This window comes from Lutra lutra, chromosome 16 (assembly GCF_902655055.1).
Source record: "Lutra lutra chromosome 16, mLutLut1.2, whole genome shotgun sequence".
NCBI classification, from domain to species: Eukaryota; Metazoa; Chordata; class Mammalia; order Carnivora; family Mustelidae; genus Lutra; species Lutra lutra.
The window spans coordinates 18,691,762-18,757,867 of NC_062293.1; the positions used below are offsets into that span (position 1 = coordinate 18,691,762).

The 66,106-nt window shown below is 55.2% G+C and overlaps 5 protein-coding genes across 23 annotated transcripts in view; 2 read left to right on the forward strand and 3 right to left on the reverse strand.

Moving 5' to 3' along the window:
- The first annotated feature begins 4,950 nt into the window (after positions 1-4,950).
- Positions 4,951-19,565, forward strand: UBTF (upstream binding transcription factor). Of its 6 annotated transcripts, none has more exons than XM_047706176.1 (21): positions 4,951-5,337; positions 8,332-8,470; positions 9,901-10,076; positions 10,618-10,701; positions 10,799-10,954; positions 13,441-13,505; positions 13,790-13,910; positions 14,269-14,379; positions 14,724-14,857; positions 15,010-15,151; positions 15,449-15,490; positions 15,635-15,748; positions 15,846-16,001; positions 16,332-16,487; positions 16,590-16,700; positions 17,113-17,201; positions 17,304-17,493; positions 18,261-18,308; positions 18,415-18,486; positions 18,580-18,723; positions 18,806-19,565. In XM_047706176.1, the coding sequence occupies exons 2-21, from the start codon at positions 8,413-8,415 to the stop codon at positions 18,929-18,931; spliced, it is 2,295 nt and encodes a 764-aa protein (XP_047562132.1). In that variant the 5' UTR covers positions 4,951-5,337; positions 8,332-8,412; the 3' UTR covers positions 18,932-19,565. The 6 variants fall into 6 exon arrangements, with proteins under 6 accessions (XP_047562132.1, XP_047562127.1, XP_047562133.1 ...); XM_047706171.1 differs by lacking the exon at positions 4,951-5,337 and adding an exon at positions 5,541-5,809; XM_047706172.1 differs by lacking the exon at positions 4,951-5,337 and adding an exon at positions 7,050-7,185.
- A 6,699-nt stretch (positions 19,566-26,264) lies between these two features.
- ATXN7L3 (ataxin 7 like 3) lies at positions 26,265-34,350 on the forward strand. Of its 5 annotated transcripts, none has more exons than XM_047706183.1 (13): positions 26,265-26,904; positions 28,263-28,373; positions 28,671-28,803; positions 29,017-29,188; positions 29,359-29,456; positions 29,655-29,677; positions 29,985-30,051; positions 30,203-30,288; positions 30,619-30,687; positions 30,961-31,004; positions 31,277-31,348; positions 31,442-31,599; positions 31,710-34,350. In XM_047706183.1, exons 2-13 carry the CDS (start codon positions 28,323-28,325, stop codon positions 31,856-31,858), a joined length of 1,122 nt encoding a protein of 373 aa, XP_047562139.1. In that variant the 5' UTR covers positions 26,265-26,904; positions 28,263-28,322; the 3' UTR covers positions 31,859-34,350. The 5 variants fall into 5 exon arrangements, with proteins under 5 accessions (XP_047562139.1, XP_047562142.1, XP_047562143.1 ...); XM_047706186.1 differs by having other exon boundaries at positions 26,268-26,904; positions 30,006-30,051; XM_047706187.1 differs by having other exon boundaries at positions 26,271-26,904; positions 30,260-30,288.
- Positions 34,351-34,406: 56 nt separating this feature from the next.
- On the reverse strand, positions 34,407-38,581 carry TMUB2 (transmembrane and ubiquitin like domain containing 2). 7 transcript variants are annotated; one of them, XM_047706192.1, is made up of 4 exons: positions 38,495-38,576; positions 37,033-37,199; positions 35,950-36,516; positions 34,407-35,698 (listed from the first exon to the last, which is right to left on the reverse strand). In XM_047706192.1, exons 2-4 carry the CDS (start codon positions 37,035-37,037, stop codon positions 35,332-35,334), a joined length of 939 nt encoding a protein of 312 aa, XP_047562148.1. In that variant the 5' UTR covers positions 37,038-37,199; positions 38,495-38,576; the 3' UTR covers positions 34,407-35,331. The 7 variants fall into 7 exon arrangements, with proteins under 7 accessions (XP_047562148.1, XP_047562149.1, XP_047562147.1 ...); XM_047706193.1 differs by having other exon boundaries at positions 38,441-38,536; XM_047706191.1 differs by lacking the exon at positions 38,495-38,576 and adding an exon at positions 37,828-38,426.
- Positions 38,582-45,331: 6,750 nt separating this feature from the next.
- Positions 45,332-53,731, reverse strand: ASB16 (ankyrin repeat and SOCS box containing 16). The gene is made up of 5 exons (XM_047706182.1): positions 53,328-53,731; positions 51,305-51,572; positions 47,558-48,050; positions 47,072-47,185; positions 45,332-46,620 (listed from the first exon to the last, which is right to left on the reverse strand). The coding sequence occupies exons 1-5, from the start codon at positions 53,626-53,628 to the stop codon at positions 46,435-46,437; spliced, it is 1,362 nt and encodes a 453-aa protein (XP_047562138.1). The 5' UTR covers positions 53,629-53,731; the 3' UTR covers positions 45,332-46,434.
- Positions 53,732-57,242: 3,511 nt separating this feature from the next.
- Positions 57,243-66,106, reverse strand: part of HROB (homologous recombination factor with OB-fold) — a 15,969-nt gene continuing 7,105 nt past the window's right edge. For all 4 annotated transcript variants that reach the window (XM_047706178.1, XM_047706179.1, XM_047706181.1 and 1 more), the window contains 7 exons: positions 65,636-65,719; positions 64,406-64,546; positions 63,491-63,599; positions 63,218-63,303; positions 62,801-62,926; positions 60,820-60,937; positions 57,243-58,287 (listed from right to left, as the gene is read on the reverse strand). In XM_047706178.1, coding sequence (XP_047562134.1) covers positions 58,196-58,287; positions 60,820-60,937; positions 62,801-62,926; positions 63,218-63,303; positions 63,491-63,599; positions 64,406-64,546; positions 65,636-65,719 — 756 coding nt within the window. In that variant the 3' untranslated portion in view covers positions 57,243-58,195. The remainder of the gene's footprint in view (positions 58,288-60,819; positions 60,938-62,800; positions 62,927-63,217; positions 63,304-63,490; positions 63,600-64,405; positions 64,547-65,635; positions 65,720-66,106) is intronic.

The following is a 66,106-nucleotide window of genomic DNA, read 5'->3' on the forward strand; positions in this document are numbered from 1 at the left end:
TACCATAAAGCTACAGTAATCAAGACAGTGTGGTATTGGCCAAAGAACAGACAGATCAATGGAACATAATAGAGAGCCCAGAAATAGACCCACACAAATATAGTCAACTCTGACAAAAGAGCAAAAGCAATACAACAGAGGAAAGTAGTCTTTTCAACAAATGGTGCTAGACATCCACATGCAAAAAATTTTAATCTAAGTAGACCTTATATCTGTCACCAAAAAAATTAACGCAAAATGGATCATAGCCTTAAATATAAATTACAAACCTATAGGGGCGCCTGGGTGGCTCAGTGGGTTAAAGCCTCTGCCTTCTGCTCAGGTCATGATCCCAGGCTCCTGGGATGAAGGCCTGCATCTCATCGCATCATGGCATTGGGCTCTCTGCTCCGCAGGGAGCCTGCCTCCGCACCCCTCCCCCGACCCCTGCCTGCCTCTCTGCCTACTTGTGATTTCTGTCTGTCAAATAAATAAAATCTTAAAAAAAATTACAAATCTATAAAACTCCAAGATAACATAGGAGAAAACCTAGATGACCTTGGATGTGGTGATCACTTTTTAGACACAACACCAAAGGCATGAAAGACAAAATCGATAAACTGGATTTTTTATTAAAATAAGAAAAAAGTTCTGCTCTACAAAAGACAGTGTCGAGAGAATGAGAAGACAAGCCACAGACTGGGAGAAAATACTTGCAAAAGATATGTCTGATATCAGACTATTATTGAAAATACACAAAGAAGACTTAAAAGTCGACAAGAAGAAAATGAACAACCTGATGAAAAAAATGGGCAAAAGATCTGAACAGAGATCTCACCAAAAAAGATCTGCAGAGGGGCGCCTGGGTGGCTCAGTGGGTTAAGCCGCTGCCTTCGGCTCGGGTCATGATCTCAGGGTCCTGGGATCGAGTCCCACGTCGGGCTCTTTGCTCAGCAGGGAGCCTGCTTCCCTCTCTCTCTCTCTCTGCCTGCCTCTCCATCTACTTGTGATCTCTCTCTGTCAAATAAATAAATAAAATCTTTAAAAAAAAAAAAAAAGATCTGCAGAGGACAACTAAGCATATGAAGATATTTGATATCATATGCCATTAAGGAATTGCAAATTAAAATAATGTGATATTACTACACATCTATTAGAATGGCTAAAATCCAAAAACACTGACAACGCCATTTGGCAATATTATATGTCCAATATATTTATATTCTATGATACAGGAATTCCACTCCTGGAAATATACCCAGGAGGAATGAATCCATATATCCACAAAAAGATATGCACAAGAATGTTTGAAGCTGCTTTATTCTTTTCTTTTTTTTTAAGATTTAATTAATTTATTTGACGAGAGAGATCACAAGTAGGCAGAGACGCAGGGTGAAGCAGGCTCCCTGCTGAGCAGAGAGCCCAATGCAGGGCTAGATCCCAGGACCCTGAGATCATGACCTGAGCTGAAGGCAGATGCTTAACGCACTGAGCCACCCAGGTGCCCCGAACCAACTTTATTCTTAATAATCAAAAACTAGATACAACCCAAAAGACAACTGAAGGCAGAAAGGATAAAGCGTGATGTATTCCTACGATGGAATACTACATAGCAACGAAGACTAAGGAACCATGGCTACATTCAACATCACAAATTAATCTCAGACATAACGTTAAGTGAAACAGGTTGCATGTAAAGGAGTTACATAGGTATGATTCTTCATATATGAACTCCAGAAACAGACTCTATGGCAATGGAGCTCAGAACTGGTGACATCTGGAGGGGAATATTGACTCTGAGGAAGCTTCCTAGATAGTAGAAACACTCCATACCTTGATCTGGGTGGCAGTTACATTATGTATATGTACACATGTATAAAAAGCAAACAGTAAACTTAAAATGTGGGTACTTTGTTATCTGTAAAAAAAAAAAAAAGGAAAAAACTTATCAATTTTAATTTTTTTACCCATAAAAAAAGAAAAAAACAGGAGCATCTGGGTGGCTCAGTCATTAGGCTGCTGCCTTCCCTCAGGTCAGGGATGAGCCCCACATCCGGCTTCTTGCTGAGCAGGAGGCCTGCTTCTCCCTCTCCCAATCCCCCTCCCTTTACTTGTGTTCTTCTAGCTGTGTCTGTCAAATAAATAAATAAAATGTTTAAAAGCAATAAATAAAAGGAACACCCAAAGACTTAAAAAAAAAAAAAAAAGAAAACAGGGGCACCTGGGTGGTTCAGTTGGTTAAGCATCTGCCTTTGGCTCAGGTCATGATCCCTGGGTCCTGAGGTCCTCTGATCAAGCCCCTGGTCAGGCTCCCTGCTCAGTGGGGAGTCTGCTTCTTCCCCTCCCTAGACCCCTCCCCCTTGCTAGTGCAGGAGCCCCACCCCCTCTCTCTTGCTTCTGGCAAATAAATAAATAAAATCTTTAAGAGAAAAAGAAAAAAGTAATAAGGGACAGCAGCTTAGGGAAAAAAAAAAGGGAAGTCTTTATATCATCATCTTGAATAAACATTAAAGAACAGAACATTTCCAATATATATTAAAACACATTACTTTGAAAATAATGTTCATCTGTGTATCATCAAATAAATAAATAAATAAATAAAATCACTCCATGTTCCCCAGGAATTCAAGCACCACACTTTGGTTAACGCATTCCAGGCACACTAGGGGTTTGATGCGGGCTGGTGCTGGGATATTGGCAACCTGGGGAAGGGCCGGGGCCAAGTGTAGCGGGTGTAGCTAGGATTATGCCTTGTTACCAGCCTGGGCTGGGCTTGTGGAATGCCGAGGCTCTGCTTCAAGTACAGGGCAGAAAACTGGAAGGGAGGGAGGGTAAATTGGGAGAGGGGGCAAAGAAAAAGGACCAAGGGCAGATTCCCTCATGCTCTGGCCCATAGCCCAAGTCCTAGACTCCTGACCTCACCAGAGACACAATAGATGTAAAACAAGGCAGCTGGTTTCCAAGTGGGAAGAGTGCCAGCCATGATTTTTGCAGTCCAAGGAATGAAAAATCAATAATAATCATTTTTATGATTCATGTTAATCCTGTTTCGTTCCAGAACACTTTACCGAGAGGCCCCTTGGCCCAGCCAAGAAGCTTAGGGCCAGGAGCCAGGACACCTGGACTCCAGATCTCTATGTGGAAGTCTTGGGCCTTTCTTGGGATCTAAGATTCTCAATTGTGGTAAGTGACATTGTGGAGAATTCTACAGTTTAGGTATCTGTCCTCTCAGTTGACCCTCCAACCCTGGGAAGGAAAGCAGAGAAAGCAGGATTGCTATTCTCTTTTTATAGACAAGGAAACAGGATCAGATGAGGTTAAAAGACTTGATCAAACAGGCACTGTTTAGGTGGGGAAGCTCAGGTGGGAGCTGTGACTTCCGACTCCAAACCCTTTACCAGTCAAAACAAGAAAGGCAGTTCCTGCCTTCTCCAAGTACAGTCTGAGAAGGATTGAGCCTACACAAAACGCCCTGGGTATGTTCCAAGGGCAGACCTGGATTTGTGGAGACTTAACTTGTACAGTGAACAGGGGTCTTTAACAAAAATCATACCAAAGGATGAAATAAAAATAAGGATGGGGTATTGTACAGGTCCCACAGATGAGGGGTCATTAGCTCCAGGTTCATGAGCAACAAGATAAATCGGCCTCTCCTACGCGCCCTGCACACTCAAAAATCCGGTCACACCAGATCTTAACAGGGGTTTCCTCTCTGTTTGTAAAACGTGGCAGATGTGGGCTGTGGAAGCCCTGGGAAAGGAATCTCATTCCTCCCAGGAGACAGGAAGAATTACAGCGGCAGGGAGGCCGCTGAGTGAGGATGGAAAAGGCTGCGTGCCAGGGGAGAGTCCAGAGGGGCTGGTGACCCAGCTGGCCGCGACGTGGGCAGTCAGCAGCGTCGGCGTGGGAGACTGGCCGCCGGGGAGCCCCCGGAGCCTGGAGCAGTGGGGCTACCTGAGGATCGACCGCCCAGACTGCGGGCGAGCCTGTGGGAAGCCGCCGCTCTTCAGTCGCCTGGCTCCCTGCGTTTCTGACAACCGTTCCTCCTAGGAGCGGAGGCAGAGGCGGACGACCACGGCCGACGGCAGTGGAAGGGTGGATGGTGGTCCCCGCCCAGGCCTTTTCGATCCCGGCCCGCCGGACGGTGGAGTGCCGGAGGCCTACGCGAAGTCTGCCCCGCGGCGGCTCGGGCGGCGAGACCGGGTGCCAGGCTCCCCTCGCGGCTCCCCGCCGCCGCAGGGGGGAGAAGCGGGGGGAGCAGCGCCCGCGGCCTGCTTTCCCAGGGCTGGCCAAGCCTTTTTGACAAGCTGATTGCATGGCGGGGATTGGCTGGTCCGGGCGTGACGCCGGTAACAACAAAGGTGGAGTTGGAAGAAATTAGATTAAAGGAGAGGGGGGGAAAAATTAAAGGGGGAGCTGGCTGGGGACAGGAGGCAGAGACCGAGGGGGAGATGCGCGAAGCGCGGTCTCCCGGCTCCCACTTCGCCCCAGAAGCCCCTTCGCGCAGACCCACCCGCATCAGGCTCTCCAACCCAGCCCCGGCCGAACTACCGAAACCAGGGTGGGGGTGGGGGAGGTGGGGATGGCTGCTGCTTCTTGAGAAATTCCCCTAATCCCCCCTTGCTGCGGCCCAGGGGGAGAACTTTTTGCTCGGACACCTCGGATCCTAAACCCGGCGGAGGTGAGGGGCTTTGAGAACGACGAGAGGCTCGCTCTAAAACCCGGAAGGCCCTCGCGGGGAGCCGAGATCCGGCGAGGCGGGGTGCTCCCCGGCTTTTTCAATGTGTTGCAAATCTAAGAGCTTCTTTCTTGCCTTTTTTTTTTTTTTTAACACCCCCTCCTTATCCCCCCCACCCCCTCGCTTTGGCTTCAGGGTTGCAAAAGCAAAGAGCAATAAAAAAAAAAAAAAAAAAAAAACCCGCGCACACACTCAGACACACACCAGTGGCGACAGGGGAGAGTTGGAAAGACGCAGGAGTGAAGCAGGAGGCAGGAGGCAGCGGGGAGGGAGCAATGGGAGCGGGAAGCAGGCAGGTTCCCTCGCAAATCCCCCTCCGGCCCCACGTCGTTTCGCCGGCCCCGGCAGGGGAGCAAGGAGCCGGGCTAGCAGATGGAGGAGTGGAGCTCGCTCTAGGCAGCGGGCTTGGCCGGAGAATGGAGGAGCCGCCAAGCGACCGGCTGATTGGAAGAGAAACGCAGAGCGATGGAGGCGGGGGTAGGAGGACGATTTCTCTGCGGGGACTGGCGGCGGCGTATACGCCCGGGTCGGGCGCTGCAGAGCTTGGCTAGCTTTCAACCCGCGCTCGCCGGCTCCAGCCCCGCGCGCCCCCACCCCCAGCCCTCCCGGCGGCTCCGCAGGTGAGTGCGAGCTGGGGGCAAAAAACCCCAAAAGTCTCAACACGCCCGCCCTGCCCCCCAACACCAAAAAAAAAAAAAAAAAAAAAAAAAAAAGCATTTTTTTATTTTTCTTTTTTTATTTTCGTGCAGCCCCCATCGCTGGTGGGAGGGAAGGGGGTGAGGCTGAGTAGCCCGGAGGAGGTGGAGGGGCCAGGGGAGGCCGGGGTGGCCCGGGAGGCGGCGGCGCCGAGGCGGCTCTGACGGGCGAGCGCTCGGAGCTGCGCTGCGCTGCGCCGAGGCGGGCGGGCGGGCGGAGCGGGGCGGGCGGAGCGCGGCGCGTGGGGCTCGCCATTAGCCGTCGCTCCGCTTCGCCATCTCGGGCTTTGTCTGGCGACTCGCGGCCCCGGCGTCGGCTGCGGCGGAGCTGCGGCTCCGCTCTTCGGCCCGCCGCACCCCTAGGTGCTCCTGGCCTGCGCTCCCCTTCACACGCTCGGTAAGTGAGCCCGGGTTCCGCGGATTTCGGGGGAGAGGGGTTGTGCGAGTGGCGGCGCCGCCGATCTCCATGCGCCCGGGCAGGCCTGGGGAGCCATGCCGGGCTGGATTGAACCGGCTCCCAGCGCGGCTCCTCTGCTGAAGCCCATCGCCCCCTTGCTGTTTCCGGGGTGTAAGGAGCAAAGGGGATTTTTTTTTTCCCCTTAAATTTGCAGGGAGGGCATTTTGTACGGGTAAAAAAAATTTTTTTTTTTTTTTTTTTAGTTTCGTGTGTGTGCTGTTTGGCAGCAGGGGACCGCGAGGTAGGCGCCGAAGCTTGGCGCCGCGCTGGGCATGCGTGCGCCCCAAGCCGGTGGCCACGCTCCGGGGAAGAGGGTGGGCGCGGAGAGCCCGCTCCAGGAGGCGGGAGAGGGGAGCGAGTGAGGACTGCCGTGGAAGCCCGAATCTGAGCTGGGAGGACTTGGAGGAGAGCTCCGAAGCAGGGCTGCTGGCACCCCTCAGCCTCCCCGGCCGCCGGGGGGCCTCCGGGCACCCTCTCTGCGGCCGCGCCTGGCACCCTCTCTGCGGCCGCGCCTCGCGCCCTCCCTCCAGCGCGGGCCGAGCTTGCTAGTTCCCCCGCGGGTCTGGCGAGGTCGCTCTCGGCGCCCGCCCGCCCGCCTGGGCTCCGAGCCCCGCCGCCATCCGGGCGGCTGCGTGTCTCCCTGCCCCAGCCCCCCCTTCCCCGGCGGCGGCAGCAGCAGCAGCCGCCGCCGCCACCACCACCACCACCACCACCACCACTACTACCACCACCACCCCCCTCCCCTCCTTCCTTCCCTCCGCCTCGGCCGCCCGGGTCCCCCCAGCTCCCGCCCCTCCTCCCAGCTGCCCCCCGCGGAGCCCGCCCGGGCAGGCTGTGGGAGGGAGCGGAGCCGGCGAGGCGGGCGGGCTGGCGCTCGCTCCCCGGGGGTCGGTGTGCGCTCTACGGGGAAGGACGCGCTCGCTGCCCCGCTTCTCCCGCCCCCCCCCTCCCGCTCCTCCTCCTCCCTTCTCCCTCCTCCTCCCCGCTCCGGCGGCGGAGGCTGCGGCGGCGGCGGGGGGTGTGCGAGCTGAGGCCGGGGCCGGCGGGCGGGCGGCGGGCGGGCTGCCTGCAGGCGGAGGGCGCTGTGCTTTGTGCTTTTCGCCGCGAGGAGCAGCAGGCAGCAGCAGCCACAGCCGCCGCCGCCACAGCAGCAGCCGCCGCCCCAGCGCCGCCGCCGCCGCCGCGCCCGGAGGAGGAGCCGCTGCCGCTGCGGGAGGGAGCTGCGGCTGTGCCCGGCCGAGCGGGGGAGGGCGCCGCCGCTCAGAGCCGGGGAGGGAGCCGCCGGAGCGGGAAGCCCGGAGGCCGCGCTGCGCCGGGTAACCGAGGTGGCTGAGGACGCGCGCCGGGGTCGGGGCCGGGGCCGGGTAGCGAACCGCGGGTGCCGTAGACACCGGGGGGCACCCGGGGCGCCCTCCAGGCAGAGGGCTGGACGAAAGAGTATCAGGGCACTGGAGAGGACGCCGAGAACCGGGGGAGGGGAGGGCAGGAAGCGAGGCCCCAGCCGAGCCCTGGCCGCAGGCAGAGGAGCCCGCGCTTCTCCGAGCCGGCAGGCGCAGTTCTCGCCGGCCGCCGGAGGGGGCGGCGGGGCCGGTGAGCGCTGCGCCCCCGCCTCCCGGCCGCCGTCCTCCCGCCCTCTCCTTGGCTCGGCTCCCCGGAGGCCGGGGCGGGGGCGCCGGCGGGGCTGGGCCGCAAGCTCGGGGGAGGAGGCGGCGGTTCCCGCCGTGGTCGCGCCTCTGCGCCGGGCTCCTTCGTGCGCGTCGGGGTGGCTAGGCGGTGGCGGCGCCTCTGGCCGGGGTGGGTGGCTCGGGGGCGGGGGGCAGGCTGGGCCGCTTCTCTCCGGCTGCTCGCCCGCCTGGGCGGGCGGGGACGGCGTCGGGAGCCCGGGAAGGGGGGGCGACGGGAATCCGGATCCGGTCCCCGGGGGCGGTGCGGCCGCTGCGCTCCGGGCCCGGCGGCGGCTGCGCTGCGTCCGGGTCCCCGCCGGGTTGCGGAGGCGGGGGGAACCGGCCGGGGGGAGGCGGGAGGAGGAGACTGCGGCGCGTGCCCGCTTTCTCGGCCGCGCGCGCCCTTTACCCGCCCTTCCTCCTCCCCCGCCCTCCAGCCTGGGGCCTCCCCGGGGCGGGCGCATAGAGGAGGAGGAGATTTTTTTTTTTTTTTTTTTTTTTTTTTTTTTGGCCGGGGTGGGGGAAGGAGGGCGGAGGGCGGGCGCTAGCTGCACGCGGGAGCTGGGAGCAGTCTCTCGCGTGGGCAGGGGAGGGCGCACGCGGTGGAGCCGGACTGCAGGGGAGCGCGGGGTGGGGGGCGCACTCCCACACCCACCGACCCATTAGGTCTGCTAGGGTCTTGGCAGGGTCTCCGCGAGAGAGTGTGGACTTGTGCCCCCCTCCCCTTTGGGGGAGGGAGGAATAGAAAGTCTCTCACCTCGCATCCCCGCCTGAGTGGGGACTGGTGTCTCTCCAAAGGGTGAGGTGGTTTTGACCGCGGGTTGCCCGGCCAGCACGACCCAACGAGGTGGCTGGAGGAGGTGGCTGGACGGCTAAAGAATGAACGGAGAAGCTGACTGCCCCACAGACCTGGAAATGGCCGCCCCCAAAGGCCAAGGTAGGAGCTCTTTAACTTACGTCCTCTTCTCCCACATGGTTGTCTGCAGGGCCCACTCCTCTTGGAAAGGGGTTAGACAGTCTGCATTCTCTGAATTGAGATGAGGGAGGTATATTCAGTTTCGGGAGTCAAGTTTGGCCAAACCCAAATTATTTGGCATCGAGGCTATAAACTGTATTTTTCACACTCCATTCTTCTGCTTAGAGAGGGAGAAGAAGGCCTGTGCAGGCCAGAGTGTGTCCTTTCCTCACCCTGTGTCCTGGAATGGGAGGAAGGAAGAGGAATGTGGGGGAAGGGGGAGAAAGGCTTTCCAGGTGTTTTATTGTTATTCAGAGGACAAGGTTTTTGGTGAGGCAGGTGGAGGGAGAGGATATTTTGGTGGTCTGAGGCTCCCAGCCATAGGATGTCCATAACTAGACCTTACTCCTCCAGTGGGGACTCCCTGTGCATGGGGGCAGAGGGTAGGACAAAGCCCAGCATCTGGCCCTGACTGTGGGACACTGAGAGGAGAGAGGATTATTGTCCCATGTGACCCACCCAGTGGAAACCCTGACCCAGGTTACCAGATGCGAATGCAAATGAAGAGCCCTTTTGACTCCTAGCCCTTGGCTATCTGTTCTCCCAGCTTACCTTCCAGAGAGGCCTACTAGAGGTGTGTTTTCAATGGCTGGAAATAGCTGGTTCAGAACACCCCCCCACCCCCACCCCCGCCTTTTTCTTTCTTTCTTTCTTTCTTCTTTTTTTTTTTTTTTGCCTCCATGGCGAGTTGGACGCAGAAGACAACCCAGAATTCTGGGGGTTCTCTTCTCCCTGGAACCAGGGCCCTGAGAGCCTTGCCCACCTGCCAGCCCTGTATGGTTTTTCCATTTCCATTCCATTTTCCTTACTTGCCCCAAATTATTCATGTCTCTAATGTTAGCTTCCAGCTGTGTTGGAGAGAAATGTCTGCATGGGTTCTCTTCAGTGCCCACACTCCATTCTCAGTCCTTGCACATCTGGGGGATCCCCCTAGAACTTAAACTTGGCATCACATTTAGATGTGTTGTGCCTCCCTGCTTCTCTCCCCTTTCCCAGTAAGTTAGCTGTTTGCCCACCAATTCCCAAATCACTGTAACTTCATTTTTTTCTCTCCTCTACAATAAATAGTAGCTTGTGGCAACCTGGCGTGTGATCATAGTTTTGAAGGACGCCAGACTTGACTTTAGGTCTGGCTTTCTAGGTATGATACTGTCTGGACTGGACTTCCTGTTTTAATCCACATGGTCACAGTTTTCCCTTATGAGTAGGTCATGTCTTGTCTTTGCCTTCAGATCAGAGGTAAACAGGGATTTGGGATGCTCTGGGAAAGAAGGGTTGAGCACTTAAGGACTGGGGAACAGATGAGGGGAAAGCATGAGCTGGGCGTGATTGCCTTTCTCACCCCTCTCCAGACCGCTGGTCTCAGGAAGACATGCTGACTTTGCTGGAATGCATGAAGAACAACCTTCCATCCAATGACAGCTCCAAGTTCAAAACCACCGAGTCACATATGGACTGGGAAAAAGTAGCCTTTAAAGACTTTTCTGGAGACATGTGCAAGCTCAAATGGGTGGAGATTTCTAATGAGGTAACTGACACCCCCCCCCCACCGCTTTCCTGACACATCTGTGTGAACCCCTGCCTCAACCTTCCTGGTGGGGGAGAGGAAACAGAAGTCTATAAACAGGAAGGAAAGAGACCAGGCGAGGTGCTCATGTGGTCGCCCTTGCGCATTTGGGAGGTGGCACGGTTGACAGCACTGGCCTAGAGTTCTCAGTTCTGCCACTTTCTAGCTGTGTGGCCTTGAATACTTACCGTCTTGGAGCTTCTGTCGCCTGAGCTGTTCTGGGGAATGAATGAGGTGCTGGCATGGACAACACATCGAGGTCAGGTGGTCACCTTGTTGCTGTCCTTTGGTGTGTTCGGACTGCTTGGTCCTCTGCTGGAGGCATGGACCAGCGTCTGGGTGTTAGGGGCTGAGCTGTGGCTTTTGCCCTCTGCCCCTCCCCCTTCGATAAATTCAGTCTAGTGGAAATTAGAGGAGACCCACTGGCGAAGGGGGGGTACGCTCTGGGGTGGTGTTTCCCTTTCTGAACTTCCCCTTGCACTCACCGCCCTTCTTCCTCCAGGTGAGGAAGTTCCGAACCTTGACAGAATTGATCCTTGATGCTCAGGAACACGTTAAAAATCCTTACAAAGGCAAAAAACTCAAGGTAAGTTTCCAGGAGGCGGAGCGTGACCTGCAGGAGAGGAATGGGCCAGAAAAGGGATCCTGTCTGACCTTCACTCTGTCCTTGACCCTCCTTCCAGAAACACCCGGACTTCCCAAAGAAGCCCCTGACCCCTTATTTCCGCTTCTTCATGGAGAAGCGGGCCAAGTACGCGAAGTTGCACCCTGAGATGAGCAACCTGGACCTGACCAAGATTCTGTCCAAGAAATACAAGGAGCTGCCGGAGAAGAAGAAGGTGGGGGGAGGAGGGGCGAGGCAGGGAGGAGGGAAGAGTCAGGGAGCAGCTGGTGCATGGTGGGTCAGCCATGACGGGGAGGCTTAGACAGAGGGCCTCAACATTGCGTGGGGTGGGTCACAGAGCAGAGCGTAGGGCCTCAGGCAGCCACACTCAACCTCCTCCGCACAGTCAGGCACAGGCACTGGCACTGTGGAAGGCATAATAACCGGGACTATAGCAGGCACTCAGACCACCCTTCCCTGCCCTGGATCGTCCACAGTGTTTGCTCATACAGCATAGCTTCTGGGCTCACGTTCTCACGGTCGGGCCGGCCCAGCAGTTCACCCTCTGACAACCCCCCGCCCCAACCAACCTTGGTCTCATCTGATGCATGCAGTCAGTATCCCCATATGGGGAACCCCTGGAGAAGGGGTTATGCCAATTGTATGGGCACGGAGCTGAGGCTCCGAAGGGACTCGTGTCCCAGGTCCCGCAGCCAGTGACAGCAGAGCAGGGATCAGGCGCACTTCTCACTGCCCATGCACACGTGAAGTGGGCTTCCTTCCTCTATGCGTGTGTTTGCCCAAGGATGCACCAGCATCCCTCGTGGCCTCCCACTGTCCCAGGCCGTCCAAGATCATTGACCTTAAGCAGAGGTTGCCCCGGTTTCCCTGGCAGGGTTGGACCCCGTCCCGCACTTTGAAGTCAAGTGGACCCTCCCCGTGGCTGGCAGCCAGGCCATGGAGGGGCCTGCCGCTGGGCCCTGAGTGAGATGGGGCCGGGGTGGGGTTATGATGAACAGCAAGGGTACCGGGCCGCAAGGCAAGCCAGGGAGAGGTGTCGGTGAGGGGCAGAGGGAGGGAGAGGCGGGCACATCTTCGGGAAGAAGAGACCAAGATACACACAGCCAGTGTATAGCCTCCCACCTTCCTTCTTTGTGCCCTGTGGCTGTACGCTCCCTTCCCCCCCTTAATTCTGTACCCAAAAAGGAGCCAGATTGGCAGGGTGCAACCAGCTGTCTACCGCTGCTGCCCAGGCCCAGCAGGGGTAGGAAGTGGCAGAGTTCTTCTCCGCTCCTCTGATGGGGAGGTCATGGATCAGACTGCGCACATGACACCCAGACACTCAGGGCGTGGGAGGCAGAGGCCCAGGGTCCCAGGACCGGGGAGGGCTAAGACACTATGTGGTAGAGCAGACAGGGTACTGGCCTGGGGGACCCAAGGCTTGGGCCTGATGATGTGACTACCCCTAAGTTGTTCTGTGCATGACCTGTGGTAAGTTCCTTTGTTTCTCTGGACCTGGTCTTTGTCTCAGGTGCGGAGGGTAAGCCCAGCCCTGTTCGTGAGTGACTTCTTGTTCCAAGAGCCACTGTTCTGTGTGAGGAGGGCTGAGACTGGGGCAGAGTGGGCTGGGCTCTGCTCCCTGTGTTCGGCAGGAGCCACAGAGGAAAGTGAGGCTGTCCCTGTGCCTGGTGCCTCTTCTGGGAGAGGCGGGGGTTGGGGTTCAGTTGCTCTGAGCCCCTGGACTCTTCCAAGGCTGACTCTTGTGACTCAGGGAAAAAGGGAGAAAGGAGACCTGGACATTGAGTGGTAGCCAGGACAGGAGGTAGGTAAGGAAAGGAAAGAGGTGGGAAAGGAAAGAAGAGTGAGGAATGGAGAGGCAGGAACAAGACAGGGAGGTAGTCGCGTGATGGCGGGAAAGGAGGCCAGCCTTACGGAAAGCGGTGGAGGAGAAGGAAAGAAGCCAAGGCAGAGGAGAGCCAGTGGGGTGGAGGGGGGAGGGCTGGAGGAGTCTGCCAGCCAGGAGCCAGGGAGAAGGTGACGGGAGGGGGTTCAGAATGGGGAAGGCATGTGAAGGATAGTAGCCAGGGGACCTGAGGTACTACAAGGTACCACTCATTGGATCTGGAAGGAAATCCAAATGCAGAGGACCGATCTGTTAGAATATCATTAATGTTGTAAGAGTTTGGTCTGGGTGCCTTGAACACCGTCTCCCCTCAGGCCTTGGAAGCAGGACTCGGCCTATCCCCGGCTCCATGGGCCGCCTTGGAGGCAGCAGACCAATACCAGCTGCCACAGACACGGGAGGAGGGAAGGATAGGGGCAAGGCCCACACCTCCTCCTGACTCATCGTGGGGAGTTTGCGGTGTTGGGGGAGGGGGAGGTAGGGTCAGGGGGAGTCCCAGCCCTGTCACTGCTCAGTGTGACTGGGCGAGGCCTGGTCCTGCTTCTGGGACTCTCCCTCTCTTAGCAGGAGAGACCAGGACATAGGATGTGTCCTAGGAGACGCCTGTAGCTCCCACTGTCTGGTTCTAAGCCGACAGTCTGGGCTACGGTTGAGTCTCCCCAACCCACTGGAAGGCAGGCCACCATCCCCTGCCAGCTCACGCCACCCTGTGTCTGTCCACATCACCACTGGGAGGCAAAATAGCTAGCAAGGAGCGTTCAGTGGCTTTTATAGCTCAGGCTTTGGGTCATGGATGACCCTGTCCCCTCCTCCCCCAGATGAAGTATATTCAGGACTTCCAGAGAGAGAAACAGGAGTTCGAGCGAAACCTGGCCCGGTTCAGGTAAGGCAGTGGAGCCCAGAGGAGGGCCACAGGGCACTGGGTGTGGCAGGATAGGGTAACCCCGACCAGAGCCTTGAGCTTGCCCTCTGAGGCGTGGAAGATGGGATGGACAGGTCACATGTTGACCCTAGCAGGTCATACTCAAGGGCAGGGATTAGCAGGTAGCCGCTGTCCTCCTAGGCCCCGATGGATAGGCCGTGGAGCCTTGGTGGGTGGGACAGCTGGCCGGGTCTCCTGGCCGGGTCTCCCGCACCCACTGACTGTTGCTCCCCACGCCCGGCTAGGGAGGATCACCCTGACCTAATCCAGAATGCCAAGAAGTCGGACATCCCCGAGAAGCCCAAAACCCCCCAGCAGCTGTGGTACACCCACGAGAAGAAGGTGTATCTCAAAGTGCGGCCAGATGTGAGTGTCCGGCCCGGGGGCAGGGATGGAGGGCGCACGGTGGTGGCAAGGGGGGAGCCGCGTCAGGTCGGCCGGGCATGGTGCAGGGGAGCAGGAGAGGAGGCCCCTCCCCAGGGGTGGGCTGCATGGACAGGGCCTGGGCCAGCTGGCGTGCGAGTGTGTGTGTGCGTGTGTGCGTGAGCCTGTCCCCTTGCACCTAGGCGGGACCCCCGCCTCTCCACTTTCCCCTCCTGGCCTGTGGGGGACACTCATGTGACCTCCTGTGGCCTGAGGGGGCGGGGGCCTCTGTGCCCCCCTCCCCCCTCCCCTTCCCCTTCCCCTGGCTGCCTGTGTGTGTCTGACGGCTTTTGGTTTGCAGGCCACTACGAAGGAGGTGAAGGACTCCCTGGGGAAGCAGTGGTCTCAGCTCTCGGACAAAAAGAGGCTGAAATGGATTCATAAGGCCCTGGAGCAGCGGAAGGAGTACGAGGTTAGGCTTCCGCTGCGCTCCTCCCCGTCCGGCTCTTCAAGAGCCTCTGCCCTCTGACTCTGCAGCCTCCGCACTCTGCGGGAGGCAGTCATTCCCTGTCCCACCGTTGAGGGAGGGGCCTTCTGGGCCCCTTGCCTCTGCCCCTACCTTCCCTGCCCCCCTCCCCACCGTGAGATCTCAGGCTAGGGCAGGGCAGGGCGCCATGTCTCGTGTGACGGAGCAGACACACGGCCACCCCCCAGCTTTTGCTCCCTGCCTCCCCTCCCCAGCGGCTCTCCCCGCCCCAGCCCCCCCTGCTAACCCCACCCCCCCGTTGCCCTCCATCCCCCCCCCTCACTCTGCAGGAGATTATGCGTGACTATATCCAGAAGCACCCTGAGCTGAACATCAGTGAGGAGGGCATCACCAAGTCCACCCTCACCAAGGCCGAACGCCAGCTCAAGGACAAGTTTGATGGGCGACCCACCAAGCCACCTCCGTAAGTGCCACCCCCTGGGGTGGGGGTGGGGGGGTGAGTGGGCCAGTGGGCATCGAGGCAGTCCAGACAGCAGACCTCCAGAGTTGAAGCCCTGGTCCCTCAGGGAGGAGGCTCAGGGGGGATCGCGTCTCCTTTCCCACCGGTTCTGATAGGAACAGCTACTCCCTGTACTGCGCCGAGCTGATGGCCAACATGAAGGACGTGCCCAGCACGGAACGCATGGTGCTCTGCAGCCAGCAGTGGAAGCTGCTGTCCCAGAAGGAGAAGGACGCCTACCACAAGAAGTGTGACCAGGTGAGCCGTGCGGAGGGCGACTCCTGGAGACACTTAGGCCTGGCCTTGGGACTTTGACGCCGGAAATCTGGCCCCGGCAAGGGGTCCGTCAGTGGTCGGGCAGGTGGATCTCGGACCCCCCCCCCCCCCCCCCCCGCCGCCGCCACTCCAGACTCAATGCTGTGCGAGGTTTGGCATCTGAGCTGTGGAGGGAGATGAGGCCCCATCCAGGCTCTGGACGTTTTGTAGAGGGTTATGGTGCCTTGAGAATCAGCGGGTTCGTTCCCAGACTGACCCCGACTCCCCTTCTGTTCCCAGAAAAAGAAAGATTACGAGGTGGAACTGCTCCGTTTCCTAGAGGTGAGTGTTCCTGTAGGCAGGGCATCGGGCAGACAGAGGCCTTGGGGTTAAGGCCCTTTGGACCATCCCCCACCCCCCCATCCCCCCGGGAGCCAGCTGGCAGCCAGGTGCGCAGCCCCACGCCACGCCTTGTCTCCGGACCAGAGCCTGCCTGAGGAGGAACAGCAGCGGGTCCTGGGGGAGGAGAAGATGCTGAGCATCAACAAGAAGCAGGCCACCAGCCCAGCCTCCAAGAAGCCCTCGCAGGAAGGGGGCAAGGTGCGCAGGGGGCACGACTGACTGGGGGTAGGCGGGGGAAAGTGGGGCTACCCGCCATCACCCCCCACGGCCCCCGACCTCCTTTGTCCACCTCCAGGGCGGCTCAGAGAAGCCTAAGCGGCCGGTGTCAGCCATGTTCATCTTCTCCGAAGAGAAGCGGCGGCAGCTTCAAGAGGAGCGGCCTGAGCTCTCAGAGAGCGAGCTGACCCGCCTTCTGGCCCGCATGTGGAACGACTTGTCAGAGAAGAAGAAGGTCGGGGTCCTGCTCGCTTGTCCCCCAAGGTCTAGGTGCACTGCCTCAGCCTTGGCCTGTGTGGGCCCCAGTTGTGCCTGGGCTAGGATGCCAGGGCTGGGAGCTCAGCAGGCCGGAAGGCCGGAAGCTGTCTGAGGAGGGCCTCCGCTCCCCCGGGGAACAGAGCTGGTTGGCGGGCCAGGCTGGAGACCTCTGCACCAGCCCATACCTCCTCCAAGGAGCCGCGGGGCCCTGTTCTGGCCCAGGGGCAAGAGCCTTCCAGAGCTGGACGGGGAACGCGCGCCCCCTGGGGGCGGCGGGAAGGCTGACGCCCCTGCTCTTCCCCCGCAGGCCAAGTACAAGGCCCGGGAGGCGGCGCTGAAGGCCCAGTCTGAGAGGAAGCCGGGCGGGGACCGTGAGGAACGGGGCAAGCTGCCAGAGTCGCCCAAGAGAGCCGAGGAGATCTGGCAACAGAGCGTCATCGGGGACTACCTGGCACGCTTCAAGGTGGCAGGGAGCCTGAAAGGGGTGGTTCCGCTGAGTGCCTACTGCTGTGGCCCCCAGCCCCAGGTGACCCCTCCCATAGCTGACACCCCTGTTTGTCTCCAGAATGACCGGGTGAAGGCCTTGAAAGCCATGGAGATGACCTGGAACAACATGGAGAAGAAGGAGAAACTGATGTGGATTAAGAAGGCAGCCGAAGACCAAAAGCGATATGAGGTGGGAAGAAGGGCTCAGCTGGTCAGCGCAGGGCGGGGGCTGGGGGGGGCATGGTGGGCTCAGTGGACCCTGAGCCACCTCCCTCTACTTTGGGGGTCAGAGTGCCCTTGCCTCAGCGGGTGGGCCGTGGAGCCAGGAGCCCCAGCCTTGGATGTGTTATCCTGAGCAAACCTCCCACCTTCCTTCTCTGAACCTCAGTCACGCCTCAGTAGAGGGGGCGGTGATACCGGTCACACGAGCGTGGTTGTGACAAACGCTTTCGAGCAGTGGCGCCTGACCCAGGTGTGAGCTGTGAGGATGTTGCTCCCTAGCTGTGCCTCCATTTCCCAGGCACTGAGGGCATGAGGTGGGAGGTAGAAATACTTCCAGGTGTGGGGTGGAGTGCCTGTGACCCTTCTGGGTGTCCCCACAGAGAGAGCTGAGTGAGATGCGGGCACCCCCCGCTGCTGCGAACTCCTCCAAGAAGATGAAGTTCCAAGGAGAACCGAAGAAGCCTCCCATGTGAGTCAGAGGGCTGCAACCCACGCTGGCCGCGGGGAGGGTCACGGCTAGCAAGTGATCGTCTTGGCATCCTAACCCTCCCTGCACCGCCCCACCTCCTAGGAACGGTTACCAGAAGTTCTCCCAGGAGCTGCTGTCCAACGGGGAGCTGAACCACCTGCCGCTGAAAGAACGTATGGTGGAGATCGGCAGCCGCTGGCAGCGCATTTCCCAGAGCCAGAAGGAGCACTACAAGAAGTTGGCAGAGGAGCAACAGAAGCAGTACAAAGTACACCTGGACCTCTGGGTCAAGGTGAGAGGGTTGAGGACCCTTGGAAGAAGGCGGCGGTTTCTGGCTGGTCTGCATTCATGATTTCGTTCAGCATCCCAGCAGTCCTGTAGGGCAGTGACTACTATCGGGGGAAGAAACCAAGGTTCAGAGAGGTTAAGTGATTTATCCAAGGTCACACTGTTAGTAAGTAGAATAATCCAAATCAGATTGCCTTTTCCTCCCTCCAGCTGGGCTCTGGTTGGGCCCCAAGCCTCTGCGCTGCTCCCCTTCTGCACCTTGGTTGAGCAGTCAGATCTGTAACATGGAGAGAGTCACCTGTGTCTGCCCCCAGCTATTCAGCCGGGTCAGCCAGAGACCCTGGGAGATCGTGAGGTTTAAGTGTCCAGAGATTTGGGGAGCCCCGGATCCCCTCCTCTGGGGCTCCAGGCTTTGGAGCCCTCTTGGGAGCAGGAGTGATGATGCCAGGCTATGGTGGTCGTGGTGGGGGGCTGCTCTGAGCTGAGGAAGGACTAACTCTGGAAGCTCCGCTTGGGTACAACAAGAAGAGGGACATGAAAACCGATAGTCCTGGGACGGGGTGGCTTTGAGAAGGACTCGGGGCATCTCTAGCAGTAGCACTGGAGCTGTGTGCTTGGACCTGGGTGGGGGTGCTGTGTGTATGAGGAGAGCGGCAGGGGTAGAGCAGGGTAACGGTATGTGAGGGCTTAGCCCCCTGTCTGGCACTCAGCCACATACTCGGTCAGTGCGGGTGGCGTTCCAACATTTACCTTCTTCTCTGTCTCCTGCAGAGTCTGTCTCCCCAGGACCGTGCGGCCTATAAAGAGTACATCTCCAATGTGAGTCTGGGAGCAGGGCGGTGCCGGGGACAGGGAGGGTTTGGGGCGGGCCGTTGTCTGGCACTCACGGCTGCTCCTTTGTCTGCATCGCCGTCCTTGCCTACAGAAACGTAAGAGCATGACCAAGCTGCGAGGCCCGAACCCCAAGTCCAGCCGGACTGCCTTGCAGTCCAAGTCGGTAAGGAGCTCCTCCCAGACGGGGCAGGGGGTGTCCCTGGCGCCCGGAGGAGTGTGGCAGGGACCACCCCTAATGTGCCTCCGCCCCTCCCAGGAGTCTGAGGAGGATGATGAAGAGGATGAGGAGGACGAGGAGGAGGATGAAGAGGAGGAAGATGACGAGAACGGGGACTCCTCAGAGGACGGGGGGGACTCCTCTGAGTCGAGCAGTGAGGATGAGAGTGAGGACGGAGATGAGGTCAGGCAGCAGGGCGTGGTAGGGGCGGGGGGGGGGGGCTTGCCAGGCCTGGCCGGTGGTCACCGCATTCCTTGCCCCCCAGAATGAGGAGGATGACGAGGACGAGGACGACGATGAGGATGACGATGAGGACGAGGACAATGAGTCAGAGGGCAGCAGCTCCAGCTCTTCCTCCTCGGGGGACTCCTCGGACTCTGACTCCAACTGAGGCCCGGTCCCACCCAGGGCTCCCCTCCCCAACTGACCACCTTTGTTTCTCCCCCGTGTTCTGTCCCCTGCCCCATGGCCTCCCCCACTTTTCTTTTTCTTTTTCTTTTTCTTTCTTTTTTTTTTTTTTAAATTTGGTGGGGGAGGGGCTGGAGGAGCCCAGGCCAGGACTCTGCAGCCTCAGAGACATCGGCCCTGGTTTGGGGGCCCTCCAGGGAGCGCAACCATCAGACTGAGCCACCACTGGACCGGACCGGCCCACCCCTCTTCTGCACTTGCGGTTCTGTCATGGACAATGGACCTGGGAGTGGGGTGGGGGGGGTCCCAAAGAGTCCGGTGAGGCCCTCCACACCTGCAGCCCAACCCATGGGAGGGTGGAAGCTCGGGGAAGACCCCTCCCTTCCCAGAGGGGCTTGCCGACTGGACCCCTGCGTTGGAACTGGAGGCAGGGAACGTGGGGAGAGGAGGGCAGGAGCCTCAGAAAACAGGCGCTGCCCTCTAGCCCTCTCCCCTGCCCTCTGCAGGAAGGAGCTGCCCATACCCACTCATGGGGGGAGGGGACAGAAGTGTTTTTTATATATGTGTATATATTTTTTTTTTAAGCTCTGAGCTGTCAACGAGACGTTTCCTACCGATCTCGGCTGCCGTCTCTGTTGTCATTTCTGGGAGAGGGAGGGCTTAGGGGGTAGGTTTGGGACTTTTTTAAAAACGGTCTTGACACGAATGGAAAAGCGTGTGTGCGTGTGTCGCCTGTACATAGCATGGGTGCACCTGTGGATGTGTGCAAAGACGTGCGTGTGCGTGTGTATGCATGTGTGTAAGAGAAGGGGGAGTCCACCTCAGTCTGTGAATCCGGTGAGTGGGTTGGTGAGGGCCAGGGAGACACTGATCCTGGTGGGAACAGGCTAGGGCAGCCCCTCTCTCCACATTCTCTGCTTTGCCTAATCTCTGATTGGATTGGGGGGGGGCGGGTTACCGAAGCCACTCTCCTGCTTCCTATAGCTGCTTCCCTCTGCCAGGGCCACGTGACTGAGCCTCCGCTGGGCTCCGGCGGGGCATTAGGAGGGGGACAGACTAGGTGATCCTAAGAGCCTTTTATTTAGTGGGAAAAGGCCTTCCCAGTTCATTTGAGAGGTTGCCTGGCTCCCTTAGGCTCAGAAACTGGGCTTCAAGAAGTATATTGAAAGCTCTTAACATATACCCCTCCTGCCCTTCCCTATATCCTCCAGCTACCCCACCGCCCCCCATTCCCTTTGATTTCTCAGGTCTGCTCCCCTCCCTGCCCCTCCAAACCCCCAGCTGGGGAAGGGGTCTGCAGAGGCTGCTTTTGCAGGAGTCCCTCTAACCCTTCCTGGCCATCTCAAAATTTCTGGTACCCTGATTCCTTAGACCCTTAATAAGCCAAGCCACCTTATCTCTGTGGATTGAAATTTTTAATTTTTGATTAAATTTTGGCTTTTTTTTTTTTTTCTTACAATCATGTCAATGACCTATTTAGTTGGGGCTTTGTGCTTTTCTGCCTTCCCCTCTGAATGAAAGCCAAGGTGTGGGGGAAGAGTGGGAATTCCACCGGGGAGGTGGAATGAGAAAGATGAGTCCCACTCCCAAAGGAAAGCCGTCTGCTTTGCCTTGGATGTGGTGCTGGGGGTGGGGGCATTAGGGGAAAAATACTCCCCACTCCCACTCCCCTTCCTTTGTCCTGACCCTCATACAGGGGTTCCTAGGTTCTATTTCTTCCCAAGAGCCCCTGCAAAGAACCCCATTTTCCTGTTTGAATGCCCCTACACTGTTGTGTTTTAGTGGAATGTGTTTTCATTTAACAACAACTTTGAATGGGGCTCCCCCCCCCCGTTTTAAAAATTGAAAATTCTTACAGTACGAACAGGGCTGTGGGGATGGGGATGTTGGTGCTGTAAGAGGTCACTCTGAGTGCATTTTGGCACTGGGATGAGATGGTTGGAGTGGGAGGACCCGCCCCACTCTCTCCCCCTTTTTTCTAATATTTAAGGAGTGTTTTTGTAGGTTTCAACAACAACCACAACTTGAATTTGTATCATGGGAGGTGGGAGGGAGTGTCTTAGAGGTGTCTGCCTAAGCTTAAGGCCAACTGTAGAAGTTTTGTTTCCCTTCTTTTTGTACAATAAAGTGAAAAACAAAGGTTTGACTGCTGTCTGGTCACTGGAATCAGTGAAGGGCGGGGTGCAGGAGGGATGCACCAGGTTCAACAGGGAAAGACTTTATTTATTTGATTGACACATTGAGAGAAGGAACACAGGCAGAGGGAGTGGGAGAGGGAGAAGCAGGCTTCCCACTGGGCAGAGAGCCCCATGTGGGATGTGGGGCTCCTGGATCCCAGAACCCTGGGGTCATGGCCTGAGCCGAAGGCAGATGCTTAACCCACAGAGCCACCCAGGCACCTGTGGGGAAAGACTTGATGCCGGCTTGTCTGCGCCTTCTCTCTAGAACCTTTTCCTAAAGATTCCACAGGCAGCCCACCATCGCTCTGTGCTCTTACTGCAGTTCCGGTTCCGTTTGTTCACCCAGTTGTCAGACCACCAAAGACAGAATTTGGGGAACAGATAACTTATTTTCTTCCTGAATGCACTGCTTTGGGAAATTGGGGGCAATGAACTATTAGGGTCAGGGGCTCGCCCAGGTCATATAAGGACTTATCGCTGGGCCCTCCCATCTTGAGCCCTCAGCCTCCTCCCAGGTTAGAGGTGACTTTCCCAGCTCCACCCAGGGCCCTTATGGGAAGTGGGCTGGGCCAAGATGACTCGCCCTCTGAGGTAAAGGAAGATAGCCTTCCCTGCACAGGTCTTGGCCTGGTTCCTGGAACCACCGGGGCTGGAGACCTAGGCCCCATCTAAGAGCTCTCCTTTGGCCCCACACCCTGGTGTCCTTGGCCAAATTGCTAGAAAGCTCACTGCCCTTCATAGTCTCCCATTTCCTCACCTCCTACTCACCACTCTCCTGGGGTGACTCTAAATTCACCAGCACATGCATCATTCCATCCAGTGGACACCTGTCCGTTTCTTGACATCTTGGTCTATTGCGTTGGCATTGGCTCCTCCTCATTCTATCCGAGGTGTTCGTCACCTTAGGAACCTCCAGTTATCACCCATAGGTAACCAATCTGTAGAGGCTGCTCTTCCAAACCGCAAACCTGTGTAAATTTCTGTGTATCCTCTGGGATATGTTGCAGGTACCTCATCCCTCAAGGCCCAAAGCGATCGTCAGCCTCTGGCTATTCAAACTAGAAACTAGGGTATCGGCCTTGACTTCTCTCTTCCTCTTAAACCTCCACATGTATTTGCTCACCTAGACGTGTCCATTCCACTTCCTGTATCTCCCCCAAATCTGTGTACCCTTCCCCTTTGGCGGCATCCACATCCCATTCAAGGCCACCATCATTGCTCAACTTTTGCAGACTTCCTAAAACTGGTCTTCCTGCTTGCACTCTTGCCCCCTACAGTCCATTCTGCACACAGCAACACAAGCAACACAGCAACCAAAGTTATCTTTTAAAAAGAAATCTGGGGGCACCCACCTGGCTCAGTTGGAAGACTGTGTGACTCTGGATCTCGGGGTCATGAGTTTGAGCCCCACGTTGAGTGTAGAGCTTAGTGAATGAATTAAAAAAATTTTAAAAATAATCAAAATGAAAAGAAATCTGATTACTTCTATACTAACAACTTTCATGACTCTACGAGGCCTGGCCCCTGCTTTCCATCTCCCACCTTCTCTCATCTTGCTCTTTCTAGTCACAGCGATCCAGCCAAGGGATCTCTTTTGTTCTTCAAATATGCCTACCACAGGGCCTTTGTACTTGTTCTCTCTGCTCCAAATGCTAATCCTTCAAGTCTACACACAGCTGGTTTTCTCATCCTTCAGGTTTCAGCTCAAATGTCACCTCACAGACAGGCCTTCTCTAACAACTCTTTCTAATGAGGCCTCCTCCTACATCTTTGTTTCTTACTTTTTTTACTTGTTTGCTGTCTACCTCCTCGAGTAGAAGACACCTTATCTGTCTAAACTACAGTAATCCCAGCACCTAAATTGCCTGGTATACATTTGACACTCAAGAAACGTTTGTTGAATGAGTAAGTATGGCTTACAAGTTCCTGGGGCATCCGTTGCCCCTGCTGGCCTCTGCACGAACCCAGCTCTACTAGCTATCCATGTCTCAAAACACACCGCAGTCTCTTCCAGGGCCTCGTTCTGCCTATACACATAACCTTTCCCTCTGCCTTGAATGTTCCTTTTCACCTCATTGCCTAGTTAATTCAGGGTTCCCTTGAAAAGATCACTTCTTCTGGGGCTGGGGGGTGGTCTTCTCTGACCTCTTGACAAAAAGATCATGCTATTTGTTTCTTCAGCAGTCTGGATGCCTTCACAGTTGGTCTTGTTTCATCCACATCAGGCTTTGCTGGGGTGTAAACTCCAGTAGGACAAGGTCTGTGTGTCTCTCTGGCTCGCTGCTGAAACCCCAGGGCCTCATCCAGAGCCCAGACCAGCACAGTCCTTAGTGTTTATTGACTGACTGATGCTAACTGTGGACACTGGGCAGGTTCCCAAAGAGGCCACCACCACAGAAGCAGCCCAGGCCAAAGGCCGGATGAATAGAACAATCCACTTGTAAAGGAGTTTGGTGTGAGGATGGCCACGGGTAGGAAAGTGAGGAAGAATTTAGGTAAACAGAGAGGAGACAGGAAGGCTTCCTGAGCATGTGTCAATCCCTCAGGGCAGATATACTGGGTGTATTTAAAGACTGAGAAACAGAGCAGCATCATCAGAGTTGAGAATTCCTGATTCACATATTGGAGTTTCCTGAAGGCCTGGCCTCTCACTTCAGTGACCTTCAGAGAGTCTCCGCCAGCTGGTCTCACAGTACCTACAACATACACCAAACTGAACTTGTCCTTCTTATATCCTCATATCTCCTCCTCCGAGGTCCCCATCTTGGTTAAAGGTATTTTCAGGGCTTCTTTGTCCTTTACCTCACAAGCCTTGATTGATAACAAAAATCTACAGACTCGGGGTGCCTGGGTGGCTCAGTTGGTTAAGCGCCTACCTTCGGCTCAGGTCATGATGCCAGGGTCCTGGGATTGAGCCCCACATCGGGCTCCCTGCTCAGCAGGAACTTGCTTCTTCCTCTCCCTCTGTAACTCCCCCTGCTTGTACTCTCCCCACCCCCAACCCCGACCTCAAATGAATGAATGAATGAATGAATGAAATCTACAGACTCAGCATGCCAGAATGATCTACTTAAAATTCAAGTCTTTTTTTTTAGATTTTATTTATTTATTTGACAGAGAGAGATCACAAGTAGATGGAGAGGCAGGCAGAGAGAGAGAGAGAGAGGGAAGCAGGCTTCTCGCTGAGCAGAGAGCCCGATGTGGGACTTGATCCCAGGACCCTGAGATCATGACCCGAGCCGAAGGCAGCGGCTTAACCCACTGAGCCACCCAGGCGCCCCTTAAAATTCAAGTCTGATCAAATGGTTCCTCTTGAGGACTCCTCATGGCCTTTAGGTCTAAAGCCCTTATTACTCAGCACATCTTTAGTCCTGTATGGTCTGACCTGCTCACCTGCTGCTTCCTCACTCATTCCTATGTTCCAGCCAGGGCCCCAAACTGAACCATACTCCTGAAGCTTGCTGTCTGGGATTGTAGCACCTTCCTGGTCTGCCTTGAACTGGTTCATCTCCCACTACAAGAAGCTGTTACTGACCAACTCTCTTACATCATTTTATCTGTTGTCCTGTCCACCCCATCCCCTGTGCATCTCTCTTGTGTTTTTTATTTTTGTTTTTTAGGATTTTGCTTATTTGAGAGTGCGAGCAAGCGGGGTGGTGGGGGAAGGGCAGAGGGAGAAGCAGGCTCCCCACTGAGCAGGGAGGCGGACAGGGCTCAATCCCAGGACCCCAGGATCATGACCTGAGCCTAAGTCAGACGCTTAACTGACTGAGCCACCCCAGTGCCCTCTCTCTCATTTTTATCAGTGTTTGGCAATTATTTTCCTACAGTTCTGTCTACCTGACAAATTTGTGAACTTTTTGAGGAAGCACAACTGTCTTATTTCATCTTTGCATCCCAGCACAGGGCACTGTAAGAATTCTTAGAGCACTTACGAATAACAGCTAAAATTTATAAACCAGTTACACTGAGCTAAGAGTTTCACATGCACTGACTTGTCAGTCCTCACAACAACCTAATGAGATAGGTACTATCATTATACCCGGTGACAACAGAGTAAACTGAGGCAACAGAGAGCTCACTTGCCCAAGTTTATTTGCCAGGTCCGCATATTTAAATTCAAATTTGACTCCTGGTCTTAACCACTTCGGACCATTGCCACAATATATGTTTGCTTAAGACCAAAGAGCCAAGGATGATCCCCAAGTGTAATATTTAAGACTTCCCTCGTTTAACCCCCTCTTCTAGGGCAAGAGGGCTGTCAGACCCCCGTTCCAACACTCCAGACCCAGAGAATAACCGAGATAGAAGCGCCAGTCTGGGCATCGGTTGCGGCTAGGAAAGGCCTTTTCCTCCAGAACGTAAAGGGGGACCGTGAGAGCGCGCGGATATGGGCACACCCAGTGGGGTGGCGCGGGGTCGAAGGAAGGGTCTGGCCAGTGCCAGGCAGGCTGTCCGAGCGGTGGGGGGTCCAGCGTGGGTTCCGGAAGCAGGAAAGCCGAGCAGGTGTGGGATCTAAATTAGTCTGAGCGCCGGGAGGGCGCTCGGCTCAGAAGGCACAGCTCGGCCTCCGCCCTCAGCAGAGGACCCTCATCTCGGGCGTTCGTTGGCTCGCAGGCCTGGAGTGGGCTGAGACCCGCCCAGAAACAGGGGAACGGAGGCTCCGACGAGTCCCTTTGGCTCCATAGGTTTTCTGCCCTAAGGTGCTAACAGATCCCCACTTCAACTCCGGCCTCTTCAGAGAAGTGGCTGCACGCTACGGGGTAAATGCCGGAGTGGGGGAGCCGGGGGCGGGGGCGGAGTTGGGGGGTGGGGGGAGAAGAGCCGGGAGCCCCGAGGGAAGGGCGGGGGATCCTGGGCCGGAAGGCGTCCCAGGCTCGGCTGGGAGCCGGCGCTCTCTTTCGACGCCACCCGCAGCCCCCGCCCCGGAGCCGGCCGGGACTGCACAACGTCTCCGCCCCCAGCGCACCGCGCACCTCACCTTGAACGTCGCTCCACCCACCGCTATCCTATTGGGCCTGCCGGGCCGAGGCGGGACGGCGATTGGTCGAGGTGGCTCCCGAAAGCCCCGCCCATCTCCCCGCCCCCGTCCCCGTCCGCCGGTACTTTGGACGGCGGCGTGGCGCCCCTCCTCCCCGCCCGGTCCCCGCCCCCTGGAGCAAATGCTGCCGTGCTGCGGCCGCGGGGCAGATGCACGCGCTCGGGCCCTTCTAGCAGGCGCGAGCAGTCGCTGGGCGCGCGAAAGCGAAAGAAGGAAGAGGAAGGGAGGGCGGGGGCGGGGTGTTGAAGAGGGGCGGGAGGAGGAAGAGGAGGAGGTTGGAGCGCGCTCGCGCTTGGCCTCGCGCCCGCGCGGAGGGAGGGGGAGAGGGGCGCGCGCGCGCACGCTCGCGTTCTCGCTCGCTCCATCCATCCATCCTCCGGTCGCGGCACGCGCGCGCGCTCCGGGCTCGCGCCGCACCCCCCGCCCGGGAGAGGCGGGCTGGAGTGGGGGGCGGGGGGAGGGGCGCGCGGACGGCGCGCGGACTGCGCGCGGGCGGGGTGAGGTGAGGAGGAGGAGGCGGCGACGGGACGAGAAGGGAGGGGAAGGGGCCATGGCCGCCCGGTGAGGCGGCGAGGCGGGGGGGCGGCCCGACCCCCCGGCCCCGGGCCCTGGGCCCCGGGGAGAGGCGAGGACGGACCGACGGACATGGGGCTCCGGAGCAGCCGCCGCCGCCGCCGCCGCCGGAGGACGCGGCCCTGAGAGGCCGCCGGGCCCCGGCGCGGCCCCCCGGGCGGGGTGAGTACGGGACGGAGACGGGGACGGGGGAGGGGCCTGCGGGGGGCGGGGGGCGGGGCCCGAGGCGGGGCTTGGGCCCCCTCCCCCCAGGTCTGGGTCAGCGCCCCTTCCCCTCCCCCCGGGCCGACGCGGAAACGCCCGGCTTCCCCCGGCTTCCCGGCCCGGCCGGGGCCCCCAGCTCTCCCCCTGTCTGGGTCCCCCCTGGGCGGGGCAGGGCCGGCCGGGGAGGGGGCGCGGGGCCTTTGTTAGGGAGCCAGGCCCCAGCCCCCGGGACAATAGAGACACCCTCCCGGACTCCTCTCCCCGGCCGGCTGGGGCTGTCGGCGGGCGGGGAAGGAGAGGGGCCGGGACGCGTCCCACTCTGCCCACTCTCTAGGGGTCGGACTGTCCCGGACCGGCGCCGGCCTCGGGCGGCTCGGCTCTCCTCCCCCCAGTCGGTATGATGCAGCAGCAGTGCCGCAGGGACGGGGGAAGAGCCGAGGCCCGGCCTCCTACCCTCCCCAGTGCCCCTGGCTCATTTGTCAGTCCCCACCCCACTCTAGGCCGGCAGCTCCTTAAACTCGTACCCACCGTTCAGAGGGGCCCCGGACTGTGGGCGCTGTTTCTGAATCCTTTGGTGGGGATTCCTGGACTTTGGGGCTCTTGGAGAGACTTCCGGGCTGGTCCTGAGGGAGGGAGGGTGGTTATCTAAAAGAAGAACAGGTAAGGGGAGTGCCCACTCCCGGCATGCCATCCCAAGCGGGCTCTACCCCCTCTTCTTGATCATGGTGGCTGGAAAGGCTCCTTCAGCTCTCGGTTTCTGTGGGCTCTGTTCCCCTGCTGTAGTCACAGGCTTATTTCAAGGGAAGAGAGAGTGGGGTGAAGGTTGTAGGGTTCTAGGGCCGTTCCTACTTCTGGTAGCAGTACCCCCCCAAGTGGACATCCTGGCTGAAAGCAGAGGTGACTCTGAGGAGAGCCTAGGGAAGGGGGGGTGCATTTAGGAGTCTGTGCAGTTCTTTGCCACACCCTGTGGGTTTGCTTTGAGGCCTTAGAGTTCCTTCTCCTCCCCCTGCTGCATTGCACCATGGGTATGGAAGAGGGGTTTGAGTTTGGGGGACCTGGGGTGAGCTGCTGCTTCCCATAGACCCAGACTTTGTCTGGTAGCAGAGTCCAGGGCCCGAGTTAAGTCCTGGGAAGGACTAGGCCGCCTTTGGGTTTCAGGCCCTGAAGGACTATCCAGACTCAGTGAGCCTGGGCCTTGGGGAGGGGTAGATCCTGAAGCCAGGATTAGGCTCTGGGCAGCGAGGTGCAGAGGGGAGGTGGCGGTCTTCAGAGGTGCCTTGGCCTCACACCAGAACCCCCCACCCCCGTGTGTGCAGCCGTGTTGCCGCCCGCTGTGCTATGAGCAGTCAGAGCGCCGTCTCCACAAGAGTTTACAAATGAAAATGGAGGAAATGTCTTTGTCTGGCCTGGATAACAGCAAACTAGAGGTGAGGGCTGCCCCACGCGTGCCTCTAGTTCTTTCTCTGGGCGTCTCTACGCCGCTGTATCTGGCATTCACACCAAAGAGGAATTGGGGTAGTCAGCCTGGTTCCTTAAAGGGAATAGACAGCCGAGAAGGCCCAAGGATCCGGAAGAAGAGAGGACGCGAAGTCAAGATGGGGAGAATGGCAGAAGAAAGCATGATTTGGGGCCAGGGCGAATGGGCAGATGTGGTTGGTGAGAGTTGCTCTCAGTCCAGGGGACTGTGACTCTTCCTGACCGTGGACGTTCTCCCCTGGGCCCAGGCCATCGCTCAGGAGATATACGCGGACCTGGTTGAGGATTCTTGTTTGGGATTCTGCTTCGAGGTGCACCGGGCTGTCAAGTGTGGCTACTTCTTCCTGGACGACACGGACCCTGATAGCATGAAGGATTTTGGTGAGCTTCAGGGTTGAAGGAGAGCTGTCCAGCCCCTACCCCGGGGATCCTTGGAAGTCCCTCCTCTGGCAGCTGGACCAGACGTAGTCCCTAGAGCTGCTGCAAGCCTCGGCGGTGGAGGGGGTGGGGGTGGGTTCAAGAGGCCGTGGGGCCACGGGCGGGAAACAAGAGGTCCCCCGCCTGCCCTGATCGCCACGCCTCTCCTGTCCCCAGAGATCGTGGACCAGCCGGGGTTGGACATCTTTGGACAGGTTTTCAACCAGTGGAAGAGCAAGGAGTGTGTCTGCCCCAACTGCAGTCGCAGTATCGCTGCCTCCCGCTTCGCTCCCCATCTGGAGAAGTGCCTGGGGATGGGCCGGAACAGCAGCCGCATCGCCAACCGCCGGTGAGGACCCAAAGCTGTGAGGCTCCTCTCTCTCATGCCATGTTCCAAGGCGTAGCCCCCCCTCCCCCTGGGGCCTTGGTAGGGCTCAGGGGTGGCACATGCTTGGCCTCTGCGGCCAATGGCAGAGAGAGGTGGCCGCCTTGACCCTTTCTCTTCTGTTCCATCGGCAGGATTGCCAATAGCAACAATATGAACAAGTCAGAGAGTGACCAAGAGGATAACGATGACATCAATGACAACGACTGGTCCTATGGCTCAGAGAAAAAAGGTGTTTGGGGACTCTGGGGAAGCTGGGGTGGGGGGCGGGCATCGGGGTGAGGTGGGCAAGTGGGAGTTGGGTAGGTAAGGGTCACAAGTTGTTAGGTTGAGTGAGGAGGGGAGAATGTGGCTTGGTGTGTTTCTGTAGGGGTTCTAGATTGAGAACTTAGGTTGAGTGACCCTGACCTTTTGTTTTTGTCTGATACAGCCAAGAAGAGAAAATCAGACAAGGTGAGAGCCGGGGCAAGCATGAGGGAAATTTGGGCGAAGGACAGATACCCTCCCCTTTGGGCAGGGAGTCCTCAGGTGTCTTGACTCAAGTCTGAGGTCATGGGGTTCCTCACTGGGTTTCGGGATGAGGGTGTCTGTGGTGGGCAGGAGGGCAGTGGAGGCCTTGGGGGAGTAGGGGAGGATGGAATATGGGTAGGTGGGCCTCTTACTGGGGAGGAAGAGTAGGAATTTGAGGATGTTTCTTTGTCAAATCTTTTTTCCTTCCCTGGGTTCTCGGCTCCCCCTTATCGTTACCCTTTCCCCAAAGCTGTGGTATCTCCCATTCCAGAACCCCAATTCCCCTCGAAGATCCAAGTCTTTAAAACACAAAAATGGTAAGTGGGGCTTGAACGATGGGGGTGATTCTAGGTATGTCTGCTGGGACTCATTGCTGGAGGGTGGAGGTGGGGTCTTAGGGGAACTGGGGTATCGAGGGAGGGCCTGTGATCCTTCTGTCACCCCCACTTCCTCTCTGGTTATTTTCAGGGTTCTCTGTCTGTACCTCTGCATCAAACACCCTTCCCCTTCTTTTTTCTTCTTCAGGGGAACTTAGCAATTCGGATCCTTTTAAGGTGAGTGGGTGCTGCCCCTCTAAGGTTCTCTCTCGTTTCCCCAGTTGTGAGTTGGGTGGGATTTGGACAGGTGTCCATCAGAATGCCGAGGCCAGAAGCACTAGATGGGGTATTTCGGTCTTGCATATTTCTGTTCTTGCTGGGTTCCAGCCCCTTCCCGACGCGCAGGTGGGATGGGAAGAGTATCCCTGGAAAAGTGCTGGGTTGGCTCAGGGCCCTCCCCCCATAGAGAAGGACCAGAGGGACTGGTTTCCCAACCCTATCTGTCCCTTCCCTCACAACCCCCCCGAGCCGCCTCTTCTCTGACCTGTACCTTTGCTTCTCCCCTAGTATAACAACTCAACTGGGATCAGCTATGAAACCCTGGGGCCGGACGAGCTACGTAACCTGCTCACCACGGTGAGAGACCGGCGAGGGGGAGGCCCTTGGGAGTGGGCTGGAGCCATAGGCAGTGATCCTGTCCCTGGAAGAGGCTGGTGACAGCAGTCAGGGCCACCTAGCTTGCTCTCTCTGGAATTAGGTTTCCCGGTCTGTGGTAGTCTGGGATTGTCTGTTTGGATACCTTGGGGCCGATTTCTGCCTGTGCCATCTAGCGTCTGTGCAGAAGAGAATACCTAGTGTCTAGAGTGGGTTCCCCTCCGTCCCTCCTTTCAGCTTATATTCCTCTTCCAGCAATGTGGGGTGATTTCTGAACACACCAAGAAGATGTGCACAAGGTGAGCTCAGAACCTAGAAAAGGGGGCCGGGGGCCCTCCCGCACACTCACCCTGGGCATGGGTCGAGAGTACCCTTGGACTTGAGCAATGGGGCTCCCACCCTTTCCTTCCCTCCTCTAATGGTCAGGCCTTAGGCCACAATCTGGGGGCACTCTGTTTATCCCTTCCCTGTCTGTCCGTTCCTCCCATCTCTGCTAGGGGTAAGGGGCTTCACCTGAGGTCCCCAGACTCTTCCTGCCTTGTCAGGGTCTGACGAGTTCTCTCCCCACCAGGTCCGTGCGCTGCCCCCAGCACACAGATGAGCAGCGGCGAGCTGTGCGCATTTATTTCCTCGGACCCTCAGCGTAAGGGAGCCTCCGGGGAGGGTGGTGGGTTGTGGAAGATTAGGATGATGATTGGTATCCCTGAAGCCCTTCTTTGACCCCTCCTCTTTCCAGCGTCCTTCCAGAGGTCGAGAGTTCCCTGGATAATGACAGCTTTGACATGACTGACAGCCAGGCCCTGATCAGTCGGCTTCAGTGGGACGGCTCCTCTGATCTCTCGCCCTCCGATTCAGGCTCCTCCAAGACGAGTGAGAATCAGGGATGGGGTCTAGGTAGGTGATGCATCTGGGCCCCATGGGCTCTCCGCCCAAAGCCAGGGCTGTGGGGACACCCGTGTTCTCCTGACAGCCCAGCCTGCATCATGGTGCCTCTCTCTCTTCAGGTACCAACAGCTCTGAGTCACGGAAAACCAAGAAAAAGAAATCCCATCTGAGCCTGGTAGGGACTGCCTCCAGCCTGGGCTCCAACAAGAAGAAGAAGCCAAAGCCACCGGCACCCCCGACGCCCAGCATCTACGATGACATCAACTGACTTGGGTGCAAGGGTTAGCCTTTGGCTGAGCAGAGCCCTCTCTCCCAACCCCCACCCAGGTGGCAAAGCCTGGCGAATGGACGGCTGCTGGGGGTTTGGGCTTGGGAAGCTTGGTGGGGCCAGGCAGGCAGAGGATCCAGTTATGCGCCCCTGGGGGGTGTCAGGGTCCTCTGCGACGGAGCACGACCCCTTGGCATGCAGGACTCAGACCTGGACATATTATGCCTTGGACATAAGTTCGGTGGGGAGGCGGTTTTCCTATTTATTCTGTGAGTTACTGGATGTCCAGCTAGGCCAGGGGCCTGACCTGGGCACTGTGCCAGGGCACTGCCTGCCCCCCACCCCAGGAACTGGACTAAGCCCTGCCGAGAAGCATTGTGGCTACCAGGGAGGCTGTGGGTTGGAAGCTGAGCCTGGAGGGGGCCTCCCCCAGCCGCCCTCAGCAATGTGAATGGGTCCGGTGCTTGGAGCTGAGGGGCAGGGCTGGGTGTGTCCTGTCTGTGTGCAGAATCCTATCAGATGCCCCCAATCCAAGGGGTAGGCAGGCCCAGCAAGCTGTCTGCTGAGGTGGGCATCCGGAACTGCCACCGCCTTCCCTGCCCCTCCCAGGGGCAGCCCTTTCCCCTCAGTCCCCACGGGCCTCCTCGGCAGCAGGGGCTGTCCTTTTGTCGTCGGGCGCCAGGAAAGGGCCTCCAGCCTCTGCAGCTTCACGGAAGAGGCCAGGGGAGGGTAGGAAGAGGGAGCTGTGTATCAGAATGACTCCCCCCCCTACCTTTCCTCCCTGACCCAGGGCTGGTGAGGAGTGGGGCCCCAAGGTGAGAGGGAACGGTGCTGCTTTATTTGAAATGTTTTCTTACCTCATTCCCTGCCCCAGGAAGGGGCCCAGCCTCACCCTCCTGGGGTGGCCCCATGTCCCTCCCGCCTCCCCTGCCCCACTGCCCTAGCAGGGCAGTCCAAGTTCCCAACTGCTGCTTGCTACCCCCCTCCTTCACCTTGACCAGCTTCAGTTCCTCTCTCAATGCTCCTGCCTCCGAAGCCTGCCCTGTTTCCCCTTCCTTAGCCGCTTTTAAGTTATTTATTCTGTACTCGTGGTTTGGGGCTCTGAGGAAAATCCTGATCTTTTACCTCTCCCCCTTTGCTAGGAGTTGGGGTGGGCAGAGGATAGTCTCCGTGCTCTGGGTTGTCAGTGGAGGGCTGTCGTGCCTCGGCATTGCCCCTCTGTGGGACTGTCATGCCAGTGTGCCCACCTGCCTGGTCTACATCCTGAAGAGATGTACCGTCCCACCTCCACGTGGGCACCATCGCTCCCAGGAGCCGAGCTGGAGGACTACAGTCTGGGCTGGGAGCAGAGCTGACTGACACAGGGATGGAGTTGACCCTGAGCCATGTTCTCTGGCATTTGCTGGATGTGAACCCTGCCCTCTTCCCAGGAGGAGCCATCCCACATTTGGGTAGCTAGTACCCAGGACTGGTTGGACTGATTTTGGGTTAGGGACCCTAGAGGGTTAAGGGAACAACAAGAGATAGGGCTGCAGTACCCTGTCTGGAACCCCAGTCCCCGCCCCTGGGGTGGTTCTGATTGTGGCTGATGCCTGGTTACAAATTGGTTTTTAACCCAAGAATTGTGATTATTTTTTAAAAAGCCAAACAAATTTTGGCAGGAGTTAGAATAAATCCTGGGGCCTGGGCTCCTCTGTTCTTGACCCTCCATAGTCTTCTCCCTCTAAGGGGAAGCCAGAGGGAAAGGAGGATTTCAGCCAGCCTCCAGCCTGCTTCCAAATGAAGTCTTGGGAGTGGGCTGAAGGTGAAGGGAGGACGGCTCAGGCCATTCTCCCTTCTGAGAGGCAGCTGCAGCTCAGGCTCTACCATACCCTTTCCCCTCTAGCCTCTCCCTTTCCCCCCCTCTGGTTGGAGGAGGGAGAAGTGGGAAGTAGTTTGGGAACTGGTTTGTCCACATCCACTTCCCCATTGTTCCTTGGCCCGCCCTCAGGGCACAGCCCCCTGCCCAAGCTGGGTAAGAGATGGGCTTGGTCCAGCAGGGACCCTGAGGGAGCAAACCCCTTTCCTTCTGGGGAGAGTGTGCCCCCCTACCATGTAGTTGAACAGGGGCTAGGAGCTCTCCACTCCCCTCCCTCTAACAGCAGGCTGTGTGGGTCTCAATTCCCATCCTTCCCACCCCGGCTAGGTGTCGTCCACCTGTATCCTATCATGTGTCTGAGTGTGTGTGGGGGGGTTCTGTACTAATTTCCATGGCCGGTGGCTTTTCCTTCCATGCATCACTCCCCCCCGCATGCCCAGGGGCCACCCGCCTGGCATTACCGCATGCTGGGGTCATTGGGGGAGGGGGGTGGGGCTCACGCTGTCCTGTGGTCTTGAGATTTTTATTTTTGCATATGTAATCCATCCTGTACAGGTAGCTAACTTTGTAAACGCTGTGTATTTCCCCTGCCCCCATGGCTGCTGGTGTAAATAAACTGCATCTCCCGTTGGTAGCCTGGCCTATCCACCCTCCTTACCATGTCAATGGGGGCAGAGCAAAGCCATTCTCTTAACGTCACAGAAGGAGGCTCCACAGCCACAAAACGGAACTTTATTTAGTCACAGACACTGACCCTCCATCTGAGAAGCTCAGAAGCAAGGGCCTGGGGCCCAGGGCTCCGTACCCAGAGCTCGTCCTTGGAGCTGGGCAGGGTAGGACTCTGGCTGAGGGCCAGAGCTGTCTCTTGCTTACAGCCTTAGGCCTAGGGTAGCAGCAGCTGTGGCTTGGCCTCTCCCAATGCTGGGGGCTTGGCTTTGTGCCCCAATCCCCTTTCTGACTGAGCTCTATAAAGGACTATTTAAAAAAAAAAATACAAGCAAAGTGCTTTGAAAAAAAGGGGAGAACACTGGAAACTATCCAGAACACAGAGAACATCCTATTCCTGCTACAGGGGCGGAGGGAGAAGGTAAGAGGCGGCTAGGTGCCTGTAAGGGAAGCGGACACGACCTTCATTCCTGCTGTGTGACTTCAGTCTCAAAAGACGGATATTCCCTTAAGAAACAGAAAAATACTCCAGGCTCCCTACAGAAGTATGCTGGGGCCATGCTGAGCTGCCCTGGCAGGCGGCCCTGGGTACTGAGGAGCAGACATGCAGGACAATGGGAAGAGCTAGGGCCACAGCGGGGAGGGAATCCTCGGAGCCCAGGCTTCCCACTGAGCTGGGCCATCAGCTCAGCTCTGAACTTCAGGACCCTACAAGTGAAGGAAGATGACATCCTTGTTTCTACCTGAGTTGTGCTTGGACAGAGATGGGCTGTCTGTACCCTTGTGGACGTGAAGGGGAGGCCCTTCACCTGCCTCCTATGTCCTATGGAGGAGGACCTGCCACATCCTTTCCACCCCTCCCTCCCAAGCCCTTGGGCCCAGCTCTGGCCAGGAAAGGGGGGAGGCCATAAAGGAGGAAGACCATGCCTTTCATTTTCTCCCTATGTCCTTATCGTCCATACATCCCAAATACTAGGAAGCTGAAGAAGACAGTGACCCCCACCAGGGAGACAGTGGCAGGTGCTGTGAAGAACTGGCGGTAATTGATACGGAAGTACCAGACCACACCCAACAGCACCACAAACACAGGCACCATGAGGCTGCCCACACTGACGCCGAGGCTGGGGGGTTCAGTGGCCGAGGAGGGGGCCAGGGAGGCTGAAGGGCCTGGAACAGCTGACCCTGGGGGTGAGCGGTGGCAGTGAATCACACAGTTGTCGGTAATGTTCAGGGAACGCAGTGTGCGGGCTGGGTCCTGCAGCAGACGGCCCTGGTAGATGAGTTTCATCTGGCTCTCCTGTCCAGGGAAGTATTTACTGTGAGGACGAAAGAGATAGAAGGCAAGACAGAAGGCGAGGAATGAGAAGGCTGACAGGCCTGGGCCAGAGAAACAAGGCAATGAGGGAAGAAGTGAAGGGTAAGTTTCTAAGAGGTATCCCACCCATCCTTGGTGGGGGCCGGACCCGATACCTCCCCGCCACTCCCAGTTGGATACTGGGCTCCTCTTAGGCTACCAAGGGCTGTGGGGGTGGGGTATGAGCAGCTGCCCACTTTCCGGTCCACTCACCTCTTCAGGGCACCCACAGTATCCTCCGGCCTGGCCACAGCCAGCTCCTCGGTGTCATTGAGGAATTTGAGCCGCACACTGATGAGGCCGGGGCTGGGAGGGAGGCAGCCACTATCCTCAGATCTCAGAGGGGCCTCTGGACTGCTGCTTTCCGGGCCCACGTGTCTTTTGGGAAGGCCTTGGATGTCAAGCAGATGCTCGAGGCTTGGCTCAACACCGCCCCCAGCTCCAGGCTCCCCTGTGGAATCTCCCCCACTTTCGCCAGCCTCTTCAGCCTTCTCATCATTACCCTCTGATGGATGGGGGAGTTCGGTTGGCTCTGGGGTGCCTTGGCCTGCCACTAGATGGTCCACATGCCCCAGGTGGAGGACGGATGTGTCTCCAGCTGACACAATGGTGCCCAGGAGCTGGTTGCTACCGCTGTCTGCTACGTAGGTAGAGAGCCAAGCTAGGACCAAGGCTAGAATCAGCACCACCACACCTGCCACCACAGTCACCTCATTACCCACACCCTCAATGAGGGTGACATCAGAGAACTCCATGGCCTGGCTGCTGACTGGGTCGACACTGCAGGAACAAAGGGGGACAGCATCAGCAAGGCATGTGGGGTTGCAACCAGGTTCCTAGTTTCTTCAGGTCTAACTGACTCAGCCCTGAAAGAAAATGGAGTTCAGTGTCCTTCAGAAGGGGGAACAAACCTTCCTACCCTTGGACCCCCAACCTAAAGCTAAGGACTTACCCTCTGCCTCTATTGTGAAACACTAGCTTTCAGGTTCCACATCTTTCCTCTCTCACATTTCGAGCTCCCAATGAGTGTGGATCATCAGGAACATTTCATGGCTTTGTTGTGGTGACTGCTGCTGTCACTGGCTGTTGCTTTTTTGGTAGGTGGGGAAAAAACGTTTGCTTCCTTATGCCCTGAGTTTCTCTAGGATTTCTATCACTTGGTCTAGCAACTATGCCCCCCTGAGAAGCCTCCAAGGTGGCTTCTGAGAGACCAAAAAAGCCTGAAATATTTTATTTTAGGGTCTTCTGGAGGCATAGTGCAGCCACTCTTGCCAGATTTTTCCATTTGAACCCTACCTCATTCGTGGTCACGTACTCAGGTTCAGATGTCAAGAACCAAAAAATTAATTTTTCATCAGAAGCATGGTCAGACCACCCCAAAGGGGACACATCTGCAGGAGCCATCAGCAGACATCATGCAGCAGGCACCGTGTCTGCCACCTCTGAAATTCTTCTGACAAGTCCTAGGAAGCGAAGGAGGACAGACACCAGAAACACCACCAGAGGCTCAAAACTGCAAAACCACTAACTGGAAAGGATTTGTAAAAGATTCCAAAATAGCTCTCACAATCCATATCCCTATCTCTCTTCGTGCATGGTGTAGTTTCTCCCCTGGCGATTTCTTAGAAAGGCAGAAGGACAGTGGCTTGCTCCTTTAGAGTACCCACTCTTTCCCTCACAGAATGTGTGGCTTTCACAATTGTCCCCAGGCAAATCCAATCTGATGATTAGCATCAACAGAGTATTCTCACAATACCTATAAAACTTCATTATACTCCTCTACCAGTCCATCTTTTTCTCTACTAGACTTCTGAAATATAGGATCACATGTATTTTTCTATGTACCCCAGTGCCCAGCATAATGCCATAGTAGCCGCTCAAAGAATATCTGTAGGACATAGCAACATCTGAATAGCTTCCACATCCTTATTTAGAACATGGGCCCTGGAGTAAAACAAAACAAAACAAAACAAAAACAAAAAAACCTAATGATAATCCTGGCCTTGCCTCTTACTGGCTCTCTAATCTCGGACAATTTTCTCAGAGCCTCAGCTTTCTCATCGGTAAAATGGGGTTAAAAATATTACCTACCTCATAAGGTGTTTTGACGGTGACGGGAAATCAACGAAGCAAAATACTTAGCACAGTGTCTGGCACATTGCAATGGTTCAGTAAATAAATGGCAGCAATTACTTATCGCTCCCACAACTAGCCCCTAACGGTAAGATGGTTAATGTCACCAATTCCGATTTACAGAAAAGGAAACTGCCGCGAACAGAGGCGAAAACGACTGGCACAGACACAGGGCACTTTCTTGGGTTGGGGAGGACCCCACGTCTCCCGCCTCAGAGGCCTTTGGGGGTCTCAGTCTGTAGGCGACCCTGACCGCGCGGTGAGGAGGGGTCCCGACCGTGCCTTTTCTGAGGCGAAGACTCCGCGTGGGGCGGCCCTATTCCCGTGGCGCTGGAGAGGAGTCGGTGGGCCCACCCGAGGCGAAAGGCTACTTAGTTCCTGGCCGCCAAGCTCAATTCTCCCAGCCCATAAGGGGTAGAGTCCGGTGAGGGGGGTCACAAACCATTCACACCCCTCAAACTTTGGGGCGGGGCTGGGGGCCTGGAGGCGGGGCTTGAGTACGCGGGGAGTCATGGGAAATTAAAGGAGGATTGAGCCGGTACTGTGCCTGGATAGGGGAAGAAGTCCTCACCTGAAACGGCCAGACTAACTGTTTTGACTTCGCCAGGACGGCCCATGGACTCACCTTTCCGTAGGGGCCGGGGGAGGGGCTGGCTATCCCCGATTCTGTCCAGGGTCCCGTCTCTTCCGGCTTCTCCCGGAAGCTGTTTGAATCAGAGACAGGAAATCCCGCCTCCGCGCTCTGCACTGATGACGTAAGTTTACGTAAGGCGGGCTGACGTAAACGTATTCTTTAAAAAGGACTGGTTTCTTAGCGGAAGGAGGGGCGGAGTTATTGTTGGCGGGATCGTCGCCCTCCCGGGGCGGGGCCACGCTCACTGGGCGGAGCCTAAAGAGCCCACGGGTGAGGGGCAGGACCACATAGAGTTGGGGGTGGTGCTTGGGAGAAGGCGGGGCTTCGCGTCTGGAGGACCGGCGTGCTGGCATAGCCGGGCAGATCGTGAGCCGCCCTTCCCCGATCCGGGCTTGTTCTTTTGGCCTTACTCCCAGCCTCCAGGGCTGATTGGATTTATTACTGCTCTGTAACACACATTGAGCTCCTGGTTAGCGGGATCAGTAGGGACTGGTCTCTCTAGAGACCTCCAAAAGTTCAATTCAGGGCTAGTCGGGAGGCCGGAGGCAGTTAGTTACTGTCTGGGTTGGCTCCAGGTATTGTGGGACCTTGGTAAAAAAGGCCAGAAAGCCTTTCAAAGAAGGCACGGATTCAGCTCAGGCTTAAGGAGCCCAGAAGAAAACAGGGGAAATTCAGCTCCCAAGAACTTAGATTTTTGCAATTAAAATTCTTTAGGGAGCCCTGGCTAACACAGACGGGTTGTGAGTTCGAACCCCACGCTTGTCCTAGGGATTACTTAAAATTTGGGGGGAAGCTCTGTGGCTCAGTCTGTTAAGCGTCAGACTCTCTCTCTCTCTCTTTTTTTTAAAGATTTTATTTATTTATTTGACAGGGATCACAAGTAGGCAGAGAGAGAGAGAGAGAGGAGGAAGCAGGCTCCTGGCTAAGCAGAGACCCTGAAGCGGGGCTCGATCCCAGGATCCTGGGATCATGACCTGAGCCACCCAGGAGCCCCAAGCGTCAGACGCTTGATTTCAGCTCAGGTCGTGATCTCAGGGTCATGAGATTGAGTTCCCCCTCCCCAGGGGCTCCATGCTTAGCGAGGAGTCTGCTTGGTACTCTCCCTCTCCTTCTGCCTCTACCCCCTTCACGCTCTCCCTTCCTCTCATTAAAATACGTAAACAAATCTTTAAAAACACTTTTTTTCAAAAGACATGTCAGGATTTTTGTTGTTTTCTGGTGAACTTTTGGTTGAAGTATAAAAAAGGCAGAGAGGGCAAACAGACTAGTGAAGAGTTCGGTAGTTTTCACCAACTGAACTGATTGGAACTGAACTCAGTGGAACCAGCACTGAGATAAAGAAATAGAAAATGGGGGCGTCTGGGTGGCTCAGTGAGTTAAGCCTCTGCCTTCCGCTCGGATCATGGTCCCAGGGTCCTGGGATCGAGCCCCGCATCAGGCTCTCTGCTCAGCGGCGAGTCTGCTTCCCCCTCCCTCTCTCTCTCTTGGCTTGCCTCTCTGCTACTTGTGATCTCTGTCAAATAAATAAGTAAAATCTTAAAAAAAAAAAAAAATAAGGGGCGCCTGGGTGGCTCAGTGGGTTAAGCCGCTGCCTTCGGCTCGGGTCATGATCTCAGGGTCCTGGGATCGAGTCCCGCATCGGGCTCTCTGCTCAGCAGGGAGCCTGCTTCCCTCTCTCTCTCTCTCTGCCTGCCTCTCCGTCTACTTGTGATCTCTCTCTGTCAGATAAATAAATAAAATCTTTAAAAAAAAAATAGGGGCGCCTGGGTGGCTCAGTGGGTTAGGCCGCTGCCTTCGGCTCAGGTCATGATCTTGGGGTCCTGGGATCGAGCCCCGCATCGGGCTCTCTGCTCGGCAGGGAGCCTGCTTCCTCCTCTCTCTCTGCCTGCCTCTCTGCCTGCTTGTGATCTCTCTCTGTCAAATAAATAAATAAAATCTTTAAAAAAAAAATAGAAAATGACCCCAAAGTCCCCCCTTCATGTCCTCTTCCAGCCACTACATTACAAAGAGTATTATGACTTTTGTTACCATAGATTAGTTTCCTCTGTTTTCATACCTTGTATAAATGGAATCAAGCCGTCTGGCTTCTTATTCTTTTTTCCAAGCCTTATTGTGAAATACACATAAATTTACCGTTTTAACCCTTTTATTTTTTTAAGGTTTTATTTATTTATTTGACAGAGAGAGACATAGTGCGAGAGGGAACACAAGCAGGAGGAGTGGGAGAGGGACAGCAGGTTTCCCGCCGAGCAGGGAGCCAGATGCGGGGCTCAATCCCAGGACCCCCGGATCACGACCTGAGCCAAAGCATGTTTTTATTTTGAAGAATGCGGGAGGAGTAGGGTGTCACAGTACAGTTAAACAGAATTCTGAAGAATCAATAAGGTTACCAAGCAAAGTTCCAGATAGAGTAGCAAGTTCAAGGACTCTCAATAAATGCTTGAGGGAATGAATAAACTAATGAGCTGAACCACCATTAATGCTTTTGAGAGTTTATTATGTGCCAGGTACTGTGCTAAGTACTTCATAAACCTTATCTTATGGAGCCCTGTCAAGTAGCTTTTATTGTACCCATTTTATAGGTTTGGAAACTGAGGCTTACATAATATCCAAATTTACCATTAGTGCTATAGCTAAAGTCATCTAGTGCTTGAGCTCACTCTTTCATTTCCTCTCTCTCTATATACGATCTTATTGTCAATATTCGGCCCCCTCCTTTTTTCACTCAACTATATACCATAAAACTTTTCCTGTGTCATTGAATATTTTTATAGCATCATAGCATAGCTTTAAATAGCTGCTCAACAGTACCATTTTCCATATTGCTCCCTAACTTTTTAGCTAATTATCTCATTTGGATGGACATTTAGATGGTTTTCAGTACTTTGCTTTTAAACAATGTTTTCATAAACCTCTTTATGCATCTTTGATGACAGATTTTTGTCCACACCCATGATGTTTTTCCCTAGGATAAATTTCTGAAGATGGAATCGCTGGATCAAAGGGTGTTCACATTGTTTGGGTTTTGATACACCTGGTGCACCTATTTCCATTTCCACGGCAGTGTGAGTGTGCCTACTACTGTTTCTCTTCCCCTAAAACAGGATGGAAGTGAGAGAGAGCAGGGAATAAATGGATGGAGGTTCTGAGAGACATGACAACCCTGAAGATGTTTATAAGACGTTATAAGGAGGAAAGAGTGGAGGAAAAGGGGGAAGTGAAATCTGAGAAGGGAATAAATGACCAGTGACCTCTGAAGCCCAGGAGGGCAGAGCCCATGGCCAGGCCTGCCCCGTCCAGGGGCCAGCACATCTGGCTTTTTCACGGCTCCAGGTACCAGGTATCCGTTTGGGGTTTGGTACCTATAGTCTGTGTTTCCCAAGCTGCATGGACTGACTTCTGCCAGAACACTTAGCAAACTGCGTTGTGGTGTTTGTTTTGCTTTGTTTTTAAAGATTTATTTATTTAAAGGGGCATGGGGAGGGGCAGAGGGGGAGAGAATCCAAAGCAGACTCCCTACTGAGTGCAGAATCCAACGTGGGGCTTGATCTTATGATGGGAGAGCACGACCTGAGCCGAAACCCAGCCGGACCCTTGACTGAGCCACCCAGGTGCCCCATAACAGTGTATTTTTTTTTTTAAGATTTTATTTATTTATTTGACAGAGAGAGAGAGAGATCACAAGTAGGCAGAGAGGCAGGCAGAGAGAGAGAGAGAGAGGAGGAAGCAGGCTCCCCGCTGAGCAGAGAGCCCGATGTGAGGCTCGATCCCAGGACCCCGGGATCATGACCTGAGCCGAAGGCAGAGGCTTAACCCACTGAGCCACCCAGGCGCCCCACATAACAGTGTATTTTAATGGATCTGAGCACCTTGGACATTTTTCATGATAGAGTTCTTGAGATGTTTGCTTGTCTTACACTATGGAATTTAGGCATTTTTACACTTTTGTGTGCAGTTAAGATGGCTATTGAATGGTGAATAGATCTGTGAGTCCTGGAATGCTGCCTTAAGCCAATGTGTGTATAATAAGTCTGTTTTACTAAAACTGCTCTTTCCCTAGCCACTCTCTGTCACTCATGCCGTTTGCCAATCTCACAAACAAAAGCATGTCTGTTCCTTTGATTTCATTCATTGGGTCACTCGTGAGGTTTTCAGTTTTTCATGTTTCATCAGCCACCTTGTAAATTAACTGTTGGGTCTTTTGTGTTTTCTTCCTTTAAAAAAATTTTACCCAGGCTGCTCCCAGGAGTACCCCCCTATTTAGACTCCTATTGTACCTGTCCGAGGGTGGTGATTAAACTTACTTCAGGGGGGCGCCTGGGTAGCTCAGTCATTGAGCATCTGCCTTCGGGTCAGGTCATGATCCCAGGGTCCTGGGATCGAGCCCTGCATTGGGCTTCCTGCTCAGTAGGAAGCCACTTGTCCCTCGCCCACCCCCCCACTTGTGTTCCCTCTCTCACTGTGCTCTCTATCAAATAAATAAATAAGCAGTGCCTGGGTGGCTCAGTGGGTTAAGCCTCTGCCTTCAGCTCAGGTCATGATCTCAGGGTCCTGGGATCGAGCCCTGCATCGGGCTCCAGGGAGCCTGCTTCTCCCTTTCCCACTGCCTGCTGCCCCCCTTGCATGTGCTCTCTCTCGCTCTGTCAAATAAATAAAATCTTTCAAAAAATAGTAGGATTGAAATTTTTAAAAAATTTCAAACCCGGACCGTAAAATGCCCCACTGGCACAGTCTTCTTCCCTCCCCGGAGGAGCATTCTTGGGCACCTGCTTCTGGACCTTTTTCTCTTCCATCTGCAATCACGGGGTTTGGCCTTGTTGGCTGTACATGTCGTTTTCCGACCTGTTTCTTCTCTTTAGCGGCAGTCTAGGCGATCTTTTCAAGGCCACGCCTATGACAGTCACTTGGCATCCCTCCCTGGTTCCTTCCCAGCGGGGACTACCCTTTGTAAGGGCTGCATTGTATTCCAGAGGAAGGATTTGTACACCACCTCCCACATGTCGTGTCGTTGCTGGCAGTGCTGGGGTGAATGTTCCGTGCGTACCAGCCTTTTCAGGAATGGGGAGCGGTGTTTAAGGGTAAGGGTGCTGCTAGATTGCCTACCAAAGAAAGCAATTTCCTTTCCCACCAACAGGATGAGCAAGAATTTATATCTTTAGAACTTCATGGGTGCTCCCTGTTATTGACCTTCACCATTTCCCTCTATCTAGCGGGGGAGCAGTATCTTCTGATTGCTTTAATTTGCATTTCCCTCATGGCTGGTGAGGTCGACTCGTTGATTGGGCAAAGAGCGGAGTGTCCAGTCTCTGCAAAGCCCTGCACAGCCACCAAGTCACCAGAGGTCGAATAAAACAGATGCCGTTCCCATCCTCCCAGGTGAAGGAAATGAAATCTTTTTTTCCTTTTTTTAAAGATTTTATTTATTTATTTGACACAGAGAGAGAGAGATCACAAGTAGGCAGAGAGACAGAGAGAGAGAGAGAGAGAGGAAGGGAAGCAGGCTCCCTGCTGAGCAGAGAGCCCGATGCGGGGCTCGATCCCAGGGCCCTGGGATCACGACCTGAGCCGAAGGCAGAGGCTTTAACCCACTGAGCCACCCAGGCGCCCCAGGAAATGAAATATTTTTTTTTAAATTTTATTATTATTTTATTTATTTATTTATTTGACAAAGAGAGAGCACAAGCAGGCAGAGAGGCAGGCAGAGAGAGAGGAGGAAGCAGGCTCCCCGCTGAGCAGAGAGCCCGATGCGGGGCTCGATCCCAGGACCCTGAGATCATGACCTGAGCCGAAGGCAGCGGCTTAACCCACTGAGCCACCCAGGCGCCCCGGAAATGAAATCTTTTAGTTGCGGATTTCTTCCCCTAATATTTTATCTTTCACTTGTGTTTACGATTTGGTGCTTTTATAATCAAATTTAAATTGTTTCTGCATCCAGATCCTTTAGTCTTTTCTTTTATGCTTTCACCCAGGAAACTCTCCTACCCCAAATAATACTCATAATCTCATGTATCTCTCAGGTTTTTTTTTTTTTTAAGATTTTTATTTATTTACTTGACAGACAGAGATCACAAGTAGGCAGAGAGGCAGGCAGAGAGAGAGAGGGGAGGAAGCAGGCTCCCTGATGAGCAGAGAGCCGGATGCGGGACTTGATCCCAGGGCCCTGAGATCATGACCTGAGCCGAAGGTAGCAGCTTTAACCCACTGAGCCACCCAGGCGCCCCTCTCAGTTGTTTTTTTTTAAGTGGGTCTTTTGTCATAGTTGTAAATACAACAGAAAAGGCTGAGCTTGCTGGGGTCTGCCTCCTGGAAGAGGGTAGACAGCTCAGCATCTTCCTCCCCGCACTGTCCCCACAACCTGAGAGCGAGGCTTCCAGCTTAGGCCCAGGACCACAGAGCATTTCTTTCTCTTCCGTCCAGCCTTTTGGCTCTGTGAAATGAAAGCCAACATTTCTTCTAGAAAGGAGAGTTTGTGGCTCTACATAAGAAGGTACAAAATTGTCTCTGCGTTGGAGAAAGGGAAGGAGTCTCTGCAGATGCAACTCTCCACAGAGGTGAGGAGGCTGGCGACAGCTGCATGAGGCCGACCCCGGGACTCCTGTCCCGTCTCTACTGTGTGACTCCAAATGGTAATGGCAGTGGACAGCCCAAGGTCCCTCAAAGGACCCTCCTGTGGTGGGTCCTACAGGCTTGGGGTCTGGCAATGGCCCTCTGTTTTTCTTACACCCTTTTTCCTATCATGAGAGCAACAGTTGCTCCGTGGTGAGGCGATAAACATAGAGTGAGGGGCATCTCAGGCACATGTGACCTAACACATCCACACTTGGGTTCCGGGCACACATTGTTTATTTGCATTCACAAACACTGGCTTGGCTTAAAAGATTCCTCTTGAAGATGAAGGATGGTACTTTTGACTCTGGGACCAGAGGAGGGTATGAGAGAGTGAAGGGACAGCTAGTAGCTTGTCTGTCACAGGCCCTTAGAGACCACACATGTAATGATCATTGTTTAAGACATCGTGCATCCCTGGTTGGGGCAGGGTAGTGGGGAGACTCGACCATAAAAGGGTCCCAGGGATCATGCATTTCTTCCTTCCTCAACAACCATTTGCTGAAAGGCCTTTTCAAGGAATACAGTCCCAGTCCCAGCCAAGCTGAGGCAGGCACAGTCCCTTAATTAAGTGCAGTCCAAGGAAGGCTCTGAGGAGACCGTGCTATTGGGCTGAGTCAAATTAGCTTTGACCCAGACCAAAAAAATGTAGGAAGGGTGTGTACCAGGCAGAGGGAACAGCACATGTAGAATGCCCAGAGGCCAATCAGAGCAGGTCATATCCGGGAACCCGTAAGTCTGCCTGGTTTGGTGAGGCTGGATTACAGGAACCTCAGAGGGGGAAGGGCGATCAGAAGGCCAGAGAGCTTGGTGGAGGCAGGGGAGGAAGATGGGTCTCCCTTAGCCTGACCGGCGAGGAGCCACCAGGAATCAGAGTTGTGAATCCCAAAAGAAACTCCGGCATCCTTGTGCGGCCTGGGTTTCAAGACCAAGCAGGGAGGGCCTCCCTTCAAGCAACAAAGGCAGTTTGAGCCGAGGCATTTGGGGCACAGGCAGAGTAGCTCACTCTTTAGGAGGCCAAACAGGTACACAGATCGGGGGGCAATAAGGATCACCCCCAACTGGCTTGGGCTGGAGGGGCCATCCCCTTAAGCAAAAGAGACAGAGGCGGATGAAGGCTGAGTCTGCAGACTATCCTGTTGGAAGCTGAAGCTCAGGTCGGGCGGGAGGTCAGCAAGTAGCTCTAGAAGCCAGTGAATGGGGGAGCTGTCTGGGGAGGGCACAGGGTGTGTAGACAAGAGAGCCAGGGGTTGGTCCTCCGGGGTTGTAGGGAGACGACTGATGGAGGGGGCAGTATGAGCTCCGGGAGCACCCTCGCCTAGGGCTCACTGGATACGCCCCTCAATACGCAGCAGCAGGTAGTCCCTGAGGACAGGGGGCAGGGGGAGGTGGGCGGTGGCCTGTCGGCATCGGCTGCCCAGCTGAGCACGCACAGCCAGCCGAGCCAGGTGCTGCAGCCGCCTCGGCTGGTTCGCCATGCTCAGGGCTGAGATGTAGAAGGCTTCGTGCTCCTAAGCCAGGAGTGGAACACAATCAGATGGCCCAGCACCCTTGACCCTGCCTTTCCATCTGGGGATGACCTAGCACTGGGGGCCCCGGGGAATTTGCAATACCCACCCGGGGGTTTGGTGCATCTTGAAAGACTTGGGTTCAGAGCCCAGAAGCCCTGCAGAGGTCATGGAAGATGGGACCACTCTGTAGGGTGGGGGCTCGGCCATGTCTGTACCCACCACTCCACAGATGCTGGTACAGTGCCCTCTGAGTCAGAGCTACCTGATTAATGCCCACGCTGGTGACAGAGGCTGGGGAGATGTGTGGGATTAGAGCTTGTTCTGAGCTGCTTGTGGGGGGGGCACAGGAGACCCTGGGAAGCCCATTCTGGAGGGATGAGGCCTAGGGCTTGTCCTTCCTCTCCATCTCCCCAGTGCCCAGGAAGGAGCTGTGCCCCTGGGGTGGACATACCTGCCACAGCTCTGGGAGGACTGCGTCCATCCAGGTATCACAGGAGGGGACACAGGGGTAGGCATTGAGCAGGACTTCCAGGGCCCGAGGGAAGTTGGCACAGTGTTTCAGCATCTAGGAATCAAAAGAGGGTCTTAGGGTCACCATGGCTCTCCCAGCCTAGGGCAGAACCAAGGTCAGCCTAAGCCAAAGCCTTACTCACATGCAAATTTGGGAGGTTAAGGTCTGAGTCTCTCCTCAGGCCTTCCCCTGCCTCAGTTTACCCCACCTTCTGGGGGCTGCAACCTCTTGGCCCCCAGCAGTTTCCTTGGGAGCTGTTCTCCTTCCACACGCTCCCCTAGAGTTCTCAGCGGTCCTTCTCAAGGTGAGGACAGACCTTTGCCTACAGGACCTGGCTCTCAGTCTCTTGTCACCCCCTTCCCTGGTGGTAGGGGAATTCCAGTCACAGGCTCCCCACGCCTCCTTTCACAGGTTTTCCCTGCTCACCTCCGGGCGCACAGGCTGGGCCCCATAGTCCAAAAGCGCAGCGAAGAGGACCTCGGGCTCCCAGTTGGGGGCGTCCTGGACGGCCTGCAGGGCGCAGTCCATGGGTGTGTGGCCCGCTGCATTGGGCACTCCAGCGCAGGCGCCATGGCGCAGCAGCAGCTCAGCCAGGGCCCCGCAGCCATTGGCACAGGCGTTGTGCAGCGGCGTGTGGCGCTTGCGGCCAGCAGCGCGGGGATCAGCCCCCGCCGCTAGAAGACGGCACGCCGCCGCATGGTGCTGTCGGCCACTGCCCGGGCCCTCGGCCCCCGCGCACGCGGCGTTCAGGGCTGTCTCGCCCTGGCTGGTGCGTAGGTGCACGTTGGCTCCGTGCTCCAGGTAGAGAGCCACGTGCTCCTCCAGGCCGCGAGCCGCTGCCACGTGCAGGGGGGTCACCTCACTGTCCTGTGCCGCCACGTTCACAGTCGCTCCCGCCTCCAGCAGCAGCTTGGCGCACCTGGGGTCAAGGCACAAGACCCAGAGACAAATTCTGAGGGACCAAGACCTGGTCTGCTGTCATCCCTTTCCCCCCTTCCTTCCCATCCTGCATGCCCGCAAGGCGAGCCTTGGTGTCCACCATCAGACTCACGGAAGCCCCATGACCGACAACAGAGCTGCGAGGTCCCCGATGTCACCAGGAGCATCTTCAGTCTTCTGAAGGAAAACTCAGCTGAGGAAGGCAGCAGTACAGACAAGGACACACAGCAGGGTAGAGGCTGTGCCAGAATGCTCCTCACTGCCTCAGATGGTCCCTCCCAGAATCTGTTTATTTCCTCGGTAAATTCCAATCATGGGCTAATCCTTAGTTCCAAAACCTGACTCCTCGAGCAGATTGGGACCCCAAGACCTGGTTCTGAATCACGTGCCAGTGGTCTCCTAACATTTTGATAGCACAAAAAGTTTTGAAAACCCACTACCGTGTCCACTATGAATGTTACACATAGAAAATTAAAGGGATGGGGAGGCTGGGTGGCTCACTGGGTTGAGCCTCTGCCTTCGGCTCAGGTCGTGATTCCGGGGTTCTGGGATCGAGCCCCACATCAGGCTCTGTGCTCAGCAGGGAGCCTGCTTCCCGTCCCCCCTCTGCCTGCATCTTTGCTTTCTTGTGATCTCTCTCTCTCTCTCTGTCAAATAAATAAATAAATAATCTTTTAAAAAATTAAATTAAATTAAAGGGTATGGGCTGGAAAGAAAAAGGAATAGAAGTCCTAATATTTTCTTCTGCCGCCAAACTTGAAGAGCACCCTTCCAGACCAGTGACACCCGCTCAAGCAAAGGAAGGCATTTGGGGATCGACCTGCTCCACTTTCCCTTAGAGAAAACAAACGGAACCAAACAACAACAACCAGATTTTAGGGAGCACATGTTTCATGGTCTCCCAGTTCCTGGAAAAACTATAGGCCAGAGCATGGGGCACCTGGGTGGCCCAGTGGGCTAAGTGTCTGACCCTTGATTTCTGCTCAGGTCATGGTCTCAGGGTTGTGAGTTTGAGCACCACTGGGGCTCAACACTAGGTGTGGAGACTGCTTAAGATTCTCTCTCTCCCTCTCACCTTCTTCCCCTCCTCGTCCTCCCCTCATCTCCTCATCTCATGGGAGCGCATGCTCTGTCTCTAGAAAAGGCCAGAACACTGTTGAGGCAAATCCGCATCATTAATCACCAGGGGGTAAACCAAACATGAAACAAACTCAATGATGCCATTAAACTGGGCACCTGGGTGACTTAGTCAGTTGAGTGTCTGCCTTCGGCTCAGGTCATGATCCCAGGGTCCTAGGGTCAAGCCCCACATCTCTTTTCATCAGGAAGCCTGCTTCTCCCTCTCCCACTCCCCCTGCTTATGTTCCCTATCTTGCTGTGTCTCTCTCTCTCTGTCAAATAATAAATAAAATCTTTTTAAAAATGCCATTAAACTAACAGTAATTTATAATTAAAAAGCCAGAATGGCAGCCACTGGAAACCCAAGAGCAGACACAGCAACGCCAAAGAAACCCTGATGAGGCAGGGTCCCTCCCCATCAAATAGAATTCCTGCTCCCGTCAGTGCACATGTCCAGTAGGTACTTGGCTAAGGGGCAAAAACGCAGTAGCCGCCAGCCATCTATGAAACTGCTGAACTTATTTCCTCAGTCAATTCTAGTAATGGGCTAGGTTTTGTTTCTAAATACTACATGTAAATAACACTGAAAAGCTCATTCAGTAGGGTTTCAGTAAGTTTCACTTAAAGGGATAAAGTCTGTTGGAAAGCACACTGTGCACTCATAAGAATTCAAGAAAGGGGGCACCTGGGTGGCTCAGTTGGTTGAGCGACTGCCTTGGGCTCAGGTCATGATCCTGGAGTCCTGGGATCAGTCCCGCATTGCATCAGGCTCCCTGCTCAGCAGGGAGTCTGCTTCCCCCTTTGAGCCGCCTCCCTTTTATGTACGCGCTTGTGCTCTCTCTCTCTCTCTCTCAAATAAATAAATCTTTTAAAAAAGTTTTTCAAGAAAGGGCTGGAAAATTGAAATCACTTCTGGGTCCACCACTGATCTGGATCCGGCTAGGGAGAAGTCCCCAGCATGTGGCCTGTGGGGTGTCCACCACGGCCAGCCCTGGCTGTGGACCTGATTTTTTTTAAATTTAATTTAATTTATTTATTTGACAGACAGAGATCACAAGTAGGCAGAGAGGCAGGCGGAGAAAGAGAGGGAAGCAGGCTCCCTGGCGAGCAGAGAGCCTGATGCCTCAATCCCAGGACCCTGGAATCATGACCTGAGCCGAAGGCAGAGGCTTTAACCCACTGAGCCACCCAGGCGCCCCTGTGGACCTGATTTTTGAAAGTACAAATACCTTGGGGCGCCTGGGTGGCTCAGTGGGTTAAGCCGCTGCCTTCGGCTCAGGTCATGATCTCAGGGTCCTGGGATCGAGCCCCGCATCGGGCTCTCTGCTCAGCAGGGAGCCTGCTTCCTCCTCTCTCTCTGCCTGCCTCTCTGCCTGCTTATGATCTCTCTGTCAAATAAACAAATAAAATCTTAAAAAAAAAAAAAAAGAAAGAAAGTACAAATACCATCACGCAGGAGGTCAAAAAGCCCGTTGTTGTTGTTGTTGTTGTTGTTGTTGTTTTAAAGTATAGTTGACACTCAATGTTACATTAGTTTCAAGTGTATAACTTAGTAACTTGACAAGTTTATACATTATGCTCTGTTCACAAGTGTAACTACCATCTGTCCTGTTACAGTGCTATTACAATATCACTGACTTACGCTGAGCCTTTTATTCCCAAGCCTTACTCATTCCATAATCAGAAACCTGTATCTCCCACTCCCCTTCACCCATTTTGCCCAAACTTCCACGCCCCCTCTCCAAAAAACCTGTTGATCTTAAAAATGTGGGAGGAGGGAATTTGGGGGGAGGCCTTGCACTAAGGTTGGGAAACATCTTTCTTGATGCTCACCTTAAAACAGGTAGGAATTTGGCTACAGAGGACTCAAAGGGGATAGAGGACTACAGCTGGAACAGGGTTTTCCAAAAAGGCAACAAGGCTTCTGCCTCCTTGGCTTAGCATATGTGACCTTGGACAAGTCCCTAAACCTTTCTGAGCCTCAGTTTTCTCACCAGTGGAATGAGATCTGTCTCCCAGACTGTTGTGAGGATGTGGGTATGTGAGGTACACACACACACACACACACACACACACACACACACACACACACACACCCCTCCCCCAGGTACCTACTGCAAGGACTCAGGCGCTGTACAGAGGTGCAAGGGGGTCATGCCCTCCTCGGACAACATGTTGGCCTTGGCACCGAAGGTCAGCAGCAGCTGCACACAGTCAGACTGGGCTCGGGCGCAGGCCTCATGCAAGGCTGCCCGCCCCCCAACCCGGGCATCCAGCTCCGCTCCCTGCCGGATCAGGTGGCGGGCACAGTCAGTGTAGCCTCGGCTGGCAGCGATGGTGAGGGGCGCTGTCTGCTTTGTCTTGGGGGTCAGCACCCAGAACCCTGGGGAGAGCAGGCAGTGTTGGGGAGAGGTGCATGAGCCTCACAGGGCAGGCCCTGACCGTGGCTGTCACTCTGTACCCTTGGCCCAACATGTATCATGCCCCAGGCTGTAGCTATGGAGAGGGGCTCATTCAAGCCCTCAACTGGGAGTGTGTATTGGAACTGCCTTTCAGAACAGTTTGTCAATCTGTATAGTATGTGTGTCATAGAAAAAAAAAAAGGTAATTGCTCTTTAAAATCACAAGGGCAACGGAAGGAGAGTTAATCCTGTTAAGGAAACCTCTGGCTCTTTAAGCTCCTGATGGGATTCCTTGGTTCCTGGTTGTTCACTAGGGTGTTCCAGCTGTGGGGTTGGGGGTGGGTCTGAGCTATACATAGAAGGGCCTGGAGCGGAGCTTGGGAGTGACCAAGGAGCCTAGAGGGGGAGAATAAGAGATGGGGGCAGGGAAAGAAGAGTGGGCTGAGAGGCTCATCTTGGGACCTCAAATCTACCCAGTCTATTTGGGGGCTAGTTATATAAACCATGGGACCCTCATACAATATGAATTATGTGACTATTTAAAATATTATGTGGGGACAGGGAGCCTGGGTGGCTCGGTTGGTTAGGTATCCTACTCTGGATTTTGGCTCAGGTCTTGATCTTGGGGTCCTGAGATGAGTCCCACAGTGGGCTCCACACTCAGTGGGGAGTCTTCTGGAGATTTTCTTTCTCCTCCCCCCTCTCACCCTGTCCACCACATGTGCAATCTCTCTCTTTCAAGTTAAAAAAACTATATATTATGTGGGGAGAACTGGCTGACTCTGTTGGTGGAGCATGAGCCCCTTGATCTCAGGTTTGTGAGTTCAAGTCCCACAGTGGGTGCAGAGATTACTTAAAGATAAAATCTTACAGGGGTGCCTGGGTGGCTTAGCGGGTTAAAGCCTCTGCCTTTTGCTCAGGTCATGATTCCAGGGTCCTGGGATTGAGGCATCAGGCTCTCTGCTTGGCAGGGAGCCTGCTTCTCTCTCTCTCTCTGCCTGCCTCTCTGCCTACTTGTGATCTCTGTCTGTCAAATAAATAAATAAAATCTTTAAAAAATAAAATAAAAAAATAAAATCTTACTTATTTTTAAAAATTAAAAAAATTTTTTTTTAAATTTTAAGTAGGAGCGCCGCCTACTGGGTGGCTCAGTGGGTTGGGACTCTGCCTTCAGCTGGAGTCATGATCTTGGGGTCCTGGGATCAAGCCCCGCATCATGCTCTCTGCTCAGCAGGGAGCCTGCTTCCCCCTCTCTCTGTGTCTGCCTCTCTGCCTGCTTGTGATCTTTGTCAAATAAATAAAATCTTTTAAAAAAATTTCTTTAAGTAGGCTCCATACCCACTGTGGGGCTTGAACTCTCGACCCTGAGATTAAGAGTCTCATGCTCTCCCAACTGAGCCAGCCAGGTGCCCCTTAAAAATAAAATCTTTACATTATACATATGTGTAATTATATATGTTATATATATATAAATTATAATATACATATATGTATACATGCACACATATTCAGAGAAAAGATTGCATTAGAATATAACTCTGTTCCTATGTAATTCACATGGTAATATAATTTTAATCCTGAAAAGACATACAAACCACTAACGATGCCTCATCTCTGCTAAGTGAAAAGCAAAGGTCTAGTCTGTGTTCTGGAAGGAGGATGGGGCCAAGCCTTTCCCGTACCTGTCCCCTCCCACTTCTCCCTCCGTCCTCCTTGGCCCCGCTGGTGCTCCCTACCCTGTTCAGCTGACCAGGCCAGCTGGTTGCTCACAGTCTCCACAATCATGTTGGCAGCGTCTTCCTCTTGGAACAGGGCTTGGACCTGTTGTAGGTCACCAGAGAACAGAGCGTTGTGCACGGCTGGGTCTCGGCAGCAGCGGCGTGGCCTGGTGAGTCGGGCCCGGGCACTGGGGGGGCACCTTTGGCTCCGGCACTGCTGGGCCGCAGCCCGCCGCCGGTCCTCCCACTCCAGCCACTCCCGCTGCAGGCGGAGAGCCCGCAGCGTGGACGAGGTGAAGGGGAAGGTCTCCTCGGCCATTGGGGAGGGGCCCGGGGGGTCTGGGCGGTGGCAGCTGGGCACAGCTGGGTTCCCCTCAGCCCGACTACCACCCTCGTTCGGAGGAGCCGCCCTGCCCCTCACTCGTGACCCGGCCAGAGGAGCAGCTGAGGCTATAAATAGTAATGGTAAACACCATTTGCCCAGAGTCATGATCCTGGTGTAGAGAAGGTACTGGGCCAACCCCCAGCCCAGGGCCAGGGCCAAGCCCTGCCCCTGTTGATACCCTCTGGTATCTGGGGCATCATCCCAATCCTCTGGAGTGAGCGTCTTGGGTTGGCAAGGTCCCAGGGAAGTGGAACAGTCCATCTGGGAGATGGTCAGGACAGGGAGGAGTAGCTCGAGCCCCTAGCTGCTCAGATTGGCTGGAGGGCAGACCCCAGCCCAGGAAGTAAGGCCTGGTGGAGAGGAGTCCAAACAGCCTTCCAGGGCCTGCAGTGGTCCCGGTAACTGCGCGCTTGTGCACGGGGTTTGCGATAATGACGTCACTTTCACATCCATCTTTACTCCAGGGGCCATACTTGCTGGCTCACAGAGGGAAAAAGCTTGGTTTTGACAATGAGTTATACAATCGGGCTAAGGACCACAGTGGAACACCTCTGAAATGGGTGCTTTTCTGTCAATTTAAACCATGAGGAACTGAAGGCTTGACAAGGTAAAATTTCTCACTCAGGGTCACAGTTGGTGAGCGGTGGAGGACTAGGACTAGGACTAGGACCCCAGCTGGCCAGACGGCGTAGATGGAGCACTTCGGCTCCTGCTGCTGTGGCCACCTGAGGATGGACAGTGATGGGAGCCTCTCCCCCACCCTCCTAGCACGACAGCACGATCTCTAGAAACCACCCGCCACAAATCTTGTGTCCCTCCAGCCCCCAGCTCCTAAAACGGCTCACCTGCCTGCCTGAGGAAGGCCAAGGAGTTGACCCAGGCAACTCTGGGGACTCTGACCAAAGAATTCAAGCCACAAATCCATTCACCCTCAGGAGAAAGCAGCTTTGCTTCCAGAAGCCTCTAGGGGGAGGAATGAGGCCATGAAATAGCGCTCGAAGATGCTCTACCAAGAGCCCGGGAAGGGAAGGAGAGGGGAGGGCGGAAAGGGTGCTAGCCCCAGCCTCCCCCTCGGAACTCTCCTAACCCACCCCCACCTCACCCAGTGTGCTGGCGGGGAGCCCCTCAGCCCCGCGGGGTCACCCTGGTCCGGGGCACCCTGGCCTGTCTCCCCCAGCGCAGTGGACTCCCCCCGCTCCCCTGCCCACCGCACTTCCTCCCCTCCCTGGCTCTGCAGCCACCCCAGCTCAGAGACCTCGGACTTCTTCCTCTTCCTGTCCCGCACGCAAACGAGCTCCAGCTCCCATTCTCACGCTGTCAGTCACCGTCTCAGTGCCCCTCACCGGGACTAGCCCAGTCTCCTGGTGTTCCTCTTTGGCCACAGCCTTTCTGCTCTGCCACCCAAGGGGAAGGATCTGTCTAAAATGGTTCATTTCCTAGTTTGAAAACTTCTGCGGGCTTGCAACCTCAGCCTTCTCCAGGCAAGCCCAGTGTCTGGACTCAGAGCCTCATGGCGGCCCTTCAGCCTTCCCGGCCATTCCCTGACCCCTGCTCTGGGAGGACCGCACACGGACTTCATCAAGGGCCCGTCCCAACCTGCTGTGGACGGAAGTCTGCCATGCTGGATGGGGGCTCCAGAGCAGGACCCGAATTTATTCAGCAGGGTCTCTGCAACCCAGCTGGGCCTGGCACACAGTAGGTCTCAATGTGGGGTTCGGGAGCGCTTGGCTCGTTGCAGGCCGGTCCCTTACGTGCAGGGCATTGACTGAGGGCCCTTGTTCTCGGCCAGAACAAACACTCATCTGCCTGCCCTCGTGGGTGGCAGCAGCCCGGGCCGCTTTCGGCACTGCCCTTACCCTGCTCTTCACCCACTCTGGGCCCAGCTTCTTGGCAGTGTTCCAGGGTGGGGGGTTCCCAGATCCCAGAGGGAGGAATGAGATCATGCCCTGCGAGGTCTTGGAGATCCTCAGAGAAAGGCGCCTCTATAAAGGCCGCTGTGATTAACCCTGTTGGAACCCATTCGGTGTTTTAATTGCCCCGCCAACGGCCTGGCTGAGCACCCACAGCTGGGTTCCCAGGGCTGGGAGCTGACAGGGGCGGGTGGGGCCAAGAGGGGCCAAGGTGGGGTAGGCGTCCCCTTCCTTCTGAGGCATACAGTAGCCATGACGTGCGGGGTGCAAGGCTGTGTTGACCTCCTCAGCCTCTCTGCAGCCTTCTTGTCTGTGTCATATAAGCCTGAGGCTACTCGGACTGCAGCCCCATCCCCCAGAGATGTCCTGTGTTCTGTCTCCTGTCCTTAGCTTCCTGAAGGCAGAAAAAGGCGGCTTTGACTCCAACCCACACACAAACCCACAGGGAGCCCACTTCAGTGCTAGGGGATTGGACCCCCACCCGGCCTTTTGGGGGCTGAGCCTGTAGGATGACGAAGCACCCAGAAGCCAGGATCCTGTTCGGGACCATGAGCCCTAGAGATCAGGGCTCAAGGGAGTTGACTGGGGCATGGTAGTGCGGGCCAGGGGTATGGGATGGTTTAGGTGCGGGAAGACCATATAGTATAGGCGGCCTCTGGCCCAGGCCCAGGTCTGATCGGCATCCGCAGAGCTGGGGGATCAGCAGTGGGCAGGAGAGCTAGAAGCACACATCTGTTCAGGTAGGAGGGCTGCGGGTGAATTAGCCCCTTCTTGCTCCTGGGCTTGGAACACAAAAGTCTTCTAGAACAGGGCCCCACTGCAACCAGCAGCCAGCTGAACGTGGAATTCTTCCAGCACTCGCTCACTTCAGCTTTGAGGCTGGGATCCAGGGGATCAGCCTTTCTTTGGGAGAGTAGTATGAAGTAGTACGGAGCCCACAGGAGGCCTCAGACTCACAGCCCCTTAGGGAAGGCAGGGGCTGAGGCAGAGGAGGCCGGCGGTCAGACTAGGGTCTTTAACCCACACTCCCTCCACCACGAGCTGGGGGATGAGTCCTTTCTTCCCTTCATCCCAGAAAGGAAAACAAGGTTGGCGACTTGGTATAATTAGGCCTTTTACACTGCACAGGTGCCCCTTGTCCAGCTCCGGTCTGAAAGGTGGCAGAGCAAAGCTACGGTGACAAGGAGTTGCTGGGCCACACAGAAAAGCAGCATTGGATTATAACCCATCGCATAAAACAATACCCACGGGTCCAGACGGATAGGAATGTAGGACTAAGAAATGCGAGAGAATTCCAAATAATCTGTAGAGATTATTAGTTAATAATAGAATCTATCTATCTATAATCTGTCCTTAGAGAGAGTGGGACATAACTCTTTGTTCCTTAAGTGTGGGCTGCACCCAGTGACTTCCTTCCGAAGAGGACAGTATGAAGATGGAGAAGAAGCAAGTTTACAGTGGAGAAACCTGACAAACAAGACTTCAGCCAGGTCATCAAGGTCAACATCCATCCTTGATGTGTGATGAGAATATGCCTTCCTCTGTGGCCTTCCTCGGCAAAACACACAACCCCGGTGTCATCTTTCTTTAAGGAGACAAATTCCAATAGAGGGCATCCTAGACTGTGCCTGACCATCATCTCCGTACTCTCCGCAGCTGTCAGAGCCAGGAGGAGCCTAAAGAGGCCCGGAGACTAAAGGGAATGTGGGATCCTGGAGCAGAAAAAGGACGACAGGGGAGCCATGTACATCTGAATAAGGCATGAAGGTCGGTCCATAGTAGTGTCCCAACAGTGGCTGGTCGGTTGTAAGCCGTGTGCATCCTAGTGTAAGAGGCTAATGACAGAGGACACTGCATGTAGGGTATATAGGAACTCCCTGGATTATCTTTGCAATAATTCTGTCAATCTAAAACTGTCTCAAAGGGAAGTTGATGAAAAGAGAGTGAGAGAGGGAAGGAAAACGAGCAGCTTGGCTCTGTCCCGGCCAGGCACCACCGTAGGCCGGGCAGGACAAGGAGCAGCGGGGGTGGAAAGGAGAGGGGACGTGAGTGAAGCAAACAGCTGCTTTATTTCCGAACAAGACGCCACAGCCTTGTCCCACCCCCGCACCTGGGAACCCTGAGCACAGGTGAGCCGGGCAGCTTCGGGTCTGGAGAGACAAAGCAGAGGAAGGTCTGAGTGTGTTCCTCCTCTAACCAGAGGGATGGGTCACCACGACTGTGGTGTGACTCTTCAGCTGTCCAGGGAATAGGGAGTAAAGGGATCAGGGTCCTCGAAAGTCAAGGTGAAGCAGGAGGGGGACACACCTTCCCTGTTGGCAGGAGGAGAAGGGATGGTGGCATCCAAGGGCTTGGAGGACAGTAGAGCAGAAGGGCCATCCTTGGGGCTGGGTTTTAGAATGCCAAAGGAAGACCCAAAGTGACAGCAGTGCAGAATCTGAGGGACAAGGGTGTTCCTGGGAAGGCGTCCAGGATGGGGGCAACCACAGTCCTGAGCTTTGTTGGCTGTCCCCTCAGGCTGGGCTTGCTCTCTCCCTGGGACCCAATCAGACACAAGCAGAGGCTCGCCTGGGTGCCGAGAGGCTGCCTGCTCATGGCGGGGGTGCTGCCTTGGGGCAGTCCCAACTGCTGGTCCCACAGAAGAAGTCCTCAGGGAGCTCACTGAGGAGTCCATCCAGGTCATCTGCAGGGGGACATGGAGAGGGTAGACGGACTTAGTGACGACGTTAGGGTTCCATGGGACTCGGGTCCCAAGCTCCTGCCTCTCAGGGGGTTCTGGACCTGACTGCACAGTTGGGGAGTTCCCTCCCCCTGGGCAGTGGTGACTGGGCCTGAGGCTGGCCGAACTCCCGGCTTCCCTCTGCTTCCCACACATGCACACATCACAAGAGACAAGGACAAAACGCCTGGGCCTTTCTGTCAAGAAAGACGCTCCCCTTGGCCTTGGGGATGGCCCTCTTTCCATCCAGAGGCACAGTGCTTGACCAGAGAAGCTGCAGAGGTCCGCCAGCGCAACCCGCTCATTGGATGGAGGAAGGCAAAAGGCCAGAAAAAGCCATCAGACGCATTCAGAATCACGGCATTCGGGAATCCCATTTCTCACCTGAAGAGCGTGAGACATGGGCCCCTTCCCCTGTCGGCCTTCCTGGGCATGTGGAATGAAAGCAACTCTCCCTGACTGCAGTTTGCAGCTACAAGCTTGTGTCTGAGAACTTGGAAGCCACCTATCTCAGTCATCCCTGCTGGGACTATCCCAGTTAACAAGAGCAGCTACCGCTCGCTGAGCCAATGCTCCTGGCCATACAGGCTGTACTCATCCCTTTCTGAACTCACAAAGCCCTTTGGAGGGCGTGGTTCCTCTTTACCATCCCTGCTTTGAGAGAATGGAGTTTAAAGCGGTCAGGCAACTGGTGGTGAGCGTCCTCAAGCTCCATCTGAGGCCAGAAGCACACAGCTCCCAACCAGGGAGCTCCGGTGTGATGGATGGGCTCAGGCAGCCCACGGGTTCAGAAATGGACACCACACCTGCAGAGGCTAGCTTCCGGCCTGGCACAGAGCTCCTGACAACCACGCTGCTCAAAGAAGTCCGCTTGCTGGCATTCAAAAAAAATTTTTTTGGTAGGACTTTTTTTTTTAAGATTTTATTTATTTATTTGACAGACAGAGATCACAAGTAGGCAGCGAGGCAGGCGGGGGGGCAGGCAGAGGCTTTAACCCACTGAGCCACCCAGGCGCCCCTAGCATTCAAAATTTAATTAAGGTGCCTGGCACTGTACTTAGGGAAGTGAGACTGGAATTTGATTGTAACAACAAAAGGTGATGGGGCGCCTGGGGGGGCGGGGGTCAGTCGGTTGGGCGGCCGATTCTTGATTCTCGCTCCGGTCATGATCTTGGGGTCCTGGGGTCGAGCCACACATCTGGCCCTGCGCTCAGCCGGGACGCTGCTTGGGATTCTCTCTCTTCCAATCCCTTTGCTCCTCCCCCACCTCAAATGAATAAATACATCTTAAAAAATAAGAATAAAAAAAGGTGTCCCTCACTCGTTACACTATGACTGTTTGGGGAAACTTGATGTTAAATGAAGGGCAACGAGCAGACTGTGTGGGCCTAGGAAACTGGGAATCAGAGTAAAAACTAGTGTTGGTGGGGCGCCTGGGTGGCTCAGTGGGTTAAGCCTCTGCCTTCGGCTCGGGTCATGATCCCAGAGACCTGGGATCGAGCCCCACATCAGGCTCTCTGTTCCGCGGAGAGCCTGCTTCCTCCTCTCTCTCTGCCTGCCTCTCTGCCTACTTGTGAGCTCTGTCAAATAAATAAAATCTTAAAAAAAAAAAAAAAGAACTAGTGTTGGTGTCTCCCAGCTCTGTCCAGCCACGGCTAGTAGCTGTCTGCTTGGCAAGTCTGTCCCTACAATGGAGATGTGACACCAGCCACAATATTCTACAGACGACTCTCCTCACTTATTTCACGAGCTCCAGTAACCTCCTGATGATGGTTTGGCTTGTCAACCAGCTTACTTATAAGGAACGAGTACAACATCTCAGGGAAGATTCTAGCATAAGGGGTAGATACCTTTGCGTAGGCTATAAGTAAATCGGCTTATGTGGTTTATCCATTAGTCCAATGTGAATTTGATTAATGTGAGACGCTTACCCATAATCCCATGAATTTTGGGGCTGGACAGGGTTGAATTTATGGAATCCAAAAGCTAAGGCTCACACTTGGACCGTGTACGCTCCACGTGGGTGATGCTCCCTCCCGAGGAATAAGCTGGTCATACCCTGACAGGTCTGTGTTTGGGCTTCTCAGGTCTGTTTCTTGGTGCCACCCTAACCCCATGGATGTCTGACTCCTCAGCCCTGCCTGCAGGATCTCTGAACTTAGTCAGAATGGGGAAATCAGCCTCCAGAAGACTCAAGGTGTGGCACAGGGGTGGTGCCCGTCCATCCCCTCCTTGTGGGTAACCACATGGCCTGGAAAAGGGGCGACCCGTGGATCCCACTGTATTTGTTTATGTAGCCCCAATCACACTGCTATAGTTAGTTTGCGGCCTACAGCCTTGCCAAAAAAGATACCACATCTGATTTCTGGAAGATTCTGTAAGACCCAAAGATTCACAGAAGGAGGGAAAAGATGTAGCCAGATTCTCCTGGCTGTGCTATCCAAGAGGAAATAGAAGGAGAACCACTTTTGCTCCTGGGTAGGCTGACTGCCTTACCTGCTTCTGGGAGCTCTTCCTTGGGGGATGCCCCTGCCTCTGCGTTCGGTGCTGTTCTGAAGCCTTTTCCAGACTTTGCAGTCTCATGATGGGGGCTGCCAGGGAAGCTTCCCGGGTTCTGGGGACAGAAGGCCTGGTCACTAATGTCTGTGCCCCCGACATCCCTCTGGATAGTTCCATATCACCCACGCAACCTCAAAAGAAGAGGTAGGGGCTCAGGAAAGACACGACAGAGGAGTGTGGAAGGGGCCGGTCACCCAGGGGAGGGAGCTGAAGTACCAAACACCCCAAAGAGCAAGTAATTAAAAACACAAAAAACTTTTTTGGGCCATTTTCTTTCCTAATTCTGTTGGTATCTGGTGTTTTAGGAAATCTGTATATACCGGGAACAGAGTGAAGAGGCCATTCAGAAATATGTTGAGGATTTGGCCCGGGGTTAAAAACGAGCTCTTAGGGGGTACCTGGGTGGCTCAGTCATTAAGCTTCTGCCTTTGGCGTGGGTCATGATCCCAGGGTTCTGGGATCGAACCCCACATCGGCTTCTTGCTCGGCAGGAAGCCTGCTTTCCCTTTCCCACTCGCCCTGCTTGTGTTCCTGCCCTCACTGTCTCTCTGTCAAATAAATAAATAAAATTAAAAAAAAAAAAAAAAAGATGAGCTTTTAGGGGTTGGGAGATTGAGCCCCATGTCACGCTCATGCACTGGGTGTGGAACCTGCTTAAGATTCTCTCTTTCTCTCTTTCCCTCACTAAATGGAGCAACAACAACAAACACCAAAAAAACCTTTTAAGAATCTGCACACTAGCTAATATACAGGTAGGTAACGGAAATTAGTAATTAAGCTGTTTTTTTAAAAGTATATAAGCTTTTTATTATTTTTTAATTTAATTAATTAATTTTTATTTGACAGAGAGAAAGAGATCACAAGTAGGCAGAGAAGCAGGCAGAGAGAGAGGGGAAAGCAGGCTCCCCGCTGAGCAGAGAGCCTGATACAGGGTTGCGGGGCTCGATCCCAGGACCCTGAGATCATGACCTGAGCTGAAGGCAGAGGCTTAACCCACTGAGCCACCTAGGTGCCCCAGTAATTAAGCTATTGACCATCATTTGCCGTAGGGAATGGGAAAGGAGAAGAGTAAGTTTTATGTTTTGCTTTATTCTGTACCATTTCAATTTTTGTCAATGTGTATGGGTAACTTGACATTTAAAAGAAAAAGAAGGATGAGGTTTTGGGAGTGGGGTGATTTTGAGAAAATGTGGAAGGTTAAGGGGAAAGATGAGGGAAATGGGAAGTAGCCCCACCGAGCGAAAGGTGTAACTTGAGTAGAAGTCATCAAGTCTAAAGCATTCGCTTTTTAGATGAAGCAACAGCAGGAGTGGGGATGGGACCCGTGCAAGGTCAAGTTACAAATTACCAGCAGAGTGGAGACAGGAGGTCTCCCCACCCCCAGGCCAGGCCCAACAACCCAGGACCCCAGGAAGGGGGGAGGTGGACACAGAGGGGACACCATGCTCCGAGTTAAGGGCCAGCTCTGCACTCTTAACCTGGAGTGGAGCTGCCTGGAACCCCAGTCTCCCTTAGTTCCCAAAGGGGGGGTGTCTCCTCCTGAGTTCTGTGCGGGTGCCCCCCCAACCAATCTAGGTGGAGGCCAGGAAGGCAGATGCAGAGCAAGGGCTGGCTCACATGACAGGCCATGCGCAGCTCCCTGCTCTGTGCCCCGCCGCCTGTAGCATATCTGACCCTGAGTCACTTACTGAGGGCCACACCACCCCCCACCTGGGAAACCCAGTCTCCTTAGTTCTCAGGTGACTCCATCCTCCCCAGTGCTCAAACCCGCCATCAGATCACCAAGTAGCCAGCTGCTCTAGGTCCTGTTACTGTGCCGTCTGGCAGGCGGGGGCCCTGGGAACAGAAGGATGCGGCACCGTCTCCAGAGGCATCTCCAGAGGCCCTGTCAGTCCCCATTCCATCCTGCTCCTCTTACCTTAGGGAAGGGCTGAGACGGCTTGAGGAAGCTCCCATCCCCGGACTCTGGGCTGTAAACACGGACCAGGTTGTTGGGCGTCACGTTGAGGTAGTGATTCCGGAGCGAAGGAGAGAACACTCCAACCTGGAGCCGGGGACGGGGGAAGGTCAGTGTTCTCGTGGAGCCCTAGACACTGTCAGATGCCACCCGGTCCCCGCCTGCATCTCTCTTGCTGGCCTTGGCACCGGGGTCACACGGATGGTTTCGCCCCAGCCCTGGGACCAGAGCAGAACTGTGTACCACACCCTCCGTCCCTCACAGCACCACCCCTCATCCCCACCCACCTCTGAAGGATGGGAGCCAGGCCAACCCCTCAGGGACCTTCTCCAGAGCGGGAGGGTTGGAGAGCAGGTCCCCGTTTGGGGCCCCCCTCACCTGCTTTAGCAGCAGCACCGAGCCAGGTTTCAGCTCACTCTGGCGGGTCTCGAGCAGCAGCCTGTGCACTGTGCCCCGCATCTCTCCTGCAAATACCACGTGGCCCATCAGGCTGGGTCAAGGGCAGCACAGGGACTGCTTTGGGCCCTGGCTGGGAAGTGGGCCGCTCACTGCCTCAATTTTCCCGTCTGCAGATGGAGAGGATGACTCTTCCTCATCCCCTGAACTCAGCAAAGGCCACTCATCAGACCCGCTCAGGGCCTGACTGCTCACCTGTGGGGTCCTTGAAAACCACACTGGCGTCCATCACGCTCCGCCTCAGGGACTTGATCATCACAGCCATGTGGGGGACCTTGTTCCTAGGAAGCTGCTTTAGGGCTGCCTGGTTACGAGGAGAGGCATTTGCTGAGCAAGTGGCATCCCACCAGTGAGGTTCCCAAGTGGGCCAGGGCAACTGGAGTGGGGAGGGGCCGGGGGAGGGGGGCCGAGGACAGACATGGTGATGATCTTCCTTTTGTGGAGGGCAGAAGGGCGGTCTGAAGGCCTCATCCTGACTCTCTAGCAGACCTGAGGCTGGCAGGGCCTTCATTTATCACTACCCCCTGCTTCCTTTCTCCAGCATACGTGTATTTACACAGAGCTCCACCTCCGCGGGCCATGGGCATGTGTCCTCACATGAGGTGGGAACCTCTTGGGAGCTTGAAGGGTAGCTGTGTGCTCACCCCATCTCATCCAGGGCCTGGACACGCAGAGACATACCCATACCCCACTTTCACCTTCTACCTGTGCCCAGTAGTAGTGAAATGCTGGGTGAGGAGAAGATACAACCAAAGGGACTCCATGTAGCTGCTTGGAGATAGGCCTGGGGTGAGAGGGAGCAAAAGGACAGCCCCCTTTCCTAAGGTGGAGGAGGACAGCAGATTGGTAGAAAGGGTAGAAATGGTCTTTCTTGGGGGTGCCTGGGTGGCTCATTCGTTAAGTGTCTGCTTTGGGCTCAGGTCATGATCCCAGGGTCCTGGAATTAGGCCCTGCACTAGGCTCCCTGCTCAGTGGGAAGCCTGTTTTTTCCCTCTCTGCTCCCCCTGCTCTTGCTGTCTCTCTCGCTGTCAAATAAATAAATAAAATCTTAAAAAAAAGAAAGGAAAAGAAATGGTCTTTCTTGCACAGCTCAGCACCCAGTATCCTTACCTTCCGCAGCACCATGACAATGCTATAGGCACAGAGGAAGCAGGTGGGGTCTCTCTCGTCTAGGCCCAGAGCAGACTTCATGGCCAGCCACGGCCCTTGCCCAAAGTCCTCCTCTGCTGATGCCTGGGAACTGGTAACAATCTGGTACCACAGAGCAGAGGGGGCCTGTGTGAGTGGATCCACTCACTTCTGACCTTGACTGAGACAGGATGGGGGGCTGGGAGGGAAGGGCGAATTCCCTGTAGCATGGTAACCAGTCTCTTCCTCTCCCACGTCACAAAATGGTATGAGAGATTTTGCTGCATAGCATATCTTTCACTAAGCAGCAATACCAAAGGTTTATTTTATTTTATTTTATTTTATATCAGGTCCTAACTTTGGTTGCACTGAAGCCAAAGGCTATGTCACTTGTGTAATAGACTCGAGAAGTATTGGGGCCATGGAGCCGCCGCCCTCGCACTGACAGGTTTCCAGAGTGCCTTAGCCATTTTGAAACCAGTCACATTTTACTTGGGATGCCTCTGGCTTAACTACTAACCTTCTTACATTAAAAAATGTTTGGGGCACCTGGGTGGCTCAGTCGGTTGAGCGTCTGACTCTTGATTTCTGCTCGGGTTGTGGGACTGAGCCCAGCGCTGGGCTCTGCACGCAGTTAAGAGTCTGCTAGTCCCTCTCCCTCTGCCCTCCCCCAAATAAATAAATAAATAAATCTTTAAAAAAGAAAAGCTTTGTAACCAGATGGATCTGTGGATGGGCAGCAAAGAGAATTAAAAGCAAAAGTGGGTCTGAGGGTAGGGCAGGTCAACCAGAATCCCGGTGAGGAGGGAAGATGGGTCTCACCCACCCAAAAGGAACCCACTGGAGGCCAGACGAAGGCAGATCCTTCCCAGCTCAATTCCCAGAAACCTGCTGAGGAGGGGTTCCTGAGACACAATTTCCTAATACTTGTGACACTGCCCTCCCCTGAGGGAAGATGGGAGTTAGCTGGGCCTTCTTTCTTAGGTGAGAAAGAAGACTGGACGTGTGACATCGGTCGGCATCAGGATAGGCTTCATCTTCGGCCAGTAAAACCACCACATCCCCAAACGGCCTTCCTATGTACCTCTGGTGCGGGAGCCCCGGAAAAGGCCTAGTACCCCAGACTCCGCTTCTCAACTCCTGAAACCCACAGGGGTGTCCCTCACCGTTAAATGATGCCCAGAAAGTCAGCATAGGCGTGGAACTAGTTACCTCTGTCCGGAATTTAGCCAGAGCACCATGAGTCGGAGTCTGGGGCGTGGAAACCATGATCTCCTCCAGATGCTTTCCGCTGAGCTACAAGGGGAGAGAGAACGGGAAGGCGAGAGCACGCGCGGCAGCTGTTACTCACAAGTACAGCTTCTTGTCTGGGTTACATAATGAGTTCAGGAAACTATCGGGGACAATTAACACATATCACAGCTCTCCTAACGAAGTCTCAGGAGCCTTGCTGGCAGCTCAAAAAAGATGCTTTGGGGATTGTTTGGGGAATGTGAGGAAGCTGGAGCTGGCCCAGGAGCAAAACCCAGGGCTTCCTGAAGGAGCCAATGACCCGGATAGGGAGGCCTGGGATAGGCACAGAGGCAGCTTTCCCCAAGTCCCTTCTCAGGGACCTAACCCTTCCCCACAGGGATCCAGCCCAGGAGGAATGTGGATGGCCTCCTTGGATTTCCCTTAGAGTGC

Excerpts from the sequence above, each read along its gene's own strand:
- ASB16 (XM_047706182.1), bottom strand. The coding sequence starts at position 53,628 with ATGGCCGAGGAGACCTTCCCCTTCACCTCGTCCACGCTGCGGGCTCTC. Across the intron at positions 51,573-53,327 it reads GGCCTGGTCAGCTGAACAGG|GGTTCTGGGTGCTGACCCCC; the intron begins GTAGGGAGCACC and ends TGCTCTCCCCAG. Across the intron at positions 46,621-47,071 it reads TCCTCCCAGAGCTGTGGCAG|GAGCACGAAGCCTTCTACAT; the intron begins GTATGTCCACCC and ends CTCCTGGCTTAG.
- UBTF (XM_047706176.1), top strand. The coding sequence starts at position 8,413 with ATGAACGGAGAAGCTGACTGCCCCACAGACCTGGAAATGGCCGCCCCC. Across the intron at positions 14,858-15,009 it reads CGACCCACCAAGCCACCTCC|GAACAGCTACTCCCTGTACT; the intron begins GTAAGTGCCACC and ends CGGTTCTGATAG. Across the intron at positions 15,491-15,634 it reads AACTGCTCCGTTTCCTAGAG|AGCCTGCCTGAGGAGGAACA; the intron begins GTGAGTGTTCCT and ends TCTCCGGACCAG.
- TMUB2 (XM_047706192.1), bottom strand. Across the intron at positions 35,699-35,949 it reads ACTGTGGGTGCCCTGAAGAG|TAAATACTTCCCTGGACAGG; the intron begins GTGAGTGGACCG and ends TCGTCCTCACAG.
- ATXN7L3 (XM_047706183.1), top strand. The coding sequence starts at position 28,323 with ATGAAAATGGAGGAAATGTCTTTGTCTGGCCTGGATAACAGCAAACTA. Across the intron at positions 29,678-29,984 it reads AGAAGAGAAAATCAGACAAG|CTGTGGTATCTCCCATTCCA; the intron begins GTGAGAGCCGGG and ends CTTTCCCCAAAG. Across the intron at positions 30,052-30,202 it reads GTCTTTAAAACACAAAAATG|GGTTCTCTGTCTGTACCTCT; the intron begins GTAAGTGGGGCT and ends GGTTATTTTCAG.